This window comes from Delphinus delphis, chromosome 3, assembly GCF_949987515.2.
Source record: "Delphinus delphis chromosome 3, mDelDel1.2, whole genome shotgun sequence".
NCBI classification, from domain to species: Eukaryota; Metazoa; Chordata; class Mammalia; order Artiodactyla; family Delphinidae; genus Delphinus; species Delphinus delphis.
The window spans coordinates 6,695,839-6,757,128 of record NC_082685.1 but is presented as its reverse complement, the minus strand read 5'-3'; the positions used below and the strand labels follow the sequence as shown (position 1 = coordinate 6,757,128).

The 61,290-nt window shown below is 51.2% G+C and overlaps 3 protein-coding genes and 1 pseudogene across 4 annotated transcripts in view; 3 read left to right on the top strand and 1 right to left on the bottom strand.

Moving 5' to 3' along the window:
- The first annotated feature begins 1,930 nt into the window (after nt 1-1,930).
- On the top strand, nt 1,931-8,496 carry GPR108 (G protein-coupled receptor 108). Of its 2 annotated transcripts, none has more exons than XM_060007576.1 (18): nt 1,931-2,065; nt 2,773-2,892; nt 3,702-3,752; nt 3,982-4,064; nt 4,887-5,011; nt 5,128-5,189; nt 5,276-5,344; nt 5,441-5,545; nt 5,756-5,889; nt 5,998-6,073; nt 6,568-6,641; nt 6,729-6,846; nt 6,933-7,063; nt 7,149-7,192; nt 7,444-7,493; nt 7,675-7,758; nt 7,861-7,988; nt 8,179-8,496. In XM_060007576.1, the coding sequence occupies exons 1-18, from the start codon at nt 1,946-1,948 to the stop codon at nt 8,249-8,251; spliced, it is 1,647 nt and encodes a 548-aa protein (XP_059863559.1). In that variant the 5' UTR covers nt 1,931-1,945; the 3' UTR covers nt 8,252-8,496. The 2 variants fall into 2 exon arrangements, with proteins under 2 accessions (XP_059863559.1, XP_059863558.1); XM_060007575.1 differs by having other exon boundaries at nt 7,861-7,994.
- A 6,067-nt stretch (nt 8,497-14,563) lies between these two features.
- C3 (complement C3) lies at nt 14,564-49,435 on the top strand. The gene is made up of 41 exons (XM_060007574.1): nt 14,564-14,702; nt 15,206-15,398; nt 16,219-16,381; nt 16,479-16,549; nt 18,571-18,665; nt 18,769-18,851; nt 18,957-19,047; nt 19,144-19,246; nt 19,370-19,496; nt 19,648-19,763; nt 19,864-20,010; nt 20,672-20,881; nt 20,994-21,200; nt 22,485-22,643; nt 23,006-23,135; nt 23,413-23,484; nt 23,666-23,863; nt 25,681-25,792; nt 26,060-26,145; nt 31,934-32,076; nt 32,169-32,381; nt 33,762-33,828; nt 33,925-34,011; nt 34,733-34,936; nt 35,446-35,521; nt 35,781-35,940; nt 36,951-37,049; nt 39,631-39,787; nt 41,262-41,425; nt 42,443-42,601; nt 42,750-42,809; nt 42,933-43,023; nt 43,145-43,196; nt 45,374-45,461; nt 45,580-45,666; nt 47,564-47,669; nt 48,074-48,163; nt 48,326-48,409; nt 48,850-48,933; nt 49,022-49,157; nt 49,247-49,435. The coding sequence occupies exons 1-41, from the start codon at nt 14,632-14,634 to the stop codon at nt 49,386-49,388; spliced, it is 4,983 nt and encodes a 1,660-aa protein (XP_059863557.1). The 5' UTR covers nt 14,564-14,631; the 3' UTR covers nt 49,389-49,435.
- Nucleotides 49,436-52,879: 3,444 nt separating this feature from the next.
- On the bottom strand, nt 52,880-54,874 carry LOC132422697 (C-terminal-binding protein 2-like; annotated as a pseudogene).
- Nucleotides 54,875-59,236: 4,362 nt separating this feature from the next.
- The window catches only part of TNFSF14 (TNF superfamily member 14), a 3,357-nt gene continuing 1,303 nt past the window's right edge, over nt 59,237-61,290 (top strand). The window contains exons 1-3 of the mRNA XM_060006561.1: nt 59,237-59,455; nt 60,937-60,973; nt 61,219-61,260. Coding sequence (XP_059862544.1) covers nt 59,237-59,455; nt 60,937-60,973; nt 61,219-61,260 — 298 coding nt within the window. The remainder of the gene's footprint in view (nt 59,456-60,936; nt 60,974-61,218; nt 61,261-61,290) is intronic.

Sequence of the window (61,290 nt, the reverse complement as noted above, 5' to 3'; positions counted from 1 at the left end):
GCCCGAAGCCACTGGACAGACTCCTTAAAGGACCCCCACCCATTTTCCAAATCCCTTAGGACCCTCTTGTCCTCCCCACACCTAACCCGCCCTGGATTGTTTTTCCTTTCCTTTTTCCTTTCAACCATTCATTAAAGGGCCAAGACACTAAAACCCCAACCCAAGAGGTTCTTCCCCCACCCCATCGCAGGGAGAAGCTGAGGTCACCTCGCTCTTGCGGGCCGGCCCGGCTCCAGACGTCTACGTTCGTCCCACTAATGGTCTGGTCCCTCCGGCCACAGGGCGGATGGGAGGACTTCGATCCTGTCCAGGACGCGCCTCCACCAAGGCCTGGTCCATTAGCGCCCCCACCGCATCCTGCCTCCTTCCCCAAATCTGCGCCTGGAAACTAAGGACGAGCTGTCCTTGAGGCGCCGGGCCCAGGCCTTTCCCCGGCTCCCGTCCAGTTCGAGCCTGCACCTGCCCATTTTCCAGTTGCATCCATTAAGGCACAATCAGTTTTAATTGTCTGCACCGACCCTGGGATTCCGACTCCACCCCCGACGCCCCTAGAACCCTGGGGCTTGGAAGTCTGTCGTCCCTGTCATAAAAGTCTGTTCACACGTTGTTAATCCCTTTGAGGCACTGGGATGAAAGGGGAGAGATCCTAGTAGCAACCTCCTTCATCCTCTCCCTCTTCTGGTGCTTTCTCTTTGGCTACAGAGGTGACAGTCGCCCTGCTGGGGCTGGGGGCTCCGGGCCCCCGGGGACAAGTTAGGCTCTGAGCCCGCAGGCTCCCAGTACACAAAACCGAGGAGCCCAGGAGGATCGCTCCAGGAGCCCACACTGGGACAGATGGCTCTGCGAGGACCTGGCCCCACCTGCTGGTGGCTTCTGAGTTAGAAAACTTCAAATTACAAAGTAGACGTGCTCCGGAGGTTAGAGGATCAGATCGAATCAGGAATTCAGCCTGGGGTCTGGAACTCAGTGGCTCAGCCTGGGAGTAGGGTCTCAGCCTCTAAATGAAGCTGGGATTCATCCCAGGTTGGCACCACAGTTGGGATGGAGTCTGACTGGGATAGGAGGCTTAGCAGAGGGGTCAGCCACCCAGTCGAAGGCCTGGGACTCAAACTAAGGTCCACAGGTCAGTCCTAATCTGAGGTCAGTCCAGGTGGAAGCTCAGCCAGAGATTAAGGCTCAGTATAGGCTGAGGGTAGTAGGGGGTCGGGGAGTCTAAGTTTCGGCGGAGGTCAGGGCTCAGCTGCAGGTAGGGGGCTCAGGCTGGGGCCGGGATTCAGCCTGACTCAAGACCAGCCTGGGATCTGGGGATGGGCCTCCAGTTGCCTCACTCCAGGACAGAAGGGTCCACCTAAGGCTGGTGACTCAGCCTGGGATCATGGGTCATCGTAGGGTCAAGATTTAGCTTGGGGCCAGGTTTTGGCCTCTCTGTGGATCAGGAAGATTAGGAGAACAGGACAGGCTTTAGCAAATGCATGTGTTTACCAAAAGCCTGAGCTTTGGCTGGGAGCCACATCCCCGGGGTAAGAAAGGGGACGTCCGTCCTTAGGGATACTGGGAAGTGTAGTTTATTGAACGTCCCCTTGAGCTGTTTCTGGGTAATGTAGTTCTGAACGGGTCTGTCAGTTAAGAGTGGATGGAGGAATTCCCCTTTAGGGGCCGGATATCAGATCCATCACAATTGGTTGGATGGACTGTTTATCAGAGTACATCCGGGGACAATCTTTCTAGTGATTGGTGAGCGTGGAGGCGGGGTTAAGCGATATCAGCACTTCCATTCGGGGCTCGGGCTGTCCATTTGGTGTCGTACAGGGTGCGGGCTCGAGAGGAGGCGATTACTGATTGGTTGAGTGGGCTGAAAAAAGCTGAAGGGTCGGCCCCCACCGTGCGGCGATTGGCGGGCTTGAGGGCGTCAGAGGCGGTGTCGGGGGAGGCGTTGGCTTCAGAGATGGCCGTGAGCGAGAGGAGGGGGCTCGCCCGCGGGAGCCCCGCGGAGTGGGGGAAGCGGCTACTTCTGCTGCTGCTGTTAGGCGGTTGCTCTGGGCGCATCCACCGGCTGACGCTGACGGTGAGTCCCGCCGCGCGGCGGTCTGGGGTGTGGGTCGCAGCTTCGGCCCGGAAAAGCCCCTGGCTTGGAGTGGTTTCGTCCGGATGGAGCGGTCCGGCGCCCCCCGCTTCCAGGTCCGGAGTGGTCTCGTCCGAGGAGCCCCCTCGGTCCTCCTGTTGGAGTTGCCTGGCCCGCCGCGCTGTAGTCGTGCCCCGCCCACCGGGGGAGGGAGTTCATCTCCGGAGACGGCGGACTCTGAGTCCTCTAAATTCTTGGGATTGCTTTGGGGACGCTAGGGACCCTTGACGCCACCCAGGGAAGTCCCTGGGGGTTCTAGAATAGGGTCCTCTGGGTACTCACTGGGATCTTGGGGGCTCAGTTGGAATCTAAACATTTTCCGGGAGGTGAGGGCCAGGCACCCCAAGATGCGTAACTCTGCTCTCCGGGTGATGCTTACCCAATAGGGAGACTTCCAGGTATCCCAGACTTTCGAATCCTGGACTCTCCGAACAGTGGCCAGAGGATCCGGAGTCAGCCTGTCCCTGCCTGGGATTAAGGTTATGGCCTCCAGAGCTGGCCCTCTCAACCTCTCCCGTCACCCTTTGGACCTGTCCTAAATATAGAGATACCCAGAGGGGCCCGAAGCCCTTGGGGGAACCTCATGCTAGAGCCCTGGGGCTGGGCTGGTGGGAAGTCTGAGGTGCCTCTGCCTTCTTGGTCTCTGGCAGGGGGAGAAGCGAGCAGACATCCAGCTGAACAGCTTTGGCTTCTACACCAACGGCTCTCTGGAGGTGGACCTGAGCCTCCTGCGGCTGGGCCTCCAGGAGACAGATGAGAAAGCCCCATTGGTGAGGGGCTTTGAGGAGTTTGCTGGAGGAGGGAGAGGTGCACAAGTTTCTGAGCTCCGCCCCCCTCCCCCCGCCCCAATTCTGGATTCACATCCTAGCTCTGCCTCTCACCCATATGATCTTGGGCAAGTCCCTTGATCTCTCTGAGCCTGTTTCCTCATGTGTAACTTGGGAATAATAATTTCTCATGCAGTACGTGCCAGGCACTGAGCTGGGGGGAGGGGAGCCTACCAGTGAACAAGACAGCCCCAGTTCCTGCAGTCGAAATGAGAAGTTAGTGTTTATTGAACGCCCGCTGGGTACCAGGTACCATGCAAATCTATTTCCATGAGTCTGTTCTGTCATAGCCACCTCTCAGGGATGCTGTGAAAATATTACACCTGTAAAGCCAATTTTACAGGTGTTTACACAGACTCAGGGGCATGTGGCTTACTCAGAGTCCAAGAGCCTGGATGTATATCCAAGTGTGTTGGCTTCCAGAGCCCAAGGCAGGGAGCCATGAACATTCTATTTAATTTATTTTTTACATCAACATTTTAAATGGGGGGAAACAGGGTGGGTAGGTCGAGGACCAGCGAAGGTCTCCCTGAGGAAGTGACATCCCAGTCAAGGGGCAAGGATGGTTAGGAGTTAAAGGAAGAGGGTTGGGGGGCTGGGGGCAGATGGGAAAAGTCAGTGAAGTGAGTGAACACGGAATCTCACGCTTAGTAGGCTTTGAGGAAATTCGAGGTTACGTTACTATTGCCACTGATAGAGGTGGCTTGGAGGTCCCTGCTGGTGTCCCTCACATCATCTCTTTTTCTTGCCAGGTGGGGTTCAGTCTGACCCGTATTCGATCTGGCAGTGTTCCTTCCTATTCAGTGAGTGGAGGGGCCAGAGGTGGAGGGGGGGAGGGGGGGAGTGTGGAGGGGCAGGGGTGGTGGAAGGGCAGGATGGTCTGTCAGCATCTGGAACCCAAAGATCCCTGTCCTTTCCCAGAGAGGGGAGCAGGGAGAGACCCTCCCTTGCCCGGGTGGATGGGGAGGAAGGCAGAGTGAGGCTGGACCAGTGGGAGGGGGTGACGAAGGCTCCCTGCTGCCCACTCTCCAGAGCCGGGACCCTCACGACTGTCCTCTCCGGAAAAACAGTAGCAACCTTCTGGCTGTCTTCCTCATCAACACCAAGGATCTGCAGTGAGTTGGAGGGCTGGCGGCTCCCCTAGAGAGCCGTCATTGGGGTTTCCCTGGTTGTGCTACCCACATGAGCTGATCAGGTGGAATCAGAACCAGCCAGAAAGAACCTTGACTCCTTTGGAGAAAGCCACTCGCTTTTTTTTTTTTTGGCCGCACCACGTGGCTTGTGGGATCTTGGTTCCCAGACCAGGGATTGAACCCGGGCCCTCGGCAGTGAAAGCACCGAATCATAACCACTGGGCCACCAGGGAATTCCTGTCACTCGCTTTTTAATTTTGCCTTCAAGCCTTCTGATTATGGGAGGGAGAGAGGGGAGGAGTGCCCAGGCAGTATTAGGGTCTCAAGGCAGAAGACCCAACACAGAGGAGTGTTGTGAGAATTAATACAAGTCATTTGTGCGTGTAGGATGCACCCTGTGCGCCAGGCAGCATCCTGGGATCTCTACAGGTGTTAACTCATTGACTGCTCAGACTGTTGTTATCCCCATTCTAAAGATGAAAAAACTGAGGCTGAAAACTGGGATTTGAACCCAGGGTCCAAAGATACTCTGTTGCCTCTCTGTATGTACAGCATTTGCTTTTTAAATAGTGTGTACTTCAGTAGAATGAGTGACTTAATGTCACAGGAAGTGACAACTAGTCCTCGGTACAGGCAGCTCAGGGATGCAGCAGCCATCTTGATGGGTGGTGGCCAAATGCTGCAACTTGGGGACCACTGATGGAGCCCGACGCTGAGCCCCAGAGGGCCCGAGGGGCCCTTGAGTCCCTCAGCAGAGCAGGTGTGCCTGACCCCAGCCTTCAGCCTCCCAGCCTCATCCCACAGGGTCCAGGTACGAAAGTATGGGGAACAGAAGAAGCTGTTCATCTCTCCCGGGCTCCTCCCCGAAGCGCCCTCCGAACCAGAGCTCCCGAAGTCAGAGCACAGGGTCAACCCCAAGGTGGATGGCGGTGAGTCAGGGTGGCCGTGCAGGCATGGAGGGGCGGGTGGGCAGGGCCGCTCCACACGTCCCGCCCATCATTCTGCTGTCTGTCTATCTCTAAAGTCACCTGCTTGCCCCTGGCAGGGACCACTACTGCACCCAACAAGGCCAAGTTGAAACCCACAGGGTCACAAGCCGACCAGCAGGTATGGGGAAGCCAGGGCAGGAGGGAGGAAGCCCCGCCCCCAGGCGGGGCCAGCTGATGCTCCATGGAGGTCCTCTGTCCCCTCAGGGCATTGGTGGAAAGGACCAGGACCTGGTGTTGGGCCTGGGCCATCTCAACAACTCCTACAATTTCAGTGTGAGTGTCCGGGGGTGCCTGCAGCCCCTCCCCTCCACAGAGCGGGGACCACCCATGCTGAGGCCTCCTCTCCCCTCTGTCTGCCCCACCGCCCAGTTCCACGTGGTGATCGGCTCGAGGGCCGAGGAAGGCCAGTACAACCTCAACTTCCACAACTGCTACAACTCGGTGCCGGGCCGGGAGCAGCCGTTCGACATCACGGTGAGCAGGGGTGAGGAGGGTGGGCAGCAGGTTCGCGGAGCGCTCACTGCAGGCCAGGTACTCCGTGCCCATTTGGGAGACGGGAAGACTGAGGCTCAGAAACAGGGAGTCGGCCAGGGAGAGAGCGGGAGAGCCGCAGACTCACACTCAGGGCCCCGCAAGTCTGGAGCTAGCGCGCGATCCCCCTGCCCACCGCTGTCCCCTCCCCAGGTAATGATCCGGGAGAAGAACCCCGAGGGCTTCCTGTCGGCGGCGGAAATCCCCCTCTTCAAGCTGTACATGGTCATGTCCGCCTGCTTCCTGGCCTCCGGCATCTTCTGGGTGTCCATCCTCTGCAAGAACACGTAATGCCTTTGCCCCTGGGGGTTCCCCACCTCCCCTCATCACACCTTCCCACTCCTACCCCTGACCGATGCCCTCCCACTCTCTCCTGTCCCCGACCCCGCTGCCAGGTACAACGTCTTCAAGATCCACTGGCTCATGGCAGCCCTGGCTTTCACCAAGAGCGTCTCTCTCCTCTTCCACAGTGTGAGAGCCTTGGGCCGGGAGCAGGATGGGGTGGGCTGGGGTGTCAGGGGCCAGGAAAAAGCCCCTACAAGCCACTCCTCAAATCTCTGCAGACCCTGGGCTTGGGAGTTCCATTTGTCCATACATTTGTCCATCCATTTTATCACCGTGGCCGGCTGTGCATCCAGTCCTGTCCAGCTGTGACCGCCCACCTTTCAGTCTGACTGTCTGTGGGTCCAGCTATGAGTGTCCACCGGGCTGATTGTCTAACTGTCCATCCACCCGACTGTGACCTTCCCTCCATTGTCAAGGCTGTGACTGTCCAGCCATCTGTGCGGCCGCCGTTCTGGCTGTGACTGTCCCTTTCTCAGTCCACTCACCATCCTGATCGTGACCTTCTGTTCAGTCCACTTCCTGGCCACCCATCCGACAGTGACTGTCGGTGTTCCCAAACCACCACCATCTCCATCCCCCCGTCCATCCGTCTGACTGTCCATCCGTCCATCCACCTCCAGATCAACTACTACTTCATCAACAGCCAGGGCCACCCCATCGAGGGCCTCGCTGTCATGCACTACATCACGCATCTGTGAGTGCCCTTCTCTGCCGGGGGCAGGCGGCGGGCAGGGGAGGCGGGCCCCCGAGTCTCACCACAGCCCCTGCCCGCCTCCGCCAGGCTGAAGGGCGCCCTCCTCTTCATCACCATCGCCTTGATCGGCTCCGGCTGGGCCTTCATCAAGTACATCCTGTCCGACAAGGAGAAGAAGGTGTTCGGGATCGTGATCTCGCTGCAGGTGCACATGGAGGCCCCAGGGTGGGCAGGTGGACACGAGTGCAGGCTGGGCCCACCCACCCCACCCACCCCACCCCCGCCCCGCAGGTCCTGGCCAACGTGGCCTACATTGTCATCGAGTCCCGTGAGGAGGGCACCAGCGACTACGGCGTCTGGAAGGAGATCCTCTTTCTGGTGGACCTCATCTGCTGCGGCGCCATCCTCTTCCCCGTGGTCTGGTGAGGACCCCCACCCGACCCCCTCCCCTGCAGGCACGGGTGGAGGCAGTGCTGACTGCCCCCCACATCACCCACTCGTTCCCAGGTCCATCCGGCATCTCCAGGACACGTCTGGCACTGATGGGAAGGGTGAGCTGTGCCCTCGGCCCTCGGCCTGCTCCTGGTCCCTCTTGCTGACCCCTGGATGCCCCTTCCATCCCCTCTGACTGCCTCTTCCTGCCTTTCCACCCCCTCACCATCCTGGGACATCCCCCTCCACGCTATGCCCCTGAGACACTCACCCCAATGTCCTCCTGTCCACAGCCCTTCTCCACCCTGTCCCCTTCGTCCTGCCCCCCGCCTCCTTCCCTTGACCCCCACTCTCTGTGCCTACCCCTCAGTGGCAGTGAACCTGGCCAAGCTGAAGCTTTTCCGGCATTACTACGTCATGGTAGGAGCCCTGTGCTCACTCGGGAAGTTTGGGAGGGGAAACAACCAGCCCACTGGCACACCCACCCTAACCCCTCCATCTGCAGTCCCCCGGAGCCCCGCCCTCTGCCCATAATCCCCGGCCCCCCTCCCCAGGCATCCCCAGTGGTCCCTCAGCCCTGTGCCCACCCGTGTCCCTGCAGGTCATCTGCTACATCTACTTCACACGGATCATCGCCATCCTGCTGCGGGTGGCCGTGCCTTTCCAGTGGCAGTGGCTGTACCAGGTGAGCACTGAGGCCCCAGGTGGGGCGGAGGGTGGCCCAGACAGTGGAGGTGGAGGTGGGGGCCTGTACCTGACACTCCCACTCTGCCCCCTTGGCCCCCAGCTCTTGGTGGAGGGCTCCACTCTCGCCTTCTTCGTGCTCACGGGCTACAAGTTCCAGCCCACAAGGGATAACCCGTACCTGCAGCTGCCCCAGGAGGACGAGGAGGACGAGGAGGATGTGCAGATGAAGCAAGTGTGAGCCCTCGGGCTGGGGTGGGTGGGGCTTGGGCAGCAAGGGGCCTGGAGGGCGGGGCTGTGGGGGCAGGTGGGTGGAGCCTGGGGCGGGGCCAAGAGGCTCTGGGGTAGGTGTGGTGGGCTGAATGGGCGGGGCCTGGCTCCCCTCGGCTCACGGATTATCTCCCTAACTGTCTGCCTGCAGAATGACCGATTCTGGGTTCCGGGAAGGCCTGTCCAAAGTCAACAAAACGACCAGCAGGCGAGAGCTGTTGTGATCATGTCCCTGCCTCGGACACTCCTTCATCCCCCTTCATCCCCATCTCTTCACACATTCCCTGCTCCGGCTTCTCCCAAAGAGCGTGTGGGGAGGAGGGGGCCAGTGCTCACAAGGCATCCAGCTCCCTGGGACCTGAGTTCCTGGAGCCCATTCAGAAGAAGACAGACAGCCCCCCTCCCTCACAGATGTTGAGCACCCTGTCCCCACTTGCAACTGTACAATAATGACCGATCTGTTTTGCTACTCCAGTTTCTTGCCTTTCTGGGGGTTGAGAGCTAATGCAGGGGTTTGAAATTGAGAGATCCTTTGGGGGCACGGGGCGGGGAGAGGTTGCAGTATCCATTGCTTTGCACATTCAATAAATGTTAATTGAGCGACCACTGCGTGCCGGGCCCTGTGCCGGGTCCTGAAGACAGAGCAGTGATCGGCTGCTTGGCCGTGCGGGCATGGAGGGGCGGGTGGGCAGGGCCCAACACTCAAGGTGTCACCAGACGGTTCCATCACAGGGCCCTGACCCAGCCTGGGGAATCAGAGGTGAGCAGAGAGAGTGGGGAAAGACGCAGGCCCAGATGAGGGGACAGCGTGTGCAAAGACTGGAGGGGAGAAAAAAAATGGTGATTGGGTGACTCCTAAGTGGCTCAGGCTGAGTGCTGTATTCTAAGGCTTCTATTCTAAGGCTTCCAGGGTCTTTAACTCTTGAAAAGCTTATGAGGCACAGAAAGGCTATGTAACTTGCCCAAGGTAACACAGCAAACAAGTTGTTAGAAGGCTCAGGACTCAAAAACACCAGCAGTCTGGTTCCAGAGCTGCGTGCGCTGCCCCTCTGCACCTAGCCTCCCTGCCACCAAGCCTCTTGACCTTGCCCCCATTTGCTGTGTGACTGTTAAGTGGTTTAACCTCTCTGTTTCCTTGCATGTAAAATGGAGACCCCATAGAGTTGAGCATCACACATGATAATGGGAGTCTGGCTCAGCACAGTGCCCTGCAACACAGCTGACCTTTCATGGATTTCTCTGAACCTTGAGGAGTTCAGATTAGAGATGCACCTGGTCACACACCTGCACGCACACCTGTGGGCAGACCACCACGATGCATTTCTTCCCCCGCCCCACTTCACTCTTTAACTAGAACGCTCTGAACCTATTTTGGAGCTCTGAAAAATACTCCTTGGTGGGGACCACAGGCATGGGCCAGGGGGAGGGAATCAGGCTGGGGTCAAGGCTTCCTGCAAGTGGAAATGTGTCTAACTAGGGCCTAGATGAATATATAGCCCAGCCAGACAAAGAAGGAAGTGGGAAGGCATTGCAGACTGAGGAAATTATGCAGCAAGGCAATGCCCAGAATAGCTTGCAACCTCCACTGCTGGTCTGGCTTGGCCAGTGGGAGGGCAAGAGCAGCTGGCAGAAGCCTAAAAGCAGGCAGACACACTTGGACTTGATTCTGGGGCCCACGGGAGCCAAGGAAGAGTTTAGAGCAGGGCGGGACGTGGTAGTACAGGGATGGCGTTTTACACCACGTGCATGCTGGGGTGGGCAGTAATGGCTCTCCCAAGTTGTCCCCGCCCTAATCCCCAGAGCCTGTGACTATGTTCCCTTACATGACAAGAGGCACTTGGCAGGTGTGATTCAATTAAGGATCTTAGAATGAGGGATGATTCTGGATTATTCGAGTGGGTGCGTTGTCATTACAAGGGTCCTTTTAAGAGGGAGGCGGGGGCTTCCCTGGTGGCGCAGTGGTTGAGAGGCCGTCTGCCGATGCAGGGGACACGGGTTCGTGCCCCAGTCTGGGAAGATCCCACATGCCACAGAGCCTGTGCTCCGCAACGGGAGAGGCCACAACAGTGAGAGGCCCGCGTACAGCAAAAAAAAAAAAAAAAAAGAGGGAGATGGGAGGGTCAGGATCAGAGAATGAGATGTGATGCTGTAAACAGGCTAGTGTGATGTGCTTTGAAGATGGAAGAAGGGGCCACTAGCCACTAGCCACTAGCCCCTAGAAGCTGGAAAAACCCAGGAACGGATTCTCCCCTAGAGCCTCCAGAAGAAACACAGCCCTACTGACAGCTCAGTTTCAGACTTCTGCCCTGCAGAACTGCAGCATAATAAATGTATTGTTTTCCAGTGTTTTTGTTTGTTTGTTTGGTTTTGTTTTTTTTGGCTCAGCGGCCACGGATCACGGGCCCAGCCGCTCCGCGGCATGTGGACCAGGGCACGAACCCATGTCCCCTGCCTCGGCAGGCGAACTCTCAATCACTGCGCCACCAGGGAAGCCCAATAAATGTCTTGTTTTAAGCCACCAGGGCTGTGATCATCTGTTATAGCAGCAGTCAGAAACTCATACGGTTTAGGAACACAAACTCTGGAGCCCAGCTGCCGGGTTCAAATCTCAGTTCTTACCAGCTAGAGGATCTTGGGCAAGTGGCCAAAGCCCTCAGTTTCTTTATCTGTAAAACGGGGATAGTAATAGCACCTAAGGCATCTGGAATAAACAAGTTAGATGCATAAAATCGTTAAGATGCTGTCGCTGAGATGTTCACAGTCATTAGCGCATATTCCTGTATCATGCATCGTAATTTTATAGAAAGAATGCAAAGGTGTGTTTTAGAAAATAAATGCCCAGTTGCTGTGGACTAGATGACCTGGAAGAGGTGAGTTTACAGCAAGGAGGCTGGGGCCTTAGGGATGGAGAGAAAGGATGGGTTGGGAGAGACAGCCTAGGGGTCACAGGGCTGCTCACAGGGGATGGACGAGGGAGAGGGAGGAAGCGGGGGGTGGGGGGGAGAACTCTGGCTTGGAGGCACGGAGGGACTGTCACCGAAATAAGACAAGAGAGAAGAGGAGTAGGTGTTAGTAAAAATAAAATTCAAGTACATTGTGCGCTGGCCATGTGCTGGGCACTGGACTCAGCTTGCCTGATGCCACGTGCTGTCACCCCAAGACTCAGAGGGAGGTTCCATGGTTGTGAATGTCTAATTTACAGATGAGGAATCGAGGCTGGGAGAAGGCAGAGCTGCAGTCAAAACCTCTGGCCCGGAATTCCCTGGTGGTCCAGTGGATAGGACTCTGCATTCTCACTGCGGTGTCCTGGGTTCGATCCCTGGTCGGGGAACTAAGATCCCACAAGCCCTGCTGCGCAGCCCAAAAAAAAAAGGGTCCCTGGTGCCCAGGCCTCTGCTATGCTGTGTGAGGTGGTGGAGGGAAGGAGCCAGAGGGCAAGTGGTTGGGTTTAATCAGGTCAAGGTTAACCACAAGTTAATGAGTAATGAGTTGGGAAGGGGAAGTCCAGGCTGCTGGTGGGGCAGGGAGCTGGATGGCGGGGGTGGTTGGAAGCAGGGCCTGGCTCTGGGTCCTGGAGGAAGATTCCGAGAAAGCAGTATAGCACCCATCCTGGAACCGGCGGGGGTCGTGGGGGGGGGGGGGAGGGGGGGGTCTCTGCTGCTCCCTGGCGTGGCGGCGCCTGTATGGGGAAAGGGTGGGGATGGGGTACATCCGGGAGATAACGGCACTGAGGCAGGTGCAGGGGAGGGGAAGGGGGTACCTGGGCTCCCCCCACCTAGAAATCATGGCCATTTTTCCCTTTATTCTCTCTTTGCACCCCAGCTAGGGTTGCCAGACAAAATACAGGATGCCCAGTTAAATTTGAATTTCAGGTAAATAACAAATAGTTTGTCGGTATGAGTTTCCTAGAGGGAATTCCCTGGCGGTCCAGTGGTTAGGACTCCGCGTTTCCAGGGCAGGGGGCCTGGGTTTGATCCCTGGTCGGGGAACTAAGATCCCGCAAGCGGAGTGGCACAGCCAAAGAAAAAAGAGTCTCCTAGATATCCCACTTAGAAGCTGCCCAGCAGCCTCACTCTCCCTCCTTCTCTCTCTCCCCTGCTGGCTTATCTTGTCCGCCATCCCCTCCCAAACTTCTGGGCGCAAATGTCCATTCCCCAGGAAAAAGCCTGGAAGAATTCCTCTGGTTTCCTTCCCTTCCAGGAGACCTTGGTCCATTTTCACCTCCATCCCTCTGGTCAATTCTTGGAGGTCATGGGCAGGACCCTTCCCAGACCTCCACCACCATGGCCATGAGCCTTCTCTCCAAGCCCAGGGCTCCAAGCCATCTGTGTTCCCTTAATTGTCAAAACAGCAGGAACTACCATCAGTCCCATTGCTCAGATGTACTAACAGAGGCTCTGGGGTAAGAGCAGCCAGGCTTGCAGGGAGACCGAGGCCAGCAGGAATTCCTTCTCAAGGTTGTTAAATCACAACCCTGAATGCTTTAAGGATATAATGAAACCAGGAGACTGGGTGGGTATTTTGGTGGGGGGAAAGGGGAGGAAGATAAATATTGGGGTTTGGGGGAATCCTAGTAGGTGGCCCCTTCCCAGTTTCAGAAGTGGAACCCCATATCTGGAAAGTAAGCAGGTGTTTGCCTCACCCGCCTCCTCTTCCAAAGAAAGGGTGTCGCAATCAAAGCAGACACAAGCCAGGTTTGTTCTACTGCTCCACGCCACCCCCTACTTGGCGCACGGGGGCATGACCAGGAAAATGGCACGGTTTACAGGAAATCAGAGTGAGGTCCCCGTTAACCCCTTCAAGGAAGCTTTGGAAAACAGCCCTCCAGGGGTCTGGATCCCCCATCAACACACCATCCCCCTCCGACACCTGACTTCACATCCTCCCTTCCGCCAGATGCCCAACTTAAAATCAAATTAAAATGACACCGAGGCAAAAATACAAAGTTTTGCCAATATGCCCTCAAGGGGAGGCCATGAGGAAATTGGCGATTCTGTGCAGGGCCGGCAAGTATGCAAATCAATATAATTATGGAGGAGAATTTAGGGGTATCTAGCAAGATTACCGTTGCACGCAGGCTTTGATCCAGAATTATCTCTTCTCGTTGCGGTAAGAACCCTTTGAAGTTGCTGCTGTTATAATCCTACTTTACAGGAGGAAACTGAGGCTCAGGTGGTTATCAGTAAGTTGCCCAAAGTTTACCACTTAATAATTGTGAGAGCCGGAAATAATGCAAGCTCAAGATTACTCCCTGGAGGGAGTGTGGTTTTGTAACAATAGGAAGTCTGTCTGTCCACCAGTCTGGTTACTTCCACACAATGTAATACTAGGCAGTTGCCTGTAAGAACAAGGAAGCCCTCTGAACACTGATATTAAACAATGTCTAAGGTAAATTGTTTATGAAACAGCAAAAGGTGTAACCCAGGGAGACCAGAAGAAAGAGTGTGTAGAGCTTTGCTGATGTTTGCTTTTAAAACGTGTGAACATTTGTAAACACATAAGATACCTCTGGAAAGAAACACAAGATTTGGTTACATGGTCATGTCTGAGACCCTGATGGCTAGCGATAGGAGCAGGAGGAAGGTTATTTTTAGATGCGGAACCATAGGAGTATGCAAAAAGTTAAATACATTTTTTAATAATAATAATAATATGCTAAGAGGTTGCTGATGTAACACAAAAGGTAGCCATGGGACTTTCCTCAATTATGACTTTTATAAACCATCACAGCCACTCAGGCCTCTTTTTTTTTTTTTTGGCCACAGCTTGAGGCATGGGGGAATCTCAGTTCCCCGACCAGGGCTTGAACCCGTGACCCCTGCAGTGGAAGTGCAGGGTCTTACCCACTGGACCGCCAGGGAAGTTCCACTACTCAGGTTTCTTGATGAGAGGAGGTGAAGGGAGCTCCAGGCTCTCCTTGCCCTAGAAAACATTCTTACCTGGATGGTGAGCTCCTACACATACTTCAAAGCCCAGCTGAAATGTCCCCTCCTCCAAGAAGCCTTCCCTGACCCCCCAAGAAGCTGAGTTCTTCTCCACTGGGGAAGGCACTCCATGGGGCTACGAGCTTTGGTGCTGGACTCTGTCCCCCACCCCCACCCCAGCATGGAAGATTCTAGAAGTGGGACTCCAGCTGCCAGCATAGAGATGGACTCACAGGGAGGGTTTGGTGAATAAATGCACAGCCAAAAGTGGACTGAGGATCAGGCCCACATATCTGGGGTGGGGGGGCCCCTCTGTCCTCAATTTTCCTCTACTACCAAGTCGGTGTGACAGGGAAAGATCCCTGTTCACCAGCTGGCCTTGACCCTGAGGGAGCCCAGGGCAGGAGGCTGTTGTGTTCCTATTGCAGGAGGACATGCCCTCGGGTTACTTACCCCAAGTTCATGCTGCCCCACAGACTGAAAAACTTAGTAAATACTATTGAGAAATCTGGGGCAGTACCAGGGAGTGGGGAGCCCATGGGGAGTGGAGGGCTGGGCTGAGGAGGGAGAAAGGCGGGAGCTAGATAAAAGGCAGCCTCCAGCAAGCTCTGCTCACTCCTCCCCCTGCCCCTCTGTCTCTCTGTCCCTCCGTCCCTCTGTCCCTTCACTGTCCTGGCACCATGCATCCTACCTCGGGTCCCAGTCTGCTGTTGCTGCTGGCCAGTCTCCCCCTGGCCCTGGGGGACCCCATGTGAGTAGTCACAGCCCGACCCCAAACAAGGCTGCTTCTGAGATGGGAGTGGGCATTTGTGGGTACAGGTCCCTGCAAGTTTAGGGCACATGCGCGGTGTTGGGTGATTCTGTGGACGGGAAGTTTGGACTTCATAGGATCTGGGAGTTTGTAGTTTCAGGATTTAAGGGTTTAGGGATTTCGTATGGGTGTATGTGAATGAGGAGGTGGAGTTGGCTGTATTTATAGGTCTGGGGTGCTAGAGGTTTAGGGAGAAGTTTAGGGTGTTCCAGGGTTGGGTGTTTAGAGACTTGGGGTGTTTAAAGATTTAGGGGTCAGGGCTCCCAGAGTTGGTGGTTTTGATTTGAAGGTTCAGGAGTTGATGGGATTTGAAGCCCCTGAGCTGTCTGCCGGTCACCAGATCCCCTGTGGGAACAGGGGCTGGGGCAGAGCGCTAACCGGATAGGGCTGGCATCTCGGGCTCCAGGCATGACAGCTCCATGCCCTGTGCTCCCCTCTGGCAGGTATTCCATGATCACCCCCAACATCCTGCGTCTGGAGAGCGAGGAGACGGTGGTGCTGGAGGCCCACGAAGGGGAAGGGAATATACCCGTCGCCGTCACTGTCCACGACTTCCCGTCCAAGAAACAAGTGCTGTCCAGCGAAAACACCGAGCTGAACAGTGCCAATGGCTACCTGGGCACCGTCACCATAAAGGTGGGCACGCACGGGGAGCCCAGCCCCGCTGACACCCCACCCCCTCTTTGAGCGCTCCGGCTGCTGAGCCCCTCCTCCCTCTCTGAGCCCCACCCACTCTATCTGAGCCCGGCCCCTTCTGTCTGAGTCTCCTCCCCATTCTGAGCCCCTCCCCTCTCTGAATCTCCGCCCCTTTTGAGTCCCTCCCTTTGCTGAGCCCCTCCCGCTGCTTCTTCCAGTGCTTTCTCTGAGGTGCCTCCACCTTTTTTTTTAAACTTTTTATTTTATATTGGGGTAGAGTTGATTAACAATGCTGTGATAATTTCAGGTGTACAGTAAAGTGATTCAGTGATACATATACCTGTATATATTCTTTTTCAAGTTCTTTTCCCATTTAGGTTGTTACATAATATTGACCAGAGTTCCCTGTGCTATACATAGCCCCCTTATCTCTCTCAACTCCACCCCCTTCCAAGCAGGACCATCTCGGAGCCCCCCCCCCATTTCTGAGCCCCTCCTCTCCAAGCCCCTCCCCCTCTAAGCCCTCTCTCCCTTCAGAGCCCCTCCCCTCTCTGAGTCTCCTCCTCTTTCGGAGTCCCCTTCCCGTTCTGAGCCCTCCCTCCTCTGAGCCCACTGTCTGATTCCCCCTTCCCATCCTTCCCTCTGACTCCCACCCCCTCTCTTGCCCTTGCCCTCTCTCCAAGTACCCTTTTTCCCCCCAAACCTTGGCAAACAAGGGAGACCAGGAGTGATGGGCAGGCTCTGTTGTGAAGAGGGGCAGGTGTGGATCCAGCCAAAGACAAGGGGCCCTAGAGCCTAATAATCCCCTGTTCATGCCCAGATCCCGGCCAGCAAGGAGTTAAAATCAGAGAAGGGGCACAAATTCGTGACTGTCCAGGCGGCCTTCGGGAACGTCCTGGTGGAGAAGGTGGTGCTGATAAGCCTTCAGAGTGGGTACCTCTTCATCCAGACGGACAAGACCATCTACACCCCAGGCTCCACGGGTAAGGGTCTGGGGGTGGCTGGAGAGGGCCGGGGGCAGGGCTGGGGGGAGGGGCAGGGCCTCACCCAGCTCTCCCTTTCTCTCCCGCCTCGTCTCAGTCCTCTATCGGATCTTTACCGTTGACCACAAGCTGCTGCCCGTGGGCCAGACAGTTATCGTCAGCATTGAGGTACCAGCCAACCGGGGCCCCAGACCTACCCGGGGCAGAGACTCGGGGAGAGACAAAGAGATAGAGACAGAGAAAGAAGACACCGGCAAAGGCCCAGCAGCAGAGACCTAAAGGCAAAGAAATATGTAGAGGCACACAGATGGGGAGAGGGGGCGGGGGCCCAGGGAGACTACGTAGAGAGATGCTTGCGCCCGTGGATTCTGGGTCCCGATAAACCCCTGGTCACTGTTTGACTCTGGGCAGGTCACTTCACCTCTCCAAGTCTCCTTTTCCTCATCTGAAGATTGGGATAATGACAGACGCTAATTCTATGTAGTCTGTTCCGGCTAGTGCAGCCAGAGGGCGCTTGTGAGCACCCCTCCTCTGCCCGCGGCGCTCCAGGGCTCCCACCTCCCTCGAGGTAAAAGCCCAAGTCCTCCCCGCTGCCCACTAGGCCTGGCCCTACCCACCCCGTCCCCTCCAAGCCCTCACCTCCTCCCTGTCTCCCCCTCGCTCACTCTGCTCCAGCCACACCGGCCTCCTCACTGTTCCTCCAACAGCCCAGGCACAGTCTGCCCCAGGACCTTTGCACAGGCTATTCCCCCTACCCAAAAAACCCTCTTCCTCCAAATTTCCACACAGCTTGCTCCATCACCTCCTTCAAGTCTTTGCTCAAATATCACCAGTGTCCCAGTTTTACAGTGAGACCTCTCTGAGCGCCCCATAAAATTGCAACACCCAGGGCTTCCCTGGTGGCGCAGTGGTTGAGAGTCCGCCTGCCGATGCAGGGGACACGGGTTCGTGTCCCGGTCTGGGAAGATCCCACATGCCGCGGAGCGGCTGGGCCCGTGAGCCACGGCCACTGAGCCTGCGCATCCGGAGCCTGTGCTCCGCAACGGGAGAGGCCACAGCAGTGAGAGGCCCGCGTACCGCAAAAAAAAAAAAAAAAAAAATTGCAACCCCCCCCTCTCTCACCCGTCCCCCCCAACCCCCCCCCCCCCACACACACACACAGGCACTCCACTCTCATCTTCCCTTCCTCCACTCTTATTTTCCTTCCGGGCCATCTCCCTTTAGCATCTTCTAAATTGGATTTATTCATTTGTTAATCGCACCTTCTCCCAACATCCTTTGAACTTAAATTCCAAACGGAAAGGAATTATCTGTTGACGCCATGCTTGCCAGGTAGTAGGGTAAATAAAAACTTACTGGAAGAAGGGAGAGAGGGAAGGAGAGGGGAGAAAGAAGCGGGGAGCGATGGGCAGGGAAAAACAAGTGTAGGAGGAACGGAGAGAGAAGGAAGGGAAGGAATGGAGTATGTGCTCCTCACGGGGTCTTCGTGAGTATGTACTGAGATCACACAAACCTAACAGGGACCAGGTTCTGAAGGCTGTGAGCTGGCTTTAGGGATTGTGGGATACGCGGGGAACAGAGAACACAACACACACCTCCTCTAAAGGCACAGAGCTGCCCGGCTCCCATGAAATGTCACCTTGTGCCGACAGGAGCACGTTATCCACAATTACCCCAATTTCCAAGAGAAGCCGGAACACCAGATTCCTATGTGATGTCCTCCTGTTGTTTAACTGTTGGCAACGAATGAAATGATATGTGTGTTAGGTCAAGCCATGCGACATTGCTATGCTTTAGGTCAAAAAAGGCAAATGTGGGCAATTATGTGTGATTTATACAAATCAAACGCTTAGTGCAGGGTCCTGCACAAAAGTAGGTGATAAACGCTAGTTTTTATTAGTCTTCAGAGAGACACTGATCACCATACCAAACCAGTGACATAGGAGCTATAATTATCTCCGTTTTCTAGATGTGCACCCTGAGCACAGAGAGGTTAAGTAACTTGCCCACGTCACACAGCTTGTAAGTGGCACAGTGGGGATTTGAACCCAGGCTGACTGGCTCAGGTGCATGTTCTTAACCACTGCCCCTGTAGACACGACACAGTGTCCAGACACAGAGAGGGAGGGGAGAGCCAAAGGGCTAAGCCTGGTCTCTGAAGAGCCATTTCTCTCCCTGTCTCCCCACAGACCCCCGATGGCATTCCCATCAAGCGGGACTCCCTGTCTTCTCACAACCAGTTTGGCATCTTGCCCTTGTCTTGGAACATCCCAGAGCTGGTCAAGTATGTCACGCTCTCCAGGAGGGGGTTCAGGGCTCCCCTACCCCAGAAGAGGGAGTGGGGGGCTGCTAGGTCTGGTCAGATCACTAGCCTGCTTTCGCCACAGCATGGGGCAGTGGAAGATCAAAGCCCACTACGAAGATTCTCCGCAGCAGGTCTTCTCTGCCGAGTTTGAGGTGAAGGAATACGGTAAGGGGAGCAGGGAGCCGCGGGTGGGAGCGTGGGGAAGGAGGGGGGAGCACATAATTCTGGGCCCAGTGCTGGCTCACTGCCCACCACGACCTGTTCCCCCAGTGCTGCCCAGTTTTGAGGTCCAAGTGGAGCCTGAAGAGAAATTCTACTACATCGATGACCCAAACGGCCTGAAAGTCAACATCATTGCCAGGTGAGGGACAGGGGAGGGACCAGCTGGGGGGAGGGGCTCAGCCACAGCCCACAGGAGTTTGGAGGGGGGAGAATCTGAGGCTCTCCCGCCTCACAGGTTCCTGTACGGGGAGAATGTGGATGGGACGGCTTTCGTCATCTTTGGAGTCCAGGACAACGACCGGAGGATTTCATTGGCCCACTCCCTCACCCGTGTTCCGGTACCTGACAGAGGCCCCCTCTACGTCTCTTCCACTCTTGTCCCCATCAGCGCCCCTCCCGCACCTGAGCCCCCCTCCCCACCCCAACCCCCGCCTCCGCTGAGCCTTCACTGTCTCCCCCAGATCACTGACGGTACTGGGGAGGCCAAACTGCAACGACAGGTCTTGCTGAACGGGGTACAGCCCTCCCAAGCCGACGCCCTGGTGGGCAAGTCCTTATACGTGTCTGTCACCGTCATCCTGCGCTCAGGTGAGGCCAGGCTGAGGGCAGGGGCCCAGCACCACTGTACGGTCCAGTCTGAGATGGGAGGCCCAGTATGAAGGCAGAGTCCAATCTGAGGGGGGAGGCCTGGTCCTGAGGAGTGGCCCAGGAGCCCACCCTCACGATTGGCCCCCCTCAGGCAGCGACATGGTGGAGGCAGAGCGTACCGGGATCCCCATCGTGACCTCCCCCTACCAGATTCACTTCACCAAGACCCCCAAGTTCTTCAAACCCGCCATGCCCTTCGACCTCATGGTGAGACCCAGGGCGGGGCTGCAAACCCCCTCCACCGCTCCTGAGCTTGACCATGCCTCTAGGTCTGCCTGAACCCCCTCCACCTGGCCTGCACCCACAGGTGTTCGTGACGAACCCCGACGGCTCCCCTGCCCGCCACATCCCGGTGGTGACCCAGGGCACCAACGTGCAGTCCTTGACCCAGGAGGACGGTGTGGCCAAGCTGAGCATCAACACACGCAACGACCGGCAGCCCCTGACCATCACCGTGAGTCCAGGCCGGCCTCGCGACCCCACACCAGGAGACAGGGGGCTTGATTTTATAGAGCAGGGTCCTGACGTTTGCACAAAGGGATCCTGTCCTGGGCATACAGGGGGGGTCCTTTCATTTGCCTAAAGGGATGTACCATCCACAGAGAGATGTTTTCATTTACATAGAAGGGCTCTTTTTTTACTTTATTTTATTGAAGCATAGTTGATTTACAATGTTGTGTTAATTTCTGCTGCACGGCAAAGTGACTCAGTTATATATATATATATGACTGAATATATATATATTTGTATATACCTTCTTTTTCATATTCTTTTCCATTATGGTTTATCACAGGATACTGTATCTAGTTCCCTGTGCTATACAGTAGGACCTTGGTGTTTATCCATCCTACATATATATGGTAGTTTGCATGCATAGAAGGGTTCTCATCTGCACAGCAGGGTCCTACCTTCTGCCTAGACGTCTTATAAGGACCCTTGCAATGGCATTGCGCCCACCTGGATAATCCCATCTCTTCCCCATTTCCTCCAGATCCTTAACCTAATCTCATCTGCAAAGTCTCTCTTGCCACATAAAATACCATGTTCCCTGGTCCCAGGGATATGGGTGTGGACATCTCTGGGGGGCCAGCATGCATCCATCTTTCCTCGCCCAGGTACGCACGCGGAAGGAGAATATCCCAGAGGCGCGACAGGCGACTAGGACCATGCAGGCCCTACCCTACAACACCCAGGGCAACTCCAACAACTACCTGCACCTCTCTGTGCCCCGAGTGGAGCTCAGGCCTGGGGAGACTCTCAATGTCAACTTCCACCTGCGCACGGACCCCAGGCACCAAGCCAAGATCCGCTACTACACTTACTTGGTCTGTGGCTTCCTAGAACACCCAGCACCCCCGGGAGCCCTCCACCATCCCGGCTGCCCCCGCCATCCTCCCTCTTACCTTTCCGATACTTATACTGACCTGTTCTCCCCAGGTCATGAACAAGGGGAAGCTGTTGAAGGTGGGGCGGCAGGTGCGAGAGCCCGGCCAGGACCTGGTGGTGTTGCCCATGACCATCACACCGGACTTCATCCCTTCCTTCCGCCTGGTGGCCTATTACACGCTGATCACCAGCAACAACCAGTGGGAGGTGGTGGCCGACTCCGTGTGGGTGGATGTCAAGGACTCATGTGTGGGCACGGTAAGCTTTGTGGCATCTCTCTGTGCCCATCTGGGGACTCTCCACCTGGCTGTCACTCTCCCCATCTTGGGCCCTCTGGCTCTGTCTCTCTCCAACTCCTTTTTAAAATTTGAAAATTTATTTTATTTATTTATTTATTTTGGCTGTGTTGGGTCTTCGTTGCTGCACTCGGGCTTTTCTCTAGTTGCAAGCGGGGGCTACTCTTCGCTGCGGTGTGCGGGCTTATTGCGGTGGCTTCTCTTGTTGCAGAGCATGGGCTTCAGGCGCGTGGGCTTCAGTAGTTGTGGCACATGGGCTCAGTAGTTGTGGCACATGGGCTTAGTTGCTCCGCGGCATGTGGGATCTTCCCGGACCAGGGTTCGAACCAGTGTCCCCTGCATTGGCAAGCGGATTCTCAACCACTGCGCCACCAGGGAAGACCTCTCTCCAACCTTCTGAATCTGTTCCTCTCCTCCATTTGCAGGGTTCCTGCCTCTCTCTTCTTCTTTTCTTCCCTTTATGTTTCAGTCTCAGTATCCTTTTTTCTTCCAGTTTTATTGAGATGTAATTGACACACAGCACTAACTTTAAAGTGTAGAGCATAATGAATTGACTTACGTACATCGTGAAATGATCACAGTACGTTGAGTGAACATCCATCATCTCATAGAGGTACAGAATTAAAGAAATAGAAAAAATAATCTTTTCCCTTGTGCTGAGAACTCAGGGTTTCCTCTAATGACTTTCATATATAACGTACAGCAGCGTTAATTATATATTTGCATCTTGTACATTACACCCCTGGTACTTATTCATCTTACAACTGGAAGTTGTAATTCAATTCCCCCTCCCCTTACCTCTGGTAACCACAAATCCGATCTCTTTTTCTGAGTCTGTTTGTTTGTCGTGAAGTACCATTGACCTACATCACTATGTTAGTTCCTGGTCTACAACATAGTGATTCGATATTTCTCTACGTTTCAAAGTGTTCACCACGATGAGTCTAGTGAGTGACTGTGTGTCACCATACAGAGATACTACGTGGTTATTGACTTTCATCCCCAAGACTCATTTATTTTGTAACTGGAAGCTTGTACTCAGTATCTCTCTTGCTCCTGGCTTTCTCTCTTTTCTTGACTTTCTGCCTGAGGCCGGTTCTGCCTGCCTCCCTTCCTCTCTCTCTCCTTTCAGTCCAGCCCAGGACCTCCTTTGTCTTTGGCTTCCAGAGACCAGGGCCTTGCAGGGCTGACTTCTCCCTCCCTCCCCTCCAAATGTCCCCCCACCCAACCCCACCCCTGACCATAGCTGGTGGTGAAAAATGGCGGGAAGGAAGAGAAGCACCATAGGCCTGGGCAACAGATAACCCTGAAGATCGAGGCTGACCAGGGGTCCCGAGTGGGGCTGGTGGCCGTGGACAAGGGCGTGTTTGTGCTGAATAAGAAGAACAAATTGACGCAGAGTAAGGTATGCCCCCGCGTCGCTGAGGTTGGTTTAGAGACGGCGTTGGGTTGAGGCGGGGAATGGTGCTGGGGGGAACAAATGGGTCTGAGTGGGGGTTAAGTGTAGAGGTCCGAATGGACGCAGATACGGGGATGGGTTGAAGTCAAGTTGACGATAAGAATGTGGATGGACAAGGGTCCAAGCTGGGGATGGTCCCGGGGATGGACACAGCTCCAGGTCTAACTCCAGATGGTCCACCATGGCCGGCCAGCCTGGGGACCAGGATGAGGATGGATGGGGTGGGGTTGGATGGACGTGTTGGCCAATCGGTGGAGGCACGGCTGACCCGATCTCGCCACACTCTCGGCCTCCACTCCCCACTGCAGATCTGGGACGTAGTGGAGAAGGCAGACATTGGCTGTACCCCAGGCAGTGGAAGTGACTATGCCGGCGTCTTCACGGATGCAGGGCTGGCCCTCAAGACCAGCAAAGGCCTACAGACCAACCAGAGGACAGGTGAGGATGCAGCCAGCAGCAGGGCTAGGGAGGGGCAGGGCTTCCACCTCCCAGAGACTGAGAACAGGTTAAGGGCAGCGCTCTGGGATGGGGGTGGGGGTATTGAAGTCCCGCCCCCGCCACCATCTGGCGTATTATTTCTTTCGGAGCCTCAGTCTTTACATCTGTCACATGGGAGCAATAACACCCCGACCTCACGGGGGGCCACTGTGGGGAGGAAACCAAGGACACACAGTAGATGCCTAATCCTTCTGGTTCCCGGTCCACCTGCCCGTAGATCCTGAGTGCCCGAAACCAGCCCCCCGCCGACGCCGCTCGGTGCAGCTCATGGAAAAGAGGATGGATAAAGGTGGGAGCCCTCCGTCGGCGCTCGCCCACCGCTTCCCACCCGAGATCCAGCCCCTACGGGATCCCAGACGGAGAGGGAGGGGGAGGGCCTGGCCGTGGGGAAGTTCTCCCTGGGGTCTGTCCTGAGTGCCTCCTGCTTCGAGGCTGAGGGCGCGCGGGGCGGGGGATCTGTGCTCCCACAGCCGGTCAGTACAACAAGGAGCTGCGCAAGTGCTGTGAGGACGGCATGCGGGACAACCCCATGAAGTTCCCGTGCCAGCGCCGGGCCCAGTTCATCCTGCAAGGCGACGCATGCGTGAAGGCCTTCCTGGACTGCTGTGAATACATCGCCCAGCTGCGGCTGCAGCACAGCCGCGACGGGACCCTGGAGCTGGCCAGGAGTGAGTCGGGTGGCAGGGAGGAGGCCCCTGTCCAAGGGAGGAGGAGGTGCCTGTCCAAGGGGGAGGTGCCTGTCCAAGGGGGGAGGAGGTGCCTGTCCAAGGGGGGGGAGGTGCCTATCCAAGGGGGATGGTGCCTGTCCAAGGGGGGAGGAGGTGCCTGTCCAAGGGGGGAGGTGCCTGTCCAAGGAGGGAGGTGCTTATCCGAGGAGAGAGGAGGCGCCTGTTGGAGGAAAAAAGAAGCCTTCAGATGAGGAGCTAGGTGATTCAGGTCTGAGGGAAGAAGGACCCAGTCCAATGGGGCTCATCTGGAAGGCTCATCCTGAGGCAAAGGAACTTCCTGCCTGGGAGGGTCATCCTGGCCCTGGCCCTGTCACTCTGAAGTTTGACCTTAGCAGTGCCCAGGACATCCGTGGTCTGAGGGCACGTTCTAGATGATAGGGCTTGTCACACTAGTTGCCAATGGGAAGACTAAGATGGGTTCTAGACTTGCCTTCACCAAAGAAAACTAATTCATGTTGCCTTCCAAAGAGAGGTGCCTAACTTACGCCTAATCGATGTTCGTTCATTCATTCATTCATTCAGTTCTGGATGTACACACTTGAAACTTTATATCTCAGGCCAAGTCAGTCTTAAGCAAAGCCAAAAGAAAATTCTCTTAGAAGCCCATTTCAAGCAAAACCAGAATGGTCTCCACCACAAAGTGGTATTTACAGAACTAACAAGAGTCCCCACTGCCGTCTGCTGAGAGGCAGAGGACCCCGGTGTGAACTGATCCCTCCTTTTTTTAAACATCTTTTAATATGTCTCGACTAAGAGAAGGACTTTTCTGCCAGGATGCGCTTTGTCAAAACTGAATGTTTGCAGACACCTCTCAGTGGCCGCCATTGCCAAAGTGGTCAAGTAGGTCTAAATCCCTTTATCTGGAAAGCTAGCAACTCCTCCACCCCTCCCCCGCTCCAAAGACACCAAGATTCCCAACACGCATGAACAAAGACTTCTACCTTCAGTCTCTTTGCAAATTGCAATAACTAGACATGGTGCTGTCTGCTCCAGTGACCCAAGACTTTTCTTTCGCAAAGAGGAAATTTGGACAAAACTTCTGATTTACTGGGGTATAATTTACGCACACGGATGTTTTGTGTTTTTTTTTTCCAGCATTGTGTCATTTCTGTAGCCAATTGGGGTGAGACAGAGGGTTGATTAAAAGTTAGTACCCCAAGGGCACTTTGATGGGTGGATTTGGGCATCTCTGGAATTCCACCTACTTTGTCGTTAGGCAGACCCAGAACCAAATTAAAATCTGTTCAGCGTTTTTTGAGGAAAGCCCAGCCAGGGTTGAACTCTATTCCAGCCCGGCTTCGTTTACGTGCAGATGGGGTCAAGCTGGCATTTAAAGGCCACCATCTCTTCAACAATCTCCACCAAGTCTGGGGAAATCTCTCAGCTCACCCCGTTGCTTTCAGGATGGACGTAACCATCAGACACAGCAGGCACGGTGCTTGGGGGCCAATGATGCTTTTAGAGGCTGATTCATGCAAATGTTTTCATTCCCTTGGAAATCAAAGACAGGAAAAAAAATCAATGCAGTTCAGCCTGGCTTATTTTCACCTTTCTACCAACAGAATTGTAAAATATGATTTTTAATTTTTTTTATGGAGAAAGGAACCCCCAGAGGCAAATGTGCCTAGGGTCCCCGGAAGTGATCACGTGACCCTGGGTGTGTCGCTGCGAGGAATCCCTCCAGGGTATTATAGAGATAAATATCTAAAAGGGGACAGTGGGGAAAGTGGGTCTGTTTTAACTCCCACCCCCCGCAGGTGACCTGGATGATGAAATAATCCCGGAGGAGGACATCATTTCCCGAAGCCAGTTCCCAGAGAGCTGGCTGTGGACCATTGTTGAGGACCTTAAAATCGCAGACAAAAATGGGTAAGGCTGGGATGCTCCCACTTCCACCCACCCCCAGGCCAGCCCCTATCATCACCCCAGACTGGACATTGAGTCTGCACGCACCTCAATGCCCCCTCTTTTCTGGAATCATTGTGGAATCACGCAACCTAGCCTAGAAGAGTTGGGGCTACCTACACGTGCCCACCTGCCAGCCCCACTCCAACCCTGTCCCTTGGGGCCCCTCCCTACCAGCTCTCCCCCTCCACCATGCTAGGTATCTTCTAATGCCTCCCCTCCCCCATCCAGAATCGCCACGAAGCTCATGAACGTGTTTTTGAAAGACTCCATCACCACTTGGGAGATTCTAGCTGTGAGCTTGTCAGACAAGAAAGGTGAGAAAGGATGGTGGTCTGGTCCTCAGGAGGCCGGGACCCCAGACCGCCCCGGGCATTTTCTCATTCAATCCTGACAGATCCTTTGTTTCCTGGTGGCTGACACTTTCCTCTGGTTCCTGGAGAGGCAATAGAGTGTAGAATGTGAGTGACATGGTGCTTTTTGTAAATAGATTTTAGTTTTAGTGCAGTTTTGGTTCAGAGCAAAATTGAGAGGATGGTGCAGAGATTTCCCATATACCCCTTTCCCCACCACAGACACAGTCTCCCTCACCATCAACATCCCCCACCAGCATGGTGCATTTGTAACAATCGAAGGATACATGGATACGTCATGATCACTGCAAGTTCTTAGCTGAGGTCAGGGTTCACTCTTGGTTTCGTACGTTCTATGGGTTTGGACAAATGTATAATGACATGTATTCACCATCATAGTATCATACAGAATGATTTATAGCAACAAAAACTTTGCAGGGGTGATGTTGCCATGATACTGGGTAAAGCAGTGAAGAAAAAATAGGGCTTCCCTGGTGGCGCAGTGGTTGAGAGTCCGCCTGCCGATGCAGGGAACGTGGGTTCGTGCCCCGGTCCGGGAAGATCCCACATGCCGTCCGGAGCCTGTGCTCCGCAGCGGGAGAGGCTGCAACAGTGAGAGGCCCGTGTACCGCAAAAAAAAAAAAAAAAAAAAAACAGGTCAACAAAGAAAAACTAAAAGAGGAAGCGGGATGAAATGTGATTGAAACATTGGTGGTTAGATTGTGAAACACGACAAAAAAAGGTGTATGTGTACACCCCCTGCCCTCCCGCCCCACCGCCACCAAGGGCTGGGTGTGAGACCCTGACACACCCTAGCCAAATACGGATGACTTACAGCAGGTCTGAGAATGGGGCAAGGAGAGTGAGGCACTGACTTTGAATGCAAAATTAAGTGGGTGCCAAAACACTCAGTCATCAAGATAAATCATATTTTCATGCAATAGGTTTTTTGGAAAAAAATCAAAATGAATGCAAAAAAAACATGTTGTACAAAATATCCAGATTTTAAATATAAACCAGCAGTGTGCCGAGCCATAATGGGGTTTGAGGTAAAAGGAAAGATGTGTCCCATGTGCATGTTTTATGTATATTCTAAAGGTTAATTTTTTCCAGAGCATTAAAGAGGTTGAAAAACTATTGAAAACACTAAAACATTTTAAAACTAGGTGTATTAAAACTCACAACATTAAGTGTATTTTATTTATAGCAAACTCAGAACTTAATATACTCTAGTATAAGTTTGTTTGGTTGTAATTTATCATAAATTTTACTTTATTGTCATTTTACTTTCCTGGCTTCAAGATTTTCAAAATCTGCTTCTTTGTCTATCTTGCTACTAATGCAAGGTATTGCAATTTTCTGCTAATTTCTCTTGAACAAGTGATGATGGCAGATGAAATCATATGCACAGAGCACATAGTTTTCCTTCTGCCTGAGACTCCAAAGCCACTCAGCACTGTTCTAGTTTGGGGCCCCCATCCCTGTTTCAAATCAGAGCATCTTCATATTTGCCTGTTGTACATTTCCATATATCGAGATTGTGTGTGAGGTTCCCTTTACCTAAAAAAAAGTTCCTGCAGCTTGAAAAAAAAAAAAAGTTGAAAACCACAGTTAGATCCTTGCCCCTCAAAGCCTATTCCCTGGGCCAGCTGCAATCTGGTAAAGTAGGTTTACCAGGGAGTTTGTTAGACATTCAGAATCTTAGTCACTCCTAACCTGCTCAGTCAGAATGTGCATTTTATCACTGGAAACATCTCCTGATCCCCAGGAGATTTGTATGGACATGAATGTTGGAAGAGTTCTTCCCTGCACCAGCATTTCTCAATCTCATCACTGATGTCATTCTGGGCTGGGTCATTCTTTGTGGCAGGGGACTGTCCTGTGCAATGTAAGATGTTGGGTATCTTCATGGCTTCTACCTGCTAGATTCCAGTAGCAACCCATCTCCCTGGTTGTGACATCCAAAATGTCCCCAGATATTACCAAATGTCCCCGGAGTGGGGGGGGCAGAATCCCTGTGGTTTTTAGATCTTGCCTGTGATGTCTTTTCAACATCATTAACCCTCTACATATTACCTCATTTAATGCTCACAACTACCCTATAAGGTTGGTACTATGATTCTCCTACAACTGAGAACACTGAAGCCAGGGAAAGAAGGTGACTTGCCCAGGATCACAAGTGAATGAAACTTTCAGGAATCCAAACTTCAGAATAAAGACTGAAGCATGATAACCAATAGAACTTGAAATTTTTAGACTTGTGAGCTGTTAGGAATTAAAGAGTCAGTAAGGTTAAAAGCAAGGAGCTTCCCAAGCCCAAGTGCCTGTGTCCAAATCGCAGGTCCTCCTCGGGGCAGCTGTGTGGCCTTCGTCAAGTTACCCAGCCTCTCTGTGCTCATCTGTAAAATAGGCACAATAGAAATAGTACCTATTCAAAGTGTTGGGATTTTATAATAGTGATAATAGTACCTGACACATTGTAAATGTTCAATGAGTGTGAGCTATTATTTTTATTATTGGAGTCGAACGTACTTTAGGGATCAAAGGGTAAATGCCTTTCGGAGATGCATAGACGCTCTCTTAAATGACACAAAGCAGGCATCAGAAGTCATTTCTTTCTTTCTTTCTCTTTTTTAATTGAAGTATAGTTGATTTACAGTGTTGTGTTAGTTTCTGGCGTAGCCATGTCTTTTTAAAAAAATATTTATTTATTTATTTACTTTTTGGCTGCGTGGGGTCTTAGTTGCAGCGCGGGCTCTTCGTTTTGGCGTGAGGGCTTCTCTCTAGTTGTGTTGTACTGGCTCCAGAGCACGTGGGCTCTCTAGTTGTGGCTTGCATGCTCAGTAGTTGTGGGTCACGGGCTTAGTTGCCCTGTGGCATGGGGGATCTTAGTTCCCAGACCAGGGATTGAACTCACGTCCCCTGCATTGGAGGGCGGATTCTTAACCACTGGACCACCAGCGAAGTCCCTCATTTCTTTTTAACAAAGAGATTTTTTAAAAATGTATTAGGTTTTCAGAAACAATTGAGCAAAAAGTATAGAGAGGTGCCACGTACCCCTCTCTCCCCCAGATTCCCCTATTGTTAACATCTTGCATTAGTGTGGTACGTTTGTTATAGTGGATGGGCCAATACTGATACATTATTATGAACTGAAGTCCATAGTTGACATTAGGATTCACTCTTGGTGTTGTACATTCTATGGGTTTGGATAAATACATCATGACTTGTAGCCACTGTCACAGTATCACACAGAATAATTGTTTCACTGCCTTGAAGTGACAGGAAATGTGTATCATAAGTCATTCCTTTTTTGGTTCTCTTTCCATTCTTCCTTCCGTCTCATTCAAGGAGAAAAGCTAAGTCTAGTGCAAGGATGTCTTTACCTTGTCTCTACTTCTTGTTTAACTCCTTTTTTAAACGAAGAGAGAGTGGTCTAGCTTTCTGCGGGCAACACAAGCCAACTAGTATTTAACAAAATCATTTTGTTTTCCTTGAGGTAACCTGTTTATAGCACAAGAACCTGGGTTCTCATGCACTGTAGTAAATTAAATTTGAGTTTAAAAATGTGAATAGTAAGTAAGAAATGGTAAATTAAACCAGTGACTCTAGCAGACCCCCCGAGGGTGATGAGTAAATGACTGTCGATTGGGAAATAAGGATTTTGTTCAAGCCTCTGATTATTATTTTTTCTGCCATTGAAGAATACGGAAAATTATCAGATCTTTTTTTTTTCTTTTTTGGCGGTGGTGCGTGGCTTATGGAATCTTAGTTCCCCAACCAGGGATTGAACCCTGGTCCAGTCGGGGATTGGCCCTCAGCAGTGAGAGCAGGGAGTCCTAACCACTGGACCGCCAGGGAATTCCCTCCAATCTTAATAGATTTCTTGGTGTAACATTATGATTAATGTGATAATGTTTTCACAAATTTCACTTGCATCAACACTTTGCTTACATTTAATCTGGTAACTGTTGTATCACAAGTAACCACTGTTTTTGAGCATCGTTTTGCTCAGTTGTTAACAAAATTCAACTGAGTAAATTTGAAGATCTAATTGGGTTTGTTAAACAATTCATGAGCTGGGCAGCATCTTATCTGGCAAGGAGAGATACTCAGAGGAGTTGTACAAAATTAAAGGTTTTTATAGAATGAAGGGTAGGGCAAACAAGTCATCAGCAAGAGAAAAATGTCCTCATTGGAAGAAAGTAACAATTCAGGTAAGACAGTTTCTCATTGGCTGAGCTGCAGTGTTTTCATTGGCTGGGCTTGTTGCTGGGCAGGAAGAAAATCTTCCTTCCTCCTGCTGTAGTTAAGTAAATTGCACTTTCTGTTTGGGAGTGCAAACATCTTTTCCAGTTGGGGTCTGTAATTGAAGCTTCTTCCTGTTGGGATCTGTTGACATCTTCCTGTTTGGGATAACATCTTCCTGTTTGGGATAACTGAAGTCAGTGGTAGGGCATCAGAGCTCCCTCTACAGGCCTTCCCTTCTCCAATTTTAGTTGAGGTGTCCTTTCATTAATTTTTACAATGTAGATCAGCACTGTCCATTAGAAATATAATGCAAGCTGTGTATGTCATCTAAAATTTTCTGGTAGCCCCACAAAAAAGGAGTAGATTAAATCAATTTTAATAATACACTTTATTTAATCCAAATATATCCAAAATATTATTATTTCAACATTTTGTAAAAATTTGCAAAACCACTACCACAGTAATCATGTTACAATAGCAAATCTATTAATATTTAAGAATAACCGATTAATATCTCAAATTTATTAATCAAGTTTTTTTTTGGTTTTTTTTTTGCGGTACGCGGGCCTCTCACTGTTGTGACCTCTCCCGTTGCGGAGCACAGGCTCCGGACGCGCAGGCTCAGCGGCCATGGCTCACGGGCCCAGCCGCTCCACGGCATGTGGGATCTTCCCGGACCGGGGCACGAACCCGTGTCCCCTGCATCGGCAGGCAGACCCTCAACCGCTGTGCCACCAGGGAAGGCCCATGTATTTTATTTTTGTTTGTACTGAGCCTTTGAAATCTGCCATGTATTTTATACTGACAGTGCATCTAAATTAGGATGCTAGCTTTTCATTGAAAATACTCTGATCTGTATTTTGGGATCCATAAAATTTACAGTTGAAAAGGTAGATTGGCCTATCCAAGTTGTTCTAAACATACTTAAACTAAAAACTTTAAAAGTTTTCCAATCACTGAATCAAGCATCCTTTTTAAAATTGAGATGTAATTCACATAACATGAAAGTCACCATTTGAAAGTGTACAATTCAGTGGTTTTTATTACATTCACAATGAGCATTGGTTTTTTAAGTTTAAATCTAAGTTAATTAAAAGGAAATAAAAGTAGGAATCCAGTTCTCACTCGAGCTAGCCACATTTCAAGTGCCCAGTGACCACTTGGGGCTACCATTTTGGAGATCGTACATATAGACCCTTCATTTATGCTTGCCTTCTTCCCTCCTACATATCTATCTATGAGTAAAATTACAGAGAAAATGGGAACCATTAAATCATGGCAACTCCCCGCCACCACCACCATCTGTAAGTTATCACCATTAATGATGGTTCGTCTATGGGCTTCTGCAAAGACAGGCTGACCTTGGGACAGCTCCAGTGGTCAGAGGTAAGCACTGAGACATTGGTAGGGGCAAGAAGTTGGACCTGAACTTGGATCCAGTCCACCTGGCCCACCCCCTGCCCCACCCCTGACACTTCATGTTCTGTTTCCACCCGGGCAGGGATCTGTGTGGCTGACCCCTATGAGGTCACGGTGATGCAGGATTTCTTCATTGACCTGCGTCTACCCTACTCTGTTGTGCGCAATGAGCAGGTGGAGATCCGAGCCGTCCTCTACAACTACCGGGAGGCGGAGGAGCTCAAGGTGGGCCCCTGGCGCAATGGAAGCATGATGGGGGCTTGGAGAAGAGGGTCTGTGGTACATTCCCCTGACTTGATACTCTCTCTCCCCGGCAGGTGAGGGTGGAATTGCTCTACAATCCAGCCTTCTGTAGCCTGGCAACGGCCAAGAAGCGCCACCAGCAGACTCTGATCATCCCACCCAAGTCCTCGGTGCCCGTGCCTTATGTCATTGTGCCCCTGAAGGTCGGCCTCCATGAGGTGGAGGTCAAGGCTGCTGTCTACAACCACTTCATCAGTGATGGCGTCAAGAAGACCCTGAAGGTCGTGGTGAGTCCTTGGGGTACCTGCTGCCGCTCGTCCTTCAGGAAAGGCTCCTGTTCTCCCTGTGCTGTCAACCCAGGTTAGAGACCCAGGCCAACCTTAGGAAATTCAGGAGTCCTGGAGGTTTGGAAGCAGGGCCGGGATTAGGGTGAGGCAAGTGAGGTATTCTCCTTGGGCACACAATTTTAGGGTGCACCCAAAAGCTCAAACAAAGATCAATAATATTTTTTTCATTAAAATATATTTTAATATCAAATATGACATTTTGTAACACCTTTCAGCATAGGAGTTTTCTTTTGACTTTAAAAATCTTGGTGGGAATTCCCTGGCAGTCCAGTGATTGGGACTCAGCGCTTTCACTGCTGTGGCCCCGGGTTTGATCCCTGGTTAGGGAACTAAGATCTCGTAAGCCGCATGGTGCAGCCAAATAAATAAATAAATAAAATAAAAATGTTTATCTGTAGACACATGACGGCTCACATTGGGCCTTTGATTCTAATTAAGATAGCCCCTCTTTTAATTGAGCACTTATGTGTCAGCCACTGTGTTAGTACTTATGTACATTCTTTCATTTATTTTTTCTTTTTCTTTATTCTTATTTATTTATTTAAAATTTTTGTTTTACTTTTATATTATTTGTTTTATTTTTAGATTTTTATTTTATTTAGCCCATTGAGAGGCATTTGGTTTAAAAACAGACTCTGGAGCAGAGTACCAGGTTCAAGCCCAAATTCTGTTCTACTCACTGTGTGACCTTGGGCAAGTTACTTCACCTGTCTGTATCCCAGTTACCCCATCTTTAAAATGGCATTGATAATAGCAGTACCCACGCCAGCGGGTTGTTGTGAAGATTACATGAATTAACCCCAGGAAAGCAATCTTCTAGGCACATAGGAAGATTTCTAAAGGTCTTGTTATTTCTTTATTAATTTATAATTTTATTATTAATTTGCACAACAGTGGGTATGAGGTAGATGTTTTTGTTTTTGTTTTTTGCGGTACGCGGGCCTCTCACTGTTGTGGCCGCTCCCGTTGCGGAGCACAGGCTCCAGACGCGCAGGCTCAGCGGCCATGGCTCACGGGCCCAGCCGCTCCGCGGCATGAGGGATCTTCCCGGACCGGGGCACGAACCCGTGTCCCCTGTATTGGCAGGCAGACTCTCAACCACTGCACCACCAGGGAAGCCCGAGGTAGATGTTTATATTACCTCCTTATGAGGAAGGAAGCGAGGCACAGACAAGTTAAGTAACTGACTTCCAGTCATACAGCTAAGGTCAGGTGGAGGCCATCATGCCTTATGCTACAGTAATCCCAAGAACAGTGCCCTGCTGACTGTCTGTCTGCCCTTTTATTCACACGACTCCCCCTACCCCTAACACTGTCCAGCCAGAAGGAATGAGAGTCAACAAAACTGTGGCCGTCCGCACACTGGATCCAGAACATCTGGGCCAAAGTGAGTCAGCGAGGCAGAGGGGGTGAGGCCTGGGTGGTGATGCAGGGTGGGGTGGGAGGGGGCTGGTGCCATCGGTGTCTCCCATTCACCCGGCAGAGGGAGTGCAGCGAGAGGAAATCAAAGCTGCCGATCTCAGTGACCAAGTCCCAGGCACGGAGTCAGAGACCAAGATCCTCCTGCAAGGTGAGATGCCCTTGGCCCCAATCCCAGGGGACCCAGAATGGTGTTGGGGGGCCATGACTCCTAAGCAGGGAGCCCAGTTCCATCTAATCCCAGGAGTATTTAACCACTGTGTTTCCCGCCTCCTCTTCAGCTAGAACCCCTCCTTAATCTGCTTTATAGAAGGCTCCAGGCAGTACTTAGTTCAGCAAATAGCTTTTGCTGATAAAGAAGCAGTAGAGTTCAAGAGAAGAAGTTCTGGATTTAATCGCCTCGGATGGAGAACTGGGGCAGGAAGGGGCAAGACGGAGCTGGAAAGGCACCTTGCAACTTGAGAGCTGTAAGGTTTTGGGAGGAGACCCTTGGTTTCCTCATCTGTGATAGGGGTGAATAATAGTATGGATATCTAAGGGTTGTTGGGAGGATTAAATGAGATACTGTATGGTGTTAGAACAGAGCCTAGCCAATAGCATTAAGCATGATAAAAGTATTCATGGTTGTTGTCGCTGGAATTATTTTACCACTGGTGTAACCAGAGGACCCAGGGACCGGAGTTCCCCTGTGAAGCAGAAGCCCACTCCCACCGCCCACAAATGCAGAGCCCCCTCTAGCCACTCAGCCGTGCGTCACTTCCATCACTGACATGCTCCCAGCTGTCCCTGACCCCTTGGGCCCTGGCTGGTCAGAGCCTGGAAATGCTGGGGGCAGCCCCAGACTTGAGTGCCATCCTCACGCCCGGCTGCAGGGACCCCAGTGGCCCAGTTGACAGAGGACGCCATCAACGGGGAGCGTCTGAAGCACCTCATCCAAACCCCCTCGGGCTGTGGGGAGCAGAACATGATCAGCATGACGCCCACGGTCATCGCGGTGCACTACCTGGACAACACAGAACAGTGGGAGAAGTTCGGCCTGGAGAAGCGGCAGGAGTCCTTGGAGCTCATCAAGAAGGGTGTGCGCCCCACCCGCCCCTCTGAGCCCCCTCCGGCCCTGAGACCCCACCTCTCTGAGACCCGCTCCTATGAAACCCCTCCACCCCTGGACCCTGCCCCTCTGAGCCCCCTCCACTCCTGAGACCCCGCCCATCTCGAGGCCCCGCCCCTCCTCTGAGAGCACTCCCTCACCCCTCTCTGAGCCCCTCTCGGAGCTCCCTCCCCCGCTGAGGCCCGCTTGCCCCTGAGAACCCATTTTGAGAACCCTCCTCTCTCTGAATCCCCTCTCCTCCGAGAACTCCTTCCCCTTCTTCTCTCTGATCCTCCCACCCTGAGTCCCTCTCCGCTTTAAGCTCCCCTCCCTCCTATACGCCCGCCCCCTGCCCAGAGCCCCACCTTTCCTCTCTGGACCCCTGTCCCGCCCCTCACAGAATCTTTATCCTCTTTCTAAGCCCCTCCCCTACCTGGCCTACCCACCCCAGCCACCCCCTCCACGCAGCCTCTAGTGACACTTCTCTCCTCCCTGCAGGGTACACCCAGCAGCTGGCCTACAGACAACCCAACTCGGCTTACGCCGCCTTCCTGAACCGGCCAGCCAGCACCTGGTGAGTCTACACGATCAGCTTGCTCATCCTCAGCCTTGCACCTCCCTGAGCGGGGCCTGGGGTGGTCTAGGCGGGTCGCCACCCAGAGTCAAGGTACCAGCCCGCTGTGTAACCTGCAGGCAACGCTGGGCCCTGAGATTTGGGAAGGGAACCTGGGCCGACCAGGCTAGGCCCTGCCTCTCTCTGCTCATTGGTTGTCTGGGATGCCAGTCTCCGGATCCCAGAGACAATTGGCTCATGCTCTGTACCCACCCACCAGGCTGACAGCCTTCGTGGTCAAGGTCTTCTCACTGGCCTCCAACCTCATCGCCATCGACTCCCAGGTCCTCTGTGGGGCCGTCAAATGGCTGATCCTAGAGAAGCAGAAGCCTGATGGAGTCTTCCAGGAGGACGGGCCCGTGATACACCAAGAAATGATTGTAAGAGGCAGAGATTCGGAGCAGGCTGGGAGAGGAGGGCACCTGAGCATCACAGGATGGACTGGAGGAAGATTCCGTCATCCACCCACTGCCCCAATTCACTGTGTGTGGGAATAGGGAAATGAGGGAACTGAAAGTGTCATTCCTCCCTTGCAAAAACCAGAGACCTACAGGATCTGGTGCAAAACGAAATTCCCCTGGCTCTGCATCGCTCTTAAACACAGAACTCAGAGCTGTGGTCCTAAAAGTGTGCTCCCCAGGCCAGCAGCATCAGTACTATCTGCAAACTTGTTAGAAATGCAAAATGTCAGAAATTCTCAGGCTGGACTCCAGATGCACTGAACCAGAAAATTTAGGGGCAACGCCTAGGAATCTAAGTTTTAACACCCTCCCCCCCACCACCCCCACCAGGTGTGCTTAAGTTGGAGAATTGATGCCTTAGCCTGACCTTTCAGGCTTCCAGCCTCATAGCCTTACCTCCTTCTTTCCACACTCCACCTGTACTGCTGGGAGCCTTGCTCTGTACAGACACAGGGCCTTTGCACATGCTGTTCCTGCTGCCTGGCATGCTAACCCCTGCCCTCTTTGAGAGTTTACTCCTACTCACTGTTCAGATTGTGGTTCCAGCTATCATCCCTCAGGGACACTTTTCCGTGACTGAGTCACACTCCCACTGTCCTTTCTCAATGCCACATCCACTTCTCCTGTGTAGCACTCATCAGTTTGTAATTATATATTTGTTGATGAGCTGGTTGGTTCCTATCTGTCTCCCCTACCAGATGGGGAGTTCCATGAGGGCTGGGGCCGGAGTCTGGTTTTCATCCAACATCTCAACCACACCATCAGCAACATTTGCAGAATGAATGAATGAATACCAAAGAGCTTGACCCTCCTGGGGAGAAACTGGGAAGAGACCCAGCGCTGCCTTAACCGGCTGATCCTACAGGGGGGTTGGTTGGCGTGTGGGAACACACTGGTGACCCTATCCTTGTTTCCTGCTTCTCCTCTAGGGTGGCTTCAAGAATCCCGAGGAGAAAGACGTGTCCCTCACGGCGTTTGTTCTCATCGCGCTGCAGGAGGCTAGAGACATTTGCGAGGCACAGGTCAACGTAAGTGTCCCCCGCTCTCTCCCTTCTTCCTCTCCCCCACGTAGGATACATCCACCTGGGAAGGTGAGGTGTTGCTTTCGGGCCATTTCCAGTCCTCCCAGTGCGGTAACAACCACCACAGCAGCCATAAGAGTATCTAACTAAGATAACTCATCTAAGAGTGTGACATGTTTAAGTCCTGTAATCCTTGTAACAGCCCAAGAGGTAGGCTACTCTTATTATCCCCAGTTTACAGAAGAGAAAACTGAGGCACAGAGAAATCAAAGAGCAGGTCCTTTCTGCCTGCTTTACCATTGTCAGAGACTTGTAGCCACTTTCAACAAAAGTCCCTTCAGCTTGCTTTCCACAACACTCCTACATCTGTATCCTTGCTGCTTCCCTAAAGAAAACTCAGGACACAGAGCTGAAAGGGGAGTGGGGGTGGAATCCTCAAGATTATTACCTTAGTCTGAGGGATCTTTCAGGAGATTTTTAAAGGGGTCCATGACCCCAAAAGGAAAAGCATTAAAAATGTTGGCTCATTGCTATCCCCTTTTCCTCTAGTTTTGGTTCTGAAGCAGAGAAGCTTAGAAAGACAGGCTCCTGAGAATCTGTAATCACTCCCTCTGCTTTGCCCTGGGGTTTTGAGAGTGGGTTGTTTGAATTTTAGTTGCCCTAGTGGGGAACCTCTAGGACCTCCTCTTCAGCCAGCTGCTTCTCCCTCCTCAGAACCCCAGAAAAGAGGTGGAGGGGAGGGGGCTGTTACCTTTTATGCCCAAGAGGGACCCAGGCCTTCCTGGTTCCAACCTTGAAGATTTGAGAGAAATTATAGCAGAAAAGAGCACTAGAACTGTGGGGTCAGACAGAACTGACCTCAAATCCTGACTCTCAGGCACTTCCCCTTGCTGGGCCTCAGTGTGTGCATCTGTAAAATGGGTATAATAATCTTTGCTTTTTTTTAGGACTCTCTGAGTTGTCCTAGATGTCACACATGTGTCCTAGTTATCATACATGTGACCTAGATTGTACAAAAATAGATGGGAATTTTATTTTAGGGATCTAAGAATTTATCGAATTCAAAGATGAAAGTAGGGACTTCCTTGGTAGTCCAGTGGTTAAGGTCCGATCCCTGGTTGGGGAACTAAGATCCCACATGCCTGTGAAGTCAAAAAAAAAAAATGAAAATAGCCTCAGGGACTCTGCCAGGATGCTTTGTTCTTCATGTTCTCACATGTCTTTCATTCCCTTCTCGCCCAATAATTCAACTTTTCCCTGCCATCCAGCCTGACTGGCAGAACATGGCCATCTTCCTTGGCGAAATAGTCAGACCAAGGCTAGAGCTCAGATTCCCAGTGAAGGATTCTGATTGGCTCAGCTTGGGTCAGGATTCACCCCTGGACCAATCAGCTGAGGCCAGGAAGTAGGTCTTAGTGGGCAAATATGGCTGCTTCCACTGTGGCCATGTGAATGAAAGGGAGGAGGTATTCTTACAACAGTCAATGACAGATGTAGGAGGGATAGCTGGGCAGGCAAAAGGATTGTTTCTTCTACAACACAGCATGAAGTATGGCATAGGCTGTGGAACCAGACTGCTGGCATTTAAATCAACAGGATGCTGCCCAGCTTGTGGAAGCCAGTTGTTAAATTTCCAGGACTTTGCAAGCTGGTTGTTAAAGACAATCATTGTTAAAAATTAAATTATATCAACTTACAGTTAAACTGCAAACATTAAACACTAAAAACACAGGTAATAAACACTTAAAATGTATCACTTCCTAAATATTTTGCTACCTTTTATCATATTCTCTTGAGGTTACTTTTGTCTATTGTATCTGTATGGTGGAAACATTATATGATGTTGTGTTACTGCCCATCTCTTCCCAAATCTACATTCAGTGATGCCACATTGCTAGGTTGAAATCAGCCATGATAGTATTGACACCAGGGAAATCAGCAAACACTTCAAATCATGTCTTCTCCCAATCCCCATCTTTCTGGGTCACAGTATTTTTATCTGTGCAGTAGGATAATGATGAAAATAATACCTGTCTCATAGGATTTTATGAGATTAAATGAGCGGATATATGACTGGGACATAGTAAGAGCTAGCTGTGATGATGATAATGATTGGATAAGAGGTGTTCCCTTGGTGTGCTGAATCTGCCTCATACCAGCTCACGAGTGCCTTTTGGGGACATCTCTTCCCCACTGCATGTTCAGGGACATCACATTAGTAGCTTGAAATTGACCATCGTGGAAGTTTTTACACCACAGTAATTGGCAATAGCAACCCCTCCACCCACCCACCCCCCAATCCCGTGCCTCCACTGGAGAGCTGGTTGTTAACAATGTTGTTTAAACATTTACTAGCACAACACAGGGTATATAGACTCCCCTGCCCCCCCCACCCCAGCACAGACTAGGTCCTCAGCAACAAAGCAGCTCACAATGGGAAACCCTTGAAAATAGACAGATGCAAGGCAGATAGGTCCCAAGGACAGAAACCACCTGGTGCCCAAGAAGTGATGCTTATGTGATCCTTACCAGTTCTCTGTGGCAGCAACGCCCACCTGACCAGAGCACCCAATCCTCTTTCTCATAGAGCCTGGGGGGCAGCATCACTAAGGCAGGAGACTTCCTTGAAGACCACTACATAGAGTTGCAAAGACCATATACTGTGGCCATTGCTGGCTACGCCCTGGCTCTGTTGGGCAAGCTGGACGATGCCCTCGTCAACAAATTTCTGAACACAGCCACAGGTGAGGGGCAGCCTGGAGGGGTAAAGAGGGATGCATGGCTGGGGTGTGAGGGTGGCCCTCTCGAGCTGGGATGCATGGCTTTAAGCTGCACTGGGATGGACAGCTCCAAGCTGAGCTGGGATGGATGACTATGGTGTGAAAAGTTCTCAATGTAAGCCACACAAGAAGGTTCATTGCACAGTTTATTCAACAATGTTGAATGTTGTGTGTTGAGTACTTGCTATGACACGGCAGTGAGGTGTCATTAAGAACATGGGCTCTGACATCAGACAGATATAAATTGAAATCCCACTCTGCCACCTTCTCACTGTCTGACCTTGTACAAGTTGCTTAGCCTCTCTGGACCTTAGTTTCCTCATCTTAAAATGATACCTATGTCATAGGATGGTTGTAAAGATTAAATGAATAATGCAAGTAGAAAAGGGTCTAGCATACTGTAAGAGCTCTATCACTGATAGCATCGTTGCCTTTAATATTGTTAATAATATCATTATCTCAAGGGTAATTAAGATCCGATAAGATAATGCCATGGGGAATTCAGCACAGTGATGACACTGTATCATGTTTGCACTCACTGATAATAAGATATCTCAAGTAACGTAATGTAACATATACTAAAGTGGCTTAACACAACAAAAGTTTGTTGTTGGTGAACAGCTCTCCTCCGTACAGTAATGCAGGGATCCAGGCCTCTATCTTTTCCAGGCTCTGCCACTCTGGGGCCTCAGAACACATCCCATCCAAGCTGAAGGGGAAGTAGGAAGACTGTGCAATGGAGGTGGACCAGACATGGAAGGGTCCCCATCATTGCCGTGCACATTCCATTGGCCAGAGCTCAGTCATGTGGCCATACCTACCTGCAAAGGCATCTGGGAGATGTAGTCCAACTGTGTACCCAGGAAGAGGAGGGTATGGTTCTTAGTGACAGTCTCTGCCATTGTTACTTTCTTAGGCACTTGGGACACCACAGTGAATACAGCACAGCTCCTGCCATTATGGCCTCACACTCCAGTTGAAGAAAGAAATGAGTTAATAGGTTACTGTAGAGCATCACAGTGCTGGGATGGGAGAAGCACAGGATACTTTGAGAGACAGCAGGAAGAAGGGCCTCACCCAATCTTGGGGTGCCATTGAAGCTGAATTGTATAGGGTGGGTAAGAACCAACCAGGAGTAGATGGAGAAAAGGTGCTCCAAGTCAAGGGAACAGAATATGCAAAGGCTCAGGGGTAAGAATTAGCATGGCAAGTTTAGGGAATCTCCTGCAGTGGGGCTGCAGTTCAGAATTCAAATGGAGAAGTGAAGGTTAATGAGGGAAGAGAATGAGGCAGGAGCCAGCAGATTGAGGACCTTGAATGTGGGCCAGGACACCTGAACACCAACAGGTCTAGTATGAGTCTTTTTCTGAGCTTTCTCTGAGCTATTTACAGGCTAGACAGAGCAGTGAGCATTATGGGGTGGGGGTTCTCCCTGCAGAAAGGAACCGCTGGGAGGAGCCTGGCCAGAAGCTCTACAACGTGGAAGCCACATCCTACGCCCTCTTGGCTCTGCTGATGCTCAAAGACTTTGACTCTGTGCCTCCTGTTGTGCGCTGGCTCAATGAGCAGAGATACTACGGAGGTGGTTACGGCTCCACGCAGGCAAGTAGCCCCACACCCCCAGGCACCTGCATCCCAACCTCCTATGGCCTCCCATTAGCTTTCTGGAGAAGACACCGAGACCAAGAGAGGCAGTGCTTCTGTCCCATGAGGCAGGATGATTGGAATGAAGTTGAGAAATCTTCTTTTTTTTTAATTGCAAACCCATCTATGGATTCTAGACTACATTCTGGATGCCTCAAGCTGTGTTCTGAGCCTCCTTTTCCATCCTGGTGTCTAGATCATGTTCTCAGGGCCCAGGTTCAGGTGTGAGCCTCTCTCTCCTCCTGTAGGTTCTAGACCATGTTCCCATTTCTACCACGTTCCCATCTTATCCTGTCTCACTGGTGGGTTCTAGACCAGGTTCTTAATGATTCTAGGCCATTATCCAAGCCTTTCTCTCCCACTGGTGGGCTCTAGGCCATGTTCTCAGTTCCATCAAGCTCTCAGTGTTACCGCATCTTACTGTGAGTTTTAGACCAGGTTCTCAGTTATTCTAGTCTCTAATGGGTTCTAGACCATGGGTTCAGTAACCTCAAACTCCAGCAACCTCAGATTCCAGTTTAACCCTTTTTCTTTCTGGTGGGCTCTCAATCACATTCTCGGCGTCACATTCCAATTTTGGGTTCTAGATCAGATGCTTAGTGTTCCCAGATTCCAATTTTACTCTTTTTTTCATGAGTGGGTTCTAGACACATTCTCAGTGCCTCTAAACTCTTGTCTCAGACTCTCTCCTCTGGATGGGTCTAGACCACCTTCTCAGTGTGGCTAGACTTTCAGTGTTATGTTTATACTTTCTGGTGGGTTCTAGACATGTTCCCAGTGTCTCCAAGTTCTGGTCTGAACCTCTCTCACTCAGAGAGTTCTAGGACATGTCCTCGGTATCCAGCAACCCCCAGTCGTATTCTCACCCTCTCTGGTGGGTTCTAGGTCACAGCCTCAGGGCCCCAAGTCTGATCTGAGTCTCTTCATCCTTCAGTAGATTCTAGATTCACCCTCTTTCTCTGTCATGGGCAACAGGCCACTTTTATGGTGTTCCAAGCCTTGGCCCAGTACCAGAAGGATGTCCCTGATCACAAGGAGCTGAACCTGGATGTGTCCATCCAACTACCCAGCCGCAGCTCTCAGATCAGACATCGTATCGTCTGGGAATCTGCTAGCCTCCTGCGCTCAGAAGAGGTATAGCCACCTGGCCAAACCCTCATCACTTTCATCCTCCATGCCAGTCAGAGTTTGCTAGGAGGCGGGAGGGAGGGCAGATGCCCATCACAGCCAGGGGAAGGCTTGGTTCCCAATGCTCTCTCTTCTCTCTCCCCACTCCCCACAGACCAAGGAAAATGAGGATTTCACATTAACAGCTCAAGGGAAAGGACAGGGTACCTTGTCGGTAAGGAACGGGAACCCACACCTTCTTGGCCCACCACTTTCTCTAGGTTCCTCTGCCCCAGAGGCACCCTCTCCTTCCCAAGTCAAGTGGGCTGACACCTTGTCTCCCCTCTCATCTCGCCAGGTGGTGACCGTGTACCACGCCAAACTCAAAGGCAAAGTCACCTGCAAGAAGTTTGACCTCCGGGTTTCCTTACATCCAGCCCCCCAACGAGGTAAAAGGAGTCCAGACCCTATCTGTCACCCTTCCACCACCCCCATGCTAATGTCTCCCTCCCTCTTGGATCAGAACCCAGGAAACCCCCTACGCCATCCTTCTGTCTTCTGTGTTTCTAGTCAAGAAGCCTCAGGATGCCAGAAGCTCCATGATCCTTGACATCTGTACAAGGTAAGAGATGGGTCACTGGGGTTCATCTTGGCCATCCCTCTGTCTCTAGCAAGACTTCTTACAAATAATAACTGTGATGCTTAATGCTTTCTGAGAGTGTATTGTGCATCTAGTCCTGTGCTAAATACCCACAAGGAGACAGCAAGCAGTCCTCACTTTGCATGACAGTGTGAGACTGGCAATGACAATGTAAGCTGAGTCTGTACAAAGTCATCTTAATCATCCATGAAATTACAACTGTTCCATGACCTTTATTTTATTTTTTTTAAACATCTTTATTGGAGTATAATTGCTTTACAGTGGTGTGTTAGTTTCTGTACTTTCTGCTTTTTAACAAAGTGAATCAGTTATACGTAAACATATGTCCCCATATCTCTTCCCTCTTGCGTCTCCCTCCCTCCCACCCTCCCTATCCCACCCCTCCAGGTGGTCACAAAGCACCGAGCTGATCTCCCTGTGCTATGCGGCTGCTTCCCACTAGCTATCTATTTTACGTTTGGTAATGTACATATGTCCATTCCACTCTCTCACTCTGTCCCAGCTTACCCTTCCCCCTCCCCATATCCTCAAGTCCATTCTCTAGTAGGTCTGTGTCTTTATTCCCGTCTTGCCCCTAGGTTCTTCATGACCTTTTTTTTTTTTTAGATTCCATATATATGTGTTAGCATATGGTATTTGTTTTTCTCTTTCTGACTTACTTCACTCTGTATGACAGACTCTAGGTCCATCCACCTCACTAGAAATAACTCAATTTCGTTTCTTTTTATGGCTGAGTAATATTCCATTATATATATGTGCCACATCTTCTTTATCCATTCATCTGTTGATGGACACTTAGGTTGCTTCCATGTCCTGGCTATTGTAAATAGAGCTGCAATGAACATTTTGGTACATGACGCTTTTTGAATTATGGTTTTCCATGACCTTTAAAAATTTTAGTCACAACATCAAAAACTCTCACACTGCCAGTTTTAAAGGTCTGGAGAAACGAAAGTATAGTAAGATGAGTATTTGTTGAGTACACTGTAATTTAAAACATCAGAACACCGAGACAACAATTGGTTGGGTTCCTTTTTCCCCCCTTTGTAAGATACTTCTCCAAAGCACTGTGGTTGGGACAGTGTCTCCTTTTTTCTCTTTGTCTAACTTGTGAGATAAAGCAAGCATCTTTTCGTGCCATAGTGAATTGTCACGTTCTCTTCTAAGTTTGGGTCAACTTCCAATATTTCATTCTTTGAGCTTTCAATGTCATCAGATATCCAAGAGACCCTTTAATGTGATGATGGTTTTTGCTGGCGTCCCTTCCTCTGGGACATCCACATCCTTTTTGTCACAACCACTTTCCTCACTTGTGTTGATCAGTTTGCCTCACTAAGTTCCTCTGACCACGTAGCTCGTCTTGCAAATGGCAGCAGAGTCAACCTCCCCGTGGTCTTCTATTTTTTCTCTAACTCCATTTATGTTTTACTCAAAGTTTACTTCCAGTGTTATCACTCTTCATTTCATGGCTGTGCTTTCATCTTTGTTGGCCAATTCCCTCTTTCAATGATCCATTTTTGTAAAATGTCACACAGGTTTTTTCCACTGTGAGAGAAAGGAGTGACACAACTCACTCCTTGCTGTCTGTGTGTGAACTGAAGAATGGATGCTCAGTGACCCAACAGACTCTGAAAGAAGGGATGTGATTGGTCACTGGTTGTGAGGTGCATCTGTTATTTATGAAGTGATTGGTGGAGTGAAGAGCTAGCAACAAGATTTGTCCTTTATGTCATTACTCACGATGAATATACCGTGGTACTGAAATCTGAACCATGGTGCTGAGGGACTGATGCTATTGAACTAGACCATGGTAACGGAATCATGCAAAGTGAGAACATGCCCATATTCTTATATCTTCATTCTCTAGAACTAAGGCAGGGAGAGAGGTTAAGTAACTCATCAAATGTTACAAAGAGCTGGGATTTGTACCCAGGCAGTTGGGCTTCAGAACCTGAGCAATTAATCACCTTGGTCATTATGCTACATTTCCTGTATTCCCCTTGGGGGAATGTTTCCTAAAATCGAACCTCACTCTATGCTGCTCTGTGGGAACTAGAGGCCTCAGTCCCTGATATGACCCCTTGTTCAGGCAGTGACCCCACCTTAGGGCCCAACCCCTCTCCCCCTGCCCCATCCAGGTACCTGGGACACCAGGATGCCACTATGTCAATCCTGGATATATCCATGATGACGGGCTTCTCTCCTGATATTGACGACCTCAAACTGGTATGAAGGTCTTGGGCTCGGGGGCTGGGATCCATGGGAAGGAGCCCAGGGTCTGGAAGGAGCTGGAGGGAGGGAAGGGGATGCAGGAGGGATTTTCACAAGCCTCACCCTTCCCCAGCTGAGCACTGGTGTCGACAGATACATCTCTAAGTATGAGCTGAACAAAGACTCCACAAAGAACACCCTCATCATCTACCTGGACAAGGTAAGGCTTCCACTGGCATCTTGACCCCTACCTGGCTGGCCTTTGCTTCTCCATTGGCCTTGTCTCCAGGTCAGGCCAGCCCCAGCCTAGGGGAGACAGGGTCTGGGATGCTGGTGTGGGAGGAAAGGGCATGTAAAACAAGGTCAACCCACCTTCTAGAAGCATCTCACCTTTTTTTTTAAAAAATGTATTTATCTTATTTATTTATTTTTGACTGCGTTGGGTCTTCATTGCTGCACGCGGGCTTTCTCTCGTTGCGGTGAGCAGGGGCTACTCTTCGTTTTGGTGCGCGGGCTTCTCATGGCGGTGGCTTCTCTCGTTGCGGAGCATGGGCTCTAGGCGCACGGGCTTCAGTGGTTGTGGTGCACGGGCTCAGTAGTTGTGGCTCGTGGGCTCTAGAGCGCAGGCTCAGCAGTTGTGGCACACGGGCTTAGTTGCTCGGCGGCATGTGAGATCTTCCCAGACCAGGGATCAAACCTGTGTCCTCTGCGTTGGCAGGCGGATTCCTAACCACTGCGCCACTAGGGAAGCCTGCAACTCACCTTCTGACCACTCATGTTCCAACCTCATTTTTCACTTGCTCCCTCCAGCCTCTTCTCATCAGAGTCTTGAATAACCATTGAAAAAAACCACCTTGGTTTAAAACAAAAAGTGCTCGGTGGAGAAAAAGGACTTCCCTTGCTCCCATCCCCTAGCATTTCTCTCTTCTCTTATTTTCTCTCCATCTAGCCTTCTCTTGCTGTCTTTATCTTGAACATAATTCCTTCTCTTTCCTGCTTATTTCTTCCCCTTCTTGTATCCGCATATCTTCCCTGCTAACTCCCTGTACCCTCACCCCATGTTAGTCAGCATAAGCAACACTAGCTACTATAATAAAACCCCTAAGAATATGGGGGTCTCAACACAAGAGACTTGTATGTCCCACTTGTGTAAAGTTCAGCTGGTACAGGAGGTAAGGAAGGGGACTTCTGCTCCGTGTGGTCACGCAGGGATCCACGTACCTTCCATCTTGGGGTTCTGTAATCCCTGGGATTCTGGACTCCTCTGCTGGATCCATCCTTTCTAGAAGAAAACGGGGTTGTGCATGAGATGGGTTTTTTCTTTTTTTTTTTTTTTGAGATGGGTTTTTTAATGGTTTTCTTTTTTGTATTTTAATTTTTCTACCTTAAAATTTTTATATAATTTCAACCTTACAGACAAATTTCACAGCACAATGAAGAAGTTCCATATAACCTTTACCCCAATTCACTAATGGTTAGCATTTTCCTCCAAATATACATGATGCCTATGTATATGTACATATATATGTATATCTGTTTCCTTCCTTCATCTCTCCCTTCTTCCCTTTCTTTTTTCTTTCTTCCTTTCTATTTATTGCAACTTTATTGAGATTTAATTGACATATAACACTGCGTAGGTTTAAGATGTACAACGTAATGATTTGATATGTGTATATATTGGGAAATAATTACCACAATAAGGTTAGTTACATCCATCCCCTCACATAGTTATAAAGTGTGTGTGTGTGTGTGTATGTGTGTGTTAAGAACTTTTAAGATCTAATCTTTTAGCAACTTTCAAATGTCTATTGCAGTCTTGTTAACCATGGAATGTGTTTAAGGATATAGATAGCAATCCTTGGCCAGAACTCAATCACATGGCCGCACGGAACTCAAAACATGCTGAGACGTGTAAACTAGCCATGCGCCGTGGAGAAAAAGAAATGGATTTGATGAACTGCTCATTAATTTTTGGCAAAGATTCCTGCTCCCCCCCATCTTGCCCACCCATATCCTTCCTTGAGCCCTCAGTTTCTCCACCACTGCTCCAACCTCCAGACCCCATGCTGGACTTCCTCCCATGTCACCCCCTTGACCAACCTCCTCCTCCTTTCCAGGTCTCACACAGCCTGGAGGACTGTCTATCCTTCAAAGTTCACCAGTACTTCAACGTGGGGCTCATACAGCCTGGGGCAGTCAAGGTGTACTCTTATTACAACCTGGGTGAGCAGCTGTCCTAGGGCCTGGGGTCCCAGGGATCTGGGAATTAGGAGTCTAGGGGTCCCAGGAATGCAGGAGTTAAGAGTCTGGGGGTCCCGGGAATCCAGGGGTTAGGAGTCTGGGGTTCCCAGGGATCTAGGAGTTAAGAGTCTGGGAGGGTCCCGGGAATCCAGGAGCTAGGAGTCTGGGGGTCCCAAGAATCTAGGAGCTAGGAGTCTGGCGGGTCCCGGGAATCCAGGAGTTAGGAGTCTGGTGGTCCTGGGGATATGGGACTTAGGGGTCTGAGGGTCCCAGGGTTGGGGACCTGGCCTCAGCAGGTCTGATGGACTGGAGTTGGGAAACTGAGACCCCCCAGCTGTGGTCTCTGGGGTGGAGGCCCTAGCCCTCGCCATCTCGTCTGCCCACAGATGAAGTTTGCACCCGGTTCTACCACCCGGAGAAGGAGGACGGGATGCTGGACAAACTCTGCCACAAAGATACATGCCGCTGTGCTGAGGGTGGGTGCGCAGGCGCCAGGAGGGGTGGCCACGCCCACTGGACCCCTGATTCCACGGGGTGGGGGCGGTGACCCGGGAGGGCTGGGCATACTCGTGGGTGGTAGGCCCTGAACGAGAAGCGGGACTTAGACCGTGTCCCCCGCCCACCCACCCACCCCACAGAGAACTGCTTCATGCAGCACACGGAGGACGAGGTCACCCTGGAGGACCGGCTGGACAAGGCCTGCGAGCCGGGCGTGGACTATGGTGAGTCTGGCGGGGGCGGGGCTGGGGGGGGGGTGCGCGGGCGGCGCGCGCATGCGTGGTTGTGTGTGAGCGGAGGTGTGACGGCGCGTGTGGTCATTGCTACGTGTGGCTGTGGTTGTGTGTGTGATGTGTTGTGAGGGGCTCTGATTGCACGGGGAACCGTGGTCATGAGGGGGATGGTATGTGGGCGTGTGTGAGAGAGGAGTTTGTCCGTGGACAGGAGCAGCTGTCGTTGTGCCTGTGACTGTCGTTGTGGACGGCTGTGATTGTGTGCATGGCTGTGAGTGTGGCTGGGTATGTTACTGCGGTGGGGGGCGGGCAGGGGGCTTGAGCCTGCCTGGCTGTGGTCCTGCCCGTATCGGATTGGGAGGAGCTGGGTGACGGCGCCCCACAGACAACCCTGCCCAGGACCCACACTGTCTTCTTTCCCCCGCCCACAGTGTACAAGACCAGACTTCTCAGGAAGGAGCTGTCGGATGACTTTGACGATTACATCATGGTCATCGAGCAGATCATCAAATCAGGTTAGCCCTGCGTCTGCTGTCTTTCTGCCTCCTCCTCCCCCGTGTCCGTCCCTCCCCCCAGCTCAGCTTCCCTCTCCCTCCCCTTCAGGCTCCGATGAGGTGCAAGTTAAACAGGAGCGTAGGTTCATCAGTCACATCAAGTGCAGACAAGCCCTCAAACTGAAGGAGGGGGCCCACTACCTCGTGTGGGGCATCTCCTCTGACCTGTGGGGAGAGAAACCCAAGTGAGTGCCCGCCCTGCGCCTGCGCGTGCCCGCCTCCCCCCCCCCCCCGCCCTTCCCCTCCCCCTCCTGACCTGTCTCTCTTCCCCCAGCATCAGCTACATCATCGGGAAGGACACCTGGGTGGAGCTGTGGCCTGAAGCGGATGAATGCCAAGACGAGGAGAACCAGAAACTGTGCCAGGACCTGGCCAACTTCACCGAAAACATGGTGGTCTTTGGCTGCCCCAACTGATCCCACCACGATTGTCCACCAAATAAAGCTCCAGTTCTATTTCACAAGTCTCCCAAAGTCTGGAGCTCTTTGAGAGGGGGAGAGGCAGCTGTGATCCCCCGCTGCCTCACTTGCAGCTCAGCTCCATCCTACAGGAACTTCCTGTAGTTCACCTGCAAGTTCGCAGGCTTCCTCACCTACGGCGCACGCGCCTGCCTCACTTGCACCTCACCTGCACCTGCATCTTCCCCTGAATCTCAGCTGCACCTCAGCTCCATCCGTACCTGAATTTTCATTTGCATCCTCACCAGCAGCTCACCGCTCCTTCACCTGAGTTCTCACCACCTTCCTTACCTGCCTCTTTATTGCACTGTCACCTGAACTCTTACCAGGATCTCATCTGAATCTTTACCTGCTCTCTCACCTGCACACTCAACCTGTACACTCGCCTGTATTTTCTGCATCTTCACCTGCTTCCCCCACCTACATCTTTACCTGTAAACTTACCTGTATCTTTACAAACATGCTTACCTATACTCTCACCTGTCTTTCCACTTGCATCTTCACCTGTATTTTCTCTGCATCTTCATCAGTGTGAGGACCTGCATGTTTACCTACATTCTTCTCTGGATGTCTTCCTGTATTCTTACCAGCGTCCTTATCTGCATCCTCACCTGCGTATTTACCTGCCTTCTCACTTGCACCTTCCCCTACGTCTTTACCTATGTCTTCACCAGCATCAGAACTCTCCAGTCCTCCTCTGCCTTCTCACCTTCATGCTCACCTGCATCCTTACCTGCCATCCTCACCTGTTCTCATCTTCATCCCATTTGCTCTCATCTGCAGCTCACTTTCACTCCATTTCCCGTCTCACGCATCCCATTTGCATCGTCTAAACTCACCCCACCCTCCAGGTCACCACTTTGTAGATGGGCCTGAACAGACTGGTAAGATTGTGTGAGGCGGCTGGGCCTGGAGGGGGCGGTAAAGGTCAGGCAGGGTGATGTTTCCAGCTGGAGCCCTGAGGGACCAAGCCAGAGATGTGACTCGTATCTCAGCGGTTGAAGAAGGAGTGCAGGGGCTGTTGTGGTCACAGCCTCACCAGAAACACATGGTGGGGCAGCAGCCACAGTTGAGTGAGGCTGTCAAGGGGCCCCAAGTGCCTCTTCTAACTCCACCTGTGGTCCCTTGAGGACCGTTGAGGGTGGAATCCAGGCTCCGACTCGGTAAGGTCATCACAGGAAAACCCCCCTGAACCTGGAAGTCACGCCTGCATAGCCCCCTTCCCCTAAGACCCTGGGTCCTGGAAACCCCACCTCCCAACTTCAGGAATGTTGGGGAAATTGACTCACAGTCTACCACAACTCCCTCCAGCCTCTAGTTGCCGGACACCCCCGTCAAGGGGAGACAACAGAGATCCTCATTACTCACTAGGTGTCACAGCTGACATCTGCCAGGCCCCCCTGCCCTCCTTTATGTGCAATTTTTCGTTTCTTTTCTTGCTTTGTTTCTTTAATGTGTGGGATGTTTTTGTTTTTTACTTTTTTTTTTAGCATCTATGTTTCTAGGCTGTGAACAGCACAGACAGGACCTTACATTCTAAAGACAGCATGGAGTTGATTTCAGACAGTGAGGGTATCCAAAAAGGAAAGGAGATCAGGGTGACCTGGGAAGCCTGCCTGCAACGGGGCCAGCCAGTGAAGTCACTTAGATTGAAGGATGGTTCAGTTTATGTGTCAATTTTGTTAGGCTATGGTGACCAGTTGTTTGATCAAATATCAGGCTAAATGTTTCTCAGAAGGTTTTTTTTTTTGAAATATTTTTACTTTTTATTGAAAACTGCACTGAACACTAAATGTCCACCTTTACAATAAACAAATACAGTCATGGTAACACACTAAAATAAAACATATTTCTGATAGCCATTATTTTTCTGTTTGGGACAGTTTTGAAGGTTTTTTAGTCACAAAACAGGAATGTCAGGACTTCCCTGGTGGCGCAGTGGTTAAGAATCCACCTGCCACAGCAGGGGACATGGTTTCGAGCCCCAGTCCAGGAAGATCCCACATGCCGCGCAGAGCAACTAAGCCCGTGCGCCACAACTACTGAGACTGCGCTCTAGAGCCCGCGAGCCACAACTACTGAAGCCCACGCGCCTAGAGCCCGTGTTCCGCAACAAGAGAAGCCACCGCAATGAGAAGCCTGCGCACTGCAACAGAGTAGACCCTGCTCGCCGCAACTTAGAGAAAGCCCACGCACAGCAAGGAAGACCCAGCACAGCCAAAAATAAGTTAAATGAATAAATTTATTTTTTTTAAAACTTGAAAAAAAAACTGGAATGTCCCTATCCAAAGGCTCAAAATAGGCCATCTTTTAACCAAAAAGGCGGTGATTCACAAAAGGCTATGAATACAACATGTAACTAGCTGATATAAATCTAATAGAATTTGTTAAAATCAGTCACATCTAATAACACACCTGAAGTATTCTTATATAAAATATCTCATGAAGAAAAGAAGACTTTATCAATGTCTAAAAAAGTGCATTTGTTCATAGACAATCTGACAAGTTACCATAAAATATTTCCTGAGATATAATGCAACATTATTCTTCTTGAACACTTTCAGTTCAAGACTTGCCACTCAATAAAATAGCTGAGGATATGAAACTGAGAAAATATTTTTGATTATAAAGAGCTTGTGAAACTTAATACTTTTTTTTTTTTTGCATCATCAGAAGGCATTATTGAACTCACAACCAACATACCCGCTCTGTACGCAGTTCAGATGGGTGAGGCTTCTCTGTACAGAAGCCTGTACTGTCTTTAATCCTATGCTTGTGGTTGTCTAACACAAACAGTTTTCTCCCCATTTTGTAGTAGTTTAACCTTCCTATTAGCAAAAAAGGTAGTCAGCCCCCATGGACTGAAGGAACTAGAGTCAGGATGGTGATTTCCTCTTACTATTTTTTATTTTGATGTTTGGAACTCTTTTTTGTTGTTGGGTTTTGGGTTTTGGTTTTTTTTTATTTTTAAACTTTTTTTTTTTTTTTTTTGGCTACGTTGGGTCTTCGTTGCTGAGCGTAGACTTTCTCTAGTTGCCGCGAGAGGGGGCTACTCTTTGTTGCGGTGCGTGGGCTGCTCAATGCGACGGCTTCTCTTTGTTGAGGAGCACAGGCTCTAGGCGAAGGGACCTCAGTAGTTGTGGTTCTCGGGCTCTAGAGAGCAGGCTCAGTAGTTGTGGCGCACGGGCTTAGTTGCTCCGCGGCATGTGGGATCTTCCCGGGGGGGGGGGGGCGGGGGACAGGGGAATCCATGTCCCCTGCATTGATAGCAAGATTCTTAACCACTGAGCCACCACGGCAGCCCGGTTTTTGGATTTTTAATTTTTTTTTAATTTTTTCTTTGTTTTCAATTGAAGTATAGTTGATTTACAATGTTAAGATGTTTGATGCAACATTCTAGAGCAAGGCGTTCAGGACCTGCTGTGCCCAAGAGACGGATAAAGGAAAAAGATCTATTTATTCTTTTTTTTTTTTTAAAGAAATTGGCAATGTAATTTTTTCAAGTATTTTTTAAAATGTATTTGGCTGTGCCAGGTCTTAGTTTCGGCATGTGGGATCGAGTTCCCTGCCCAGGGATCGAACCTGGGCCCCCTGCATTGGGAGTGTGGAATCTTAACCACTGGACCACCAGGGAAGTCCCAAGATCTATTTACTCTTTGTGATTGGATGCACAGATGAAAACCTTAACTCACGATAACAGAAGTTGGTCGTTACTAAATCACGTCCAGTCTTTTTCCGTGCTTCTGTAAGCAGATGACATCTTCAGTTTGCCCCTGTCGCTAGCTCTTTTGTGGTTTTAACACCGACCATGATGCAAATGTCCAGAATCAGCTTAAAAGACTGTCAAATTCCTTTTCTCTTGGTTCATCTATTTTTCACTGTCTCTTGGTGCCAGTTGTATCCAAATGATTACCTTTCCTCACTCTCTGCTATTGCTTGTTGGGGTGTTCTGGGCTGTCCCCATGTTTTCGTGGGCTGGTTGGGAGAGGGAGCTTGGGAAGGGTGTGCCACCGTGGGGAGGTTGTGGGTCCCCAGGATGCCCCGGGGCATGATCCCTTCCAAGGCTGCAGGAAGTCCTCCCGGAGCCACGCCCATGATGCCTGGCGGGCATCTGTAGGTGACACCGTCAAACTCTGGATGAATTGCTCGCTGATCTATTACGGACCAGGGTGCTGTTATGACCAAGAATTCCTAGTTCACACAGTTTCTTAAGCTTTCTGGCATGCCACATGTAATTGTCTAGCTGGTCTCTGCTCACTATACCAGGCCTTGTGAGGTGTACAAATGAGATGTGGTGCATCTGTCAAGGGACCCTGAGCAAAGCCGAAAGGCTCCGATTGGTGCACCTGGAGGGCCGCCCCCTCGTATCCTGCCTTCCTTGAGGGCTCAGGCTAAGACTTTCTCATCCACCAGTCCTCCGCGGGTGGCATTCACTAGGAATGCCCCTTGTCTCATCCGCTTTATAGTAAAATCAATGATGAGGTGGTGGTTATATCCGTTGAGACTACAGTGCAAGGAGATGCGGTCTCTCTGATACAGTAAGTCCTGTAGGGTATAGATCCTCTGCACACCCAGGGACGGCTCGATCCCATCCTGCAAGTAGGGGTCATAAAATATGATGCTGAGGGAGGGAGGGAGATGCAAGAGGGAAGAGATATGGGAACATGTGTATGTATATAACTGATTCACTTTGTTATAAAGCAGAAACTAACACACCATTGTCAAGCAATTATACTCCAATAAAGATGTTAAAAAAAAAAAGACACTAGAGCTATTCAATGGGGAAAGGAATATCATTTCAATAAATAGTGCTGGAACAACTGGAAAAAAATAAAATAAAATATGATGCTGAATCCAAACCATCTGCCCCGTGCGACAGAAGCACGTGAGACCCAGCATCTCCCCACGGATGCAGGCTGCCCCTGAGGCAACCTCCCGGATCAGCTCGACGCTCTGTACCCACGGGCGTTCCGCAGTGCCTGGTACAGCCGTGGGTTCCCCTGGGACAGATGGAGGTTGTGGCAGATGGTGGAGTCGTCTGTCTCTTCCACGGCCGCCATGGGATGTTAGCACGAGGCGATCCCGAGCTCACCCGCAGCCTTGCCGTCCACGTGGTCGAAGCTGCTGCCTATCCGCACCATCACCCTCGGGGCCTCGAGCTCCTTCAGGTCCTCCCCGGTGAGGGTGATGATGTGGTACATCGTGGCACAGACAGCCTCGTTTAAAACCTTCTCGTGCATCTCCTGAGTGGACTGTGCGTCACAGAAGGCCACGGTGGCCAGGTCCTTCAGGATGGGCATCTCCACTGTGCGGTCGCGGCCATGGAGCAGCGCCACCGGGGGGTGGGGGCGTGCAAGAGGCCCATTCATGATCTAGGGGAGGATACCTTCACAGATTCTGTCCAATCGCTGTCGCTTGACTTTGTGCATATCCACAAGGGCCATTCTTTTTTTTTGGTCGCGGGGCACGCACCATTCTGGATCTTCGTTCCCGACCAGGGAGCGAACCTGTGCCTCCTGCAGTGGAAGTGTGGAGTCCTAACCACTGGACCGTACAAGGGCCATTATTTATCGAACTTTGCACCTCTCTCATTCAAAAGCCCAAGTGGTCCTCTAAGAACTTTGGGACCCTCTCAGGAGTCTGCGGGCATTATGCCACTAAGCACCCAATATAAATTTGTCCACAAACTCTGTAGTTCACGTCATGGGCTGTCCGTCTTTTCTTTTCTTTTCTTTTTTTAAATTAATTTATTTTATTTATTTATTTTTGGCTGCATTGGGTCTTCGTTGCTTCGCGCAGGCTTTCTCTAGCTGCAGCGAGCGGGGGCTACTCTTCGTTGTGGTGCGCGGGCTTCTCATTGCGGTGGCTTCTCTTGTGGAGCACCGGCTCTAGGCACACGGGCTCAGTAGTTGTGGCACACGGGCTCAATAGTTGTGGTGCACAGGCTTAGTTGCTCTGTGGCATGCTGGATCTTCCCAGACCAGGGCTCAAACCCGTGTCCCCTGCATTGGCAGAAGGATTCTTAACCACTGCGCCACGAGGGAAGCCCCCATCCTTTTAAGAGATTCCAACTTCATTGATTTAAAACGTTTCAGGTGATGAAACCCAAAGCAGGAAGATTCTGCTTCTCCTGGAGTTTCTTCTCAGGGGGCAGGAGATGCCAGCTTTCCTTATTTATGGACAGGAGGGGCTCTGGGGTTGGACGGGACTTCCAGCAGCTAACTCTCCCCTATAGGTATTTTTAAAGATGTGATTCACACCTATGGCCAGTTGACTTTAAAAACAGATTACCCATGGGACTTTTCCGGCAGTCCAGCAGTGGAGACCCTGCGCTTCCATTGCAGGGGCACGGGTTTGATGCCTGGCTGGGGAACTAAGATCCCACATGCAGTGTGGTGTGGCCAAATAAATTAATGAATTAAATTAACTTAAAGCAGATTACCCTTGATAATGTGGGTGGGCCTCTTCCAATCAATTGAAGGGCTGAGGAGAAAAAGTGGGTTTCCTGAGGAGGAAAGAATTCCAGCTGGCAGTGTGCAGATTCTTGCCGTCAGACTCAAGACCACAGCATCAACTCTTAACTGAATCTCCAGTCTGCTGGCTTGTCCTACGGATTTCGGATTTACCAAGCTACAAAATCACATGAACCAAGTCCTTACAATCAATCAATCAATCTCTCTCTTGATTGATAGATAGATGATAGATATTAGATACAGAGGTACATTATTGGTTCTATTTATCTGACTAACCCTGCCTAATATGGGTGGTCAGGGAAGGCTTCTGTGAGGAGGGGGTTCTTGAGTCAGGACATAGATGACAAGGAGGAGCCAGTCATGGGGGATCTGGAAAAGACTGCTCCATGCAGAGGGAACAGCAAGTACAAAAAGCCCCAGATGCCCGGGTGCAAGGGCTTCAAGATAATGAAGACCGCTCAGTGTCTATTCTCTTTTTTTAAATTATTTTATTGAAGTATAGTTGGCTTACAATTTTTCTTTTGCCCCACCACTTGGCTTGCAGAATCTTAGTTCCCTGACCAGGGACTGAGCCCGTGCCCTCGGCAGTGAAAGCGCAGGGTCCTAACCACTGGGCTGCCAGGGAGTTCCTCTTAATGTCTATTCTTACGTCAGCAAACAGCCCTTCTTCTATAAAGGGCCGTATAGTAAATATTTTAGCCTTTCAGGACCGAGAGATAAAATAGAGGATATTCTAAAGGTACTTATAAAATGAGAGGAAGATTCCAGCCTGCCATAGGCTCCATTAGCTTGGGATGGGCCACCCAGGGTGGAGGATGTGATTTGTGCTCTGCTACTGGAAACATTCTCTGGATGAAGAATGATGGGCCCAAGACTTGGAGATCCAGGTGAGTGGAGAGGGTGTGGGATGACCACTGAGGCCAGTTTCTCTCTGCTCCGGTGACAACCAGATCCCAGGCAACCTCTCTCTCCCAAATTCCAGCTGTCTCATGTGCATTAGCTGGCCAGAGTGGAGACAACATGCTGAGTCACCAACTCCCGGAATGAGATTCGTCCACTCAACACCCAGCAGTTGATGACAGAGGACAGGCCAACCTGTAGGTGGCAGCCAGTGTGACCAGCTACAGAGGGTGGACAGGGGTGAGCGTTGGCTGCTGGCCAAGGAGGCCGGCACTGGAAGCAAAATGGGGAAGAGGGGCCGGAGGAGGATGCCCCATCTGAGACCCTACCACTCACTGAAGTGTCAGCCCCCAAGAGCAGCTCCCGTGGCTGTACAGAAACATGAGCCTGGCCTGATTCAGCCCATGAGCCATAATTTGCCAACTCCCACAAGCTCAATGGAAGGTCATTGGAAGATTTTAAACATGGAAGAGGTGAGACCTGACTTACGTGTTTAAAAGCTGATGCCAGCAGTTCCAATCCTAGGTACACACCCAAAAGAATAGAGAGCTGGAACCCAGACAAATACATGCACACACATGCTTGTAGCAACACTTTTCAGAATAACCAAAAGGGGGAAATGACTTAAATGTCCATTAACGGGGGAATGGATAAGCAAAATGTGGTTCGTCGTACACTGGAATATTACTCAGCCTTAAAGAGGAGTGAAGCCCTGACACTCGCTACGATGTGGATGAACCTTGAAAACATCCTCTGTGAAAGAAGCCAGACGCAGAAGACCACGTAGTGTATATTTCCATTTTTTTTGAAATGTTCAACACAGGTAGATCCATAGAGCAGGACAGCAGACTCGTGGTTGCCAGGGTCTGTGGGTGGGAGAGTTGGGGAGCGACTGCTTCATGGTTATAAGGTTTACTTTGGAAATGCTTTGGAAGTAGGTAGTGTTGCACAACATTGTAAATGTACTAAAGGACACTGGGTTGCTCGCTTTAAAATGGTTTGTTTTCTGTGGTGTGAATTTACCTCAAATAAATAACGAAGTAAATAAGCGAGGCCATGCCAGCTCCAGGGTAGAGAATGAATTATAAGGTGGCAAGAGGTAGAGTAGTACATCCATTTGGGAAGCTACTGCAAGTGTCCAAGCAAGACATGATGCCAGCAGTTCCAATCCTAGGTATACACCCAAAAGAATTGAGTGTCTTAGTGCATCCGGGCTGCTATAACAAGACACCCTAGAGTGAGTGGCTTAAACAACAGATATTTACTTCTCACAGTTCTAGAGGATGGAAGTCTGAGATCAGGGTGCCTAAGTGGTTGAGTTCCAGTGAGAGCCCTTCTCCTGGCCCTCTTCGTGGCTTGTATCTGGCCTCCTCCTCTCTGTATCCTCACATGGCAGAGAGGGAAAGAGAGCATGTATCTTATATCTCATCTTATAAGGATACTAATCCCATTCAGGAGGGCTCCACCCTCATGCCCTAGCACCTCCTAAAGGCTCCACCTCCAAATACCATCCCATTGGGGGTTAGGGTACCAACATCAATTTGGAGGGCACGTAAACATCCAGTTCATAGCACTTAGGGTGGTTGCAGTGGAAATGGAAACAGGTGGGCGCATTTGAGATCTGGTTTAGAGGTTGAATCAACAGGGCCTGCTGAGGGTAGGATGTCGTGACAGGACGGAAGCAGGGGTCCAGGATAACTCCCAGGCCTTGAGTTTAGTTAGCTGAGTAGACAGTGGCTCTACCCTCTGACTGTGAATTTCAATTAAAACCTGCATGCATGCACACACATGTGCATGCAGACATGCAAGCACGCACCTGCACCTGCACATACATGCATGAACACGCATGCATGCGTGCATACACAGCACACACACACACATGCACACACACGCATATACACACCCACACATGCGCACACACGCAAACCACTCGTATTTTCCACTGCTCTTATCACCATCTCAAACACTAAATAGTGTTTTCTTTTGGGGGTTTCTTATTAGTTTTTCTCAGCCCGCTAGAATAGGAGCTCCATAAGACCAAGGACTTTTGTCTCCCTTGTTCATGGCTGTGCCCCCAAACCTAGAACAGTGCCTGGCACACAGGAGGTGCTCAGTCAGTATTTGACAACCATGTGAATGACACGGCCAGAAGGGAAAACTGGGGCTTTCCCTCTCCCATCCCCACCTGAGTCACATCTTCAGATGCTTCTGGAGAGACTCTGAGTGAGAGAGAGATGGGGCCGGGCCAGGGGTGGGGGGACAGGAAGAAGAGGAGGATGAGTGGGGAAGGGGGAGGGGCAGCCCGGGACCCACAGGCGCCTGTCAGCAGCGTGAAAAGCCCAGGAGTGTTGGGCAATCGTGGTTTCCTCCCAGCCCGCAGGACCCGCCGTGCCAGCCCAGCCCCGGGCGTCTTGGGGCCTCATCCGCTCAGGCATGGAGGAGACAGTGGTGAGGCCCTCGGTGTTCATGGTGGATGGACAGACGGACATCCCTTTCACAAGGCTGGGGCACAGACGCAGGAGACAGCCCTGCAGTGCAGCCCGGCTGGGCCTGGGCCTCCTGCTGCTGCTGTTGACGACCGGAGTGGCTGTCCAGGGCTGGTTCCTGCTGCAGCTACACTGGCGCCTGGAGGTGATGGCCGCTCCCCTGCAGGTAAGTGGTGCTGGGGTGGGGGTGGGGGGGCTCGAAGCCAGTGTCACTGAGCATCTGTGTGTGTGTGTATGTGCAGAATGGAGGACAGACTGAGAGCAGCCCTAGGCAAGTTAATTCACCTCTTGGAACCTCAGTTTCCTCATCTGTAAAATGGGCGTGATAATAAGCATCTTCCTAGGGAATAAAATATGACATTGTGTGTGTGGTGCCCAGCTGGCCCACAGCAAGCATTCAACCGATGGGAACTGACATTTTTTTTTTAATTGAGTTATAATTGACATAGGACATTGTGTAAGTTTAAGTGTACAACATATTAATTTGTTACATAGATATTGCAATAGGGTTGCTATTGTAGTGTTAGCTAATGCCTCTCTGGTATCACATAATTATCATTTCTTCTAGTGGTGGGAACTAACAAAATCTAAGCCTTTAAGAAGTTTAACGTTTATAACACAGTTGTGTTGTCTGTAACCCCTGAAATCGACATTCTGACATGGCTAGTTATTATTATTTTTTAATATTTATCGGACTCTTCCATTTAGCCACTTTTATTTTTATTTTTAATTTTTTGGCCGTGCCGCGCAGCACGCGGGATCTTAGTTCCAAGACCAGGGATGGAACCCACACACCCTGCACTGGAAGCACAGAGTCTTAACCACTGGACCACAGGGGAAGTCCCTGACATGGCTAGCTGTCATCAGCCGTAACCAGATCACCATTTTTGGGACTGTCACTAATCCACTGCGTCCGAGTCTGTGAAAATCTCTCTCTGCATCCATTTCCCATTGGCCTTGGATGTCTCCGTCGGTCTGTCTGCCACACCTGTGGGTCTGTGTGTCCCAAGCCACGCCCATGTGGTCTCAGCCTTTTTGCTTCCAGGTCCTTTCTCCTCATGGCGGGAACTGTGCTGCTGTCCTGCACCCATGTACCCACACGGCCATGTGCTCACCTGTCTACAGCCCATGTGTTGACATCATGTGTCTTTGTTTCTGCATCTCCGTGTGCCCAGACCCACGTGGCTCCATAAACCACGCAACCCACGTACCTGCATCCACGTGTGACTTGTCAGTGTGTCACACAAGTGTCCAGGTCTGTGCCCATGTGTCCATATCCACACGTTAGCATTTATGTCCAAGTGTCCAGCCATCCAGGTGGCCATGTGTCTTTGACAGCACTTTTTTACTAAACCCTTATAGTACCTGCTCTCTGCCGGGCACTATAATATGCTTTTCACATGAGAATTCGCTGAATCTGAAGCAGGCACTTTTCACGTGTCCATTTACAGAGGGGAAAACTGAGGAACTGGATGGTTAAGAGCCCGCTGGGCGGCGGGGTGTGAGGTGGGGTGTGCACGTGGCCTTGGATATGTCTGAGGGTGATGTCTGTGCCCGTGGTCTGCATGTGTCTCTCAGCCACGGGTCTGAGTGATGCCAGGGCGTGGGCCCCGCAGATCCTCACCATGGGCTGCTCTGCACTTTTAGGACAGAGGTGCAGGATCCTGGGATCAGCTGGTGCAAGGTGAGTCAGGGTCCTGGTCCCAGGAGAAGGGATGGAATGGTTCCCACGCTGCCCCCACCCCTTCAGCCCATTGCCCAAGGTGATTTGCACAACTGGCCTAAGCCCCACAGATGCCCGTCCCCCAAGCTGGAGAAGCAGAAGTTTGGGTCATTCCGGAAAGGGTGGGGTTGACACCAGGAGGCGGACTGAATGACCCCTCTGGAGGCTGGCCCTTACCCCTCTGACTTCTAACCCTCTCTCCCCAGATCGGAGGCCCCAGCGGGCCAACCCGACAGCACACCTCACAGGTGAGGGGGCCCCCAAGTCCTGGCAGGGGC

Bases quoted from the DNA above. Each gene is read 5' to 3' on its own strand.
- GPR108 (XM_060007575.1), top strand. From the start codon at position 1,946: ATGGCCGTGAGCGAGAGGAGGGGGCTCGCCCGCGGGAGCCCCGCGGAG. The intron at 2,066-2,772 runs GTGAGTCCCGCC...GGTCTCTGGCAG, and splicing joins TCCACCGGCTGACGCTGACG to GGGGAGAAGCGAGCAGACAT. The intron at 5,345-5,440 runs GTGAGTGTCCGG...CCCACCGCCCAG, and splicing joins ACAACTCCTACAATTTCAGT to TTCCACGTGGTGATCGGCTC.
- C3 (XM_060007574.1), top strand. From the start codon at position 14,632: ATGCATCCTACCTCGGGTCCCAGTCTGCTGTTGCTGCTGGCCAGTCTC. The intron at 20,011-20,671 runs GTGAGTCCAGGC...TTCCTCGCCCAG, and splicing joins GGCAGCCCCTGACCATCACC to GTACGCACGCGGAAGGAGAA. The intron at 43,024-43,144 runs GTAAAAGGAGTC...CTGTGTTTCTAG, and splicing joins ACATCCAGCCCCCCAACGAG to TCAAGAAGCCTCAGGATGCC.